The sequence below is a fragment of the Diachasmimorpha longicaudata genome, chromosome 6 (genome assembly GCF_034640455.1).
Source record: "Diachasmimorpha longicaudata isolate KC_UGA_2023 chromosome 6, iyDiaLong2, whole genome shotgun sequence".
NCBI lineage: Eukaryota > Metazoa > Arthropoda > Insecta > Hymenoptera > Braconidae > Diachasmimorpha > Diachasmimorpha longicaudata.
Genome location: NC_087230.1, coordinates 238,485 through 310,334, shown reverse-complemented (window position 1 = coordinate 310,334; position 71,850 = coordinate 238,485). Strand labels below are relative to the sequence as shown.

General features: G+C 45.7%; 3 protein-coding genes across 5 annotated transcripts; 2 read left to right on the top strand and 1 right to left on the bottom strand.

The window, feature by feature from the left end:
- Nucleotides 1-37,322: 37,322 nt before the first annotated feature.
- LOC135163514 (uncharacterized) lies at nucleotides 37,323-39,086 on the bottom strand. Its single transcript, XM_064122992.1, has 3 exons — nucleotides 38,862-39,086; nucleotides 38,221-38,694; nucleotides 37,323-38,150 (listed from the first exon to the last, which is right to left on the bottom strand). Exons 1-3 carry the CDS (start codon nucleotides 39,084-39,086, stop codon nucleotides 37,323-37,325), a joined length of 1,527 nt encoding a protein of 508 aa, XP_063979062.1.
- A 1,235-nt stretch (nucleotides 39,087-40,321) lies between these two features.
- On the top strand, nucleotides 40,322-52,142 carry LOC135163513 (uncharacterized). The gene is made up of 4 exons (XM_064122991.1): nucleotides 40,322-40,361; nucleotides 40,611-40,706; nucleotides 49,897-51,293; nucleotides 51,336-52,142. Exons 1-4 carry the CDS (start codon nucleotides 40,322-40,324, stop codon nucleotides 52,140-52,142), a joined length of 2,340 nt encoding a protein of 779 aa, XP_063979061.1.
- A 1,377-nt stretch (nucleotides 52,143-53,519) lies between these two features.
- On the top strand, nucleotides 53,520-55,775 carry LOC135163291 (uncharacterized). Of its 3 annotated transcripts, XR_010299102.1 has the most exons (3): nucleotides 53,520-54,526; nucleotides 55,091-55,380; nucleotides 55,441-55,747. XR_010299102.1 is itself a non-coding variant. In XM_064122597.1 (2 exons), exon 1 carries the CDS (start codon nucleotides 53,984-53,986, stop codon nucleotides 54,521-54,523), a length of 540 nt encoding a protein of 179 aa, XP_063978667.1. In that variant the 5' UTR covers nucleotides 53,520-53,983; the 3' UTR covers nucleotides 54,524-54,526; nucleotides 55,667-55,775. The 3 variants fall into 3 exon arrangements, 2 of the variants coding, with proteins under 2 accessions (XP_063978667.1, XP_063978668.1); XM_064122597.1 differs by lacking the exon at nucleotides 55,091-55,380 and having other exon boundaries at nucleotides 55,667-55,775; XM_064122598.1 differs by having other exon boundaries at nucleotides 55,091-55,747.
- Nucleotides 55,776-71,850: the final 16,075 nt, after the last annotated feature.

Below are 71,850 nucleotides of genomic sequence, written 5' to 3'. Positions count from 1 at the left end.
TTTGACTTTTTCCTCGTCTTTCCTACATATATCCTTACCCTCATCTCCCTCTAACTTACGGGTTAGAGGGTTGTGGGCGAATAGTGGGGCAAAAGTTATATAAACCGTGAGGTTCCACTACTCGCCGTCTTTCACCATCGACATCCTCAGGACTCCAGTGTTCTTCAAGTTTTAGTGTTTTTCGCGTGTTTTGTTTTTATTTAAAAAACTTTATCATGGTGAAAGAGACGTACCAAGGAGTGTGCCAGGAGGATTACGCCCGAGAGCTAAGTTTTTGTGTATTTTTCGTTATTTCTGCATGTTTTTTTTTGTCGTTGCGTCTGTGCGGTTTTTTGTGTGTGACGTTTTTCCCGCGGTTTTGTAATTTTCAGTTTTTTCGCGTCCGAGGGCTATGTTCTTGTCGGGGGGTATACGTTTTTTTTTTTTTTTTTAAATATCAAATCTGCGTTTTTTTTTCATATCCTTTTCGTTATTCTTTTAGTTTCTTTGATTTTTCGTTTTTCTTATGTTTCAGTTTTTCAATTCATTCTGCTCGTTTTTTGTTTTGTTTTAGTTGCTTTTGTTTTGTTTTTAGTTGATTTTGTTGTGTTTTTAATTCATGTTTTTTTTATTTTTCAGATGCAGGCCATCAGGAGCCAGCGCACCTACCTCAGGGCGGCCAATACATGGCTGCGGTGGGAGGATGAGGAGGGTGAAACCCTGGATGGCGAAAATATTTTCGCCATCCAATTATCTCCATAATAGGGCGGCCAAATGGTTGGCGGATTCGGAGGACGAGGCCTACCTGGTAAGCTTTGTCTCTCCCTGTCTTTCTATGTCTCTCTTTCTCTAACCCCTTCCTGTCATTCCCATCTGTCTATTCCTCTCCTAAAATACCCCGTCCCTTCCTCATTTTCCTATAAATATTTAATATTAATGCTTTTTTTTTTTTTTTTTTTTTTTTCAGCGCGTAGTTCGCTGGGAGGGAGGTGTCGGACCGGACACCCCGAGAGCGCGGTGGATCCGCGCTCTGAGGCGCGAGTCGCGGCAGGTCGAGGCCGAGGGCGAACAAGTGCTCGCCTTGTACGACGTGGAGGATGCCTGGGCGCTCAGGGTCCTCTTCGGGGACGAGCCCACCCAGCCCGACCTGACCCAGGAGAATTGGGACCTGGAGCAGTGGGACTGAGGCCACTGCCCCCCCCCCCTGTAGCGCCAGCTACATCATCAACACCGTCAGAGTGAGACGATACGACTCTCACTCCTGGTGTTGTTATTCTTTCGATGGTTCGACGAAATTCCTCACCGGATTATCCCCACTCCCGGCAAAATCACCTGCCAAATTCCGGGATTCGATCGTTCTAGATCATTAGTAATATTTCGCCTCTGACACGCGACACTCCAAATCTTTAATATTGTAATTAATCATTGTGATAATAAACTATGTATTATGTTTTCATTATCGAATGAGTTATTTATGTGGTAAATCCGCTACATAATTGGTGACCCCGACGGGTGAATAACCCCGTCAAGTGAATAATAATCATTTTTCTAAATTAATATTTAAACCGCGCACGTGCTCGCAAAAAAAAAATTCTTTTGTGTTAAATCTCAACGGCGGACACATTTAAATAACCGGGACCAACTAAACCACAAAATAGTAAACTAACGTGCCCCAGGCACAGTGCTAGTGATTTTTAGTGAGTGGCAAAAAGAAAAAAACAATTGTAAAGCAAGACGCTCAACCGAAATTTCGGTCAATTCTTTCGCCACGCAACCAATACTGTCCCGTGCGGACAGTACTTCTCCGGCGCGTCAACACTTACACAGCACGTCAATACTTACTCCGCGCGGTCAATTTCTTTTCGGGAGGGCAATATTTGTCCCGCGTGTCAACACATCTCCGTCGGTCAATATTTTCCCCGCGCGACAATATTTTTCCGGGAAGACAATTATTTCCCTGCGCGAAAATACTTTGTTAAAAAACCGACGCACGAAAATTACGCAATTTGACATTTTAAACATTTAAAATTAGTGTTTTTTTTTTCAAAATACATTACTCATTTATGGCGTCAAGTGAATTTAAGTGCCGAATCTCTCCATTGTACTTCCTCGCGCGCGTGTAATGCCCGGTCCAGTGCTTCCAGAAAACATCACACCCCCGCCTACCAGGATGACCGAGGGTTCGTTTTCATCGTCACTTCGACCACCCGCATTCAGCGTCGACTCGCCCAGAATATGGTTCACGCAGATGGAGGCGAACTTCGCGATCGCTGGAATCGTCACCGAACGTGACAAATTCAACAGGATCGTTGCCTCAATAGACACCAACATCTGCAAGGAGGTCAGTGACGTCATTGACCCGATACCCACTGACACACCCTACCAGAAGCTAAAGCACGCGCTGATCTCACGTTTCACAAGCTCGCAAGAGGCCAGAATGCGTCAGCTTTTGGACAAGGAATCCCTTGGCAGTCGCACTCCTTCATCACACCTACGGCATCTCAGGAGTCTAGTCCCAGGGATCGGCGAAGACGTCCTCAAGTCGAAATGGCTTTCGCACCTGCCAAATCAGATGGAAGCTTTTCTCTCAGAGGACGAGGGCACCGACCTGACGAAGCTCACTGAACGAGCCGACAGACTGAACGAAATCTTCAGCCCGGGATCAGCACCCATGGTCAATGCCGTGGCACACACGCCGACGCCTACGTCACAAGAGTCGGAGATAGCCGCACTGTCCAGACAAATTGCAGCTCTCCAAGCTTCTGTCCGACAACTGAAAGCCACGACATCCAGGCCAAGCACCAAAGCTTCCGAAAACCGTTCCCGCAGCACTTCACGGAACAGGCTTCCCAACAACACCGGTGTCTGCTGGTACCACAGGAAATTCGGTAAGCAAGCAAAAAAGTGTATTCCAGGTTGCAAGCGTGAGGGAAACGCCAACGGGGGTCAGTGATGGCGGAGACTGACTCTCACTTAGCTTCTCGCCGTCTGATTATCAGGGACGTCAAGTCGACCCTTGAGTTCCTGATCGACACTGGCTCAGACTCGTCAGTCATACCGTCCAGACGGCACCACACAAGATCCAAACCACCAGAGTACCAATTGTTCGCTGCAAACGGCTCAGTGATCAACACCTACGGATACGTTCTACTGAACCCTGACCTTGGTCTTCGCAGAGATTTCCCTTGGCGATTCATTGAAGCCAACGTCTCACGGCCAATCATCGGGGCAGATTTCTTGTACCATTACCATCTGGTACCTGATCTACATGAGGGCGTGCTCATCGATCAGTCTACCGGACTCAAGGTCACAGGATCTCTCAAAGACGTAGCCTGTTGCTCCATCAAAACACTCCAAGCAACCAGTACCTCGGAGTGGACGGAAATCCTAAAAGAATTCCCGGCGATCACTCGCCCTGGTGGAAAACTGAAAGCCACAGCACACCAGACGAAACACTACATCAAGACGTCACCTGGTCCACCGGTTTCCTGCAGGTTCCGCCGCCTGCTTCCAGACAAGCTGAAGCTGGCAAAGGCGGAATTCACGAAGATGGTACAGATCGGCACCGCTAGACCTTCAAAGAGCCCCTGGTCTAGTCCACTCCATATGGCTCCTAAGAAAAACGGAGAATGGAGACCGTGCGGAGATTATCGCCCACTAAACGCGAGAACAGTCCCCGACAAGTACCCTATACGGTACATCGAGGATTTCTCGGCTAACCTCCATGGAACGACGATATTCTCCACGATCGACCTAGTGAAGGCCTTCAATCAAATTCCTGTCGCAGCTGATGACATCGAGAAAACGGCTATTATCACACCGTTTGGGCTCTACGAGTTCCCTTTTATGACCTTCGGTCTCCGGAACGCCGCCCAGACTTTCCAACGTTTGATCGACGAGGTCACCCGAGAACTACCATTCACGTACGCCTACATCGACGACATCTTGGTTTTCTCCACAGACCCTGCCGAGCACCGGGATCATCTCCGAGCTCTCTTCGCCAAACTGCAAGAGTTCGGCCTCGTCGTCAACGTTGCGAAGTCAGTGTTCGGTAAGCCTGAAGTCATATTTCTCGGTCATCTAATTTCAGCAGAAGGAATCAGGCCACCTCAGGACAGAGTCGCAGCAATAAGAGAGTTCCCACGGCCAGCTACGGTTAAAGCCCTCAGGAGATTCCTCGGCACCCTTAATTTTTATCGTAGATATATTAAGGGAGCCGCCGAGATCCTTTCTCCACTGACTCGCCGTTTACAAGGCCCGGACCTAAAAGGCTCTCATCCGGTAGAGTGGACCACAGAGCTGGACCAAGCTTTCCAAGATGCCAAGCAAGCCCTTGCTAACGCCACTCTGCTGTCACGCCCGAACATCGAGGCAGAGTGGGCAATATTTAGTGACGCATCAGACCACGCCATCGGAGCGGTCCTCCAACAGCGTAATCAAGGATCTTGGCAGCCGATAGCTTTCTTCAGCAAAAAGCTATCGGGTTCAGCAATCAAGCACTCGACGTACGATCGAGAATTACACGCGATATATGAAGCTACCAGGCATTTCAGGCACATTTTTGAGGGTCGTCACATCGTAATGTTTACGGACCACAAGCCCTTGACGCATGCCTTCGCCCAGAAGCCAGAACGAGCAACTCCATGGCAGTTCACACGGCTAGATTTCATCGCGCAATTCTCGACCGACATACGTCACGTAGCGGGAGCCGATAACATCGTCGCCGATACTCTCTCTCGAATTGAAGCCGTCTCAGCAGTTGTTTCGACCGAAGAACTGGCACAAGCACAACGGCAAGACGAGGAGCTTCAACACATAATTCAACGAGAGGAAGGCGGCCTACGACTCCAGAGAGTCCATTTTCCTGAGCTGGACACCACACTATACTGTGATGTTTCATCACAGTCAGTACGGCCATTCATCCCTCAGCCCCTACGGAAGCGGGTGTTCACTTCCCTGCACTCGTTGGCACACCCAGGAAAGAGGGGCTCAAAGAAACTTGTATCAACTAGATACGTCTGGCCTGCGATCCAGAAGGACTGCGGCAAATGGGCGCAACACTGTCTTGAGTGTCAGCGAAATAAGGTGACTCGACACTGTGCAACCCCGCTCGGAAGTATCCAACTTCCATCGCAACGGTTCGAGCACATTCACATCGATCTTATTTCGCTGCCGCCATCGAAGGGCCATAGATGGTGCTTAACAATCGTCGACCGTTTCACCAGGTATCCAGAAGCAGTACCGCTCATCGACTCGAGCCTCAACACAGTCGCTCAAGCTCTGCTGTACCACTGGATATCTCGACATGGAGTACCACTGAGGATCACGTCTGACCGAGGCGGTCAATTCTTCTCAGACACCTTCCAGAAGCTCTCGGAGCTATTGGGCAACCATCGACTGATGACAACACCATACCACCCGCAGTCAAACGGCTTAGTCGAACGACTCCACCGCCAACTAAAAGCCGCCATACACTGCCACGGAAACGAATGGTACGACGCCGTCCCAATCGTCTTGCTGGGCCTACGAAACGCTTGGAAGGAAGATATCTCCACCACACCAGCCGAGATGGTTTATGGCGAACCACTGAGACTCCCAGGCGAATTTCTAGCTCCTTCAGCCGATCAGTCTCAAGCTTCAGACTTTGTCGGAAACCTGAAAAAGCGCCTCCGCACCATGGCACCCCAACAAACATCTCGTCACGGAAGCAGACAGACCTTCGTCTTCAAGGACCTGGCAACTTGCTCTCATGTCTTCGTCCGGAATGACCAAGTCCGTAGGGCTTTTGGATCGCCTTACTCTGGCCCATTCAAAGTGATCAGCAGACATGAGAAATTCTACAAGGTCCACTTCCGTACCGGAGGATTCGGGGAGTATCAGAGCGTCCCAATCTCAATCGACCGACTGAAGCCGGCGTACGTCCTGCCAGAGGATTTAGACCAGGTGCTAGGTCAGCCTCCAGAGCCACAACAACAGCAAGGTCGAGACGAACCTCAGCCGTCCACCAGCACAGCGACCAACTCAGCCGTATCAAACACCCAGGCCAAACGCAAGCGAGTAACCTTTAGCCGTCCAAGGCGACCAAGATAGCCAACGCAGCTATCTCTCGTTTGCACCGCTATACTTTTTCTTTTCTGTTACAGATTTTTTTTTTTATAACCATGGCCACTTTATCAAACAGGGGAGCCATGTAGCGCCAGCTACATCATCAACACCGTCAGAGTGAGACGATACGACTCTCACTCCTGGTGTTGTTATTCTTTCGATGGTTCGACGAAATTCCTCACCGGATTATCCCCACTCCCGGCAAAATCACCTGCCAAATTCCGGGATTCGATCGTTCTAGATCATTAGTAATATTTCGCCTCTGACACGCGACACTCCAAATCTTTAATATTGTAATTAATCATTGTGATAATAAACTATGTATTATGTTTTCATTATCGAATGAGTTATTTATGTGGTAAATCCGCTACACCCCCACCCCCCTTTCCCATTTAATTTTAAATTAAAAAAAAAATTAAAAAATGTATTCGAGTGTTATGCCCCAAAATGCCATAACATTTCAGTTTCTTAATCCGGAGAATACGAGGACACGAAAGTGGCACGTATTATTCGGAATGCAAAACATATGAAGAAAGGAAAATAGAAGGTAATGAATATATGTGGATCAATCCACGTATATTCAACTTATGTAGATAACTGGGGCGCAGCGTCAGTGCTTTACGCCTCGAACGGGCCTCTAGCGCGTCACCGTGCGATGTAATACGAATCCACGAGACAATAAATACTCGAGGACTCGTATTCTCTGGGCCAGTTATCCGAATACCATCCATAAGGAGTTACTTCTTTTGTACTTATACTCGCCTGATACACTCTGTCTCAGAGCGAGTCTTTAATTGTTAATAAATTTGGGAAATAACCAATAAAGATAGTTAATCAATTCAAGATATCTGCTCCTATCCTCTATCCGCGAGTGTGAACCCCGAAACCCGAACCCAACCGCTCGGGTCCATTACATTTTTGGTGGCAGCGTATCTTTTGGGGAAGATTGAGGCCTGATCAACCACTGTCTTATCACACAGTGATAGAAGAGGAACCGAATATTGGAGTTTGAACTACCTAGGGGTAGACTGGCCAGCAGCTGCAGCAGACCTTCACATCGAAGGAGGGAGAAGATTGCCGTTAAGGTAAATCAGACGAAGATTTTTTTTGGGAACCTGTTATCAGGAATCTTAGTGGTTACCATTGGGGTGAACCAGGAAAGCCTACATTAGTACTTTATCGTACCAGAGGCTAGTGGAATCAGGAAACTACCCGGTCAAGAGGGGCTAGTATCGTGATAAGTAGCTATGCAAGTGGGATTATTTCATTTTTGGCCAAGAAATAAATAATCAATTATGTCAACTACTGGAGCAAATGGTAGTCGACGATCGGAATCGGATTTCGAGTCTTACTCCATTTCAGGGCAAGGGGTAAGAAGACATCTGTTTAATTCTGATGGGAATATTAACGGGAATGTTAATGTGCAACGGAGATATAGCCGATCTTTGCATCAGAGCTTGTTGGCTAGTGGTAATGCACAACAGGTCAGGGTTGACGTCCATCGGGAAGAAGACGATCTACCCGAGGAATTACCCGGGGAGCAGCTGGCTAATAGCACACGAGGGGTTGGAGGAGGAAACCAGCGATCCTCTCTCCAAAATCCTCCGAATGTACCTGGAAATCCGTTTGAGGATTTGGATGAGATCCAGGAAGACGGGGCAAGGGATGTGACGCGCAGTACTCCACACCCAGTAACGTGTTTTACCGTACAGGAACATTAGCGGCGGGGGGTTTCGTTCCTGGGGGCGAACGCCATGGGGCGGACCAACCTCCCGAGGGGGTACGACTACTTCGGCGAACTGACGAGCTACGGGACTCAGTAGCAGAGTTGCGCGAAAGAATGGCCGAAATGGAGATAGAGAGGCAAGCACAACAGGGGGAAATGCAACGCCTCCTGGATTCTGAGCGGCAGCGTCGAGAGGAAGCTGAAAAGGAGAAAAATGAAGTTAGAGATCTTTTGGCGGAGGCCTGGGCAGACCAAAACATGCAGAATAACCGAGCACCGGCGAGTGCATACCTTGATCTGAAGGGGGCACTTCAAATGGTACGTTGTTTTGCTGGGCAGGATTCGGATAAACTAGATGGGTTTCTGAAATCAGTGACTTCCGCCAGGGAATTGATATATCCGGAATATCAGGATTCGCTCCTAAAAGGTATTCTGGGAATTAAACTTGAAGGTACTGCTTTGAAACAATTGAAGTATCGAACGATCACCTCATTTCAACAGCTGGAGGAGGAATTGCGATCACTTTTCGGAAAAGCGAAAAGTCTCGTCGAACTTCAAGCAGAATTTAGCAGAATACAGCAAAAGGAGAATGAAAGTGTTTCTAAATATGTCGCACGCACGGAGGAAGCCACCCTTGATTTATTGAATGGCTTACTGAGTCTACACGTTGGTTTCACGGAGGTAGAAAAGGTAGCCGCTAAAACCATTCTAATGTCTCTGGCTAAACTTATGTTCGAACAGGGATTGCGAGGGCAGTTGCAGATTTTGGTGCGAGCCCATAATTTCAAGACACTCCACGAGTCCTGTGCAGGAGCCGTAGAATTGGAGAAAACCATCTCTGGCCCTCAGAAAGGGAGGCATTTTGAGATGCCTCAAAGGAACTCCAGTGGCGGGAATAGAGTTTCTATGGCCCGGCAATCCACTGGGAATTGCTTCAACTGCGGACAATCAGGTCATATTGCAAAAGATTGTCGCAATCCGCAGGCAGGTCAACGCAAATCGTTGCCGGTTGCGTCAGAGCGACGCAGGGTCAACGCATTCGGCGCTGTGTGTAAACATTGCCGGTATGCAGGTCATGAGGCCGCTGATTGCCGTAAGTTAAAGAAGAAATTGGGAATATCTGACTCGCAGAGAATTCCTGCGGAGCTCGTGAAGTTTCATTTTGCAGGTAAGCGAAATAATAATTCGGGTACCGACAGCAGTAACCGAGATCCAAAAAGGAGGGTTGATAAGTCTGATGAGGGGAAAATTATGCCTGTCGGAGCCTATCAAGTTATGATGGTAAAAACTACACGGCAAGGGGGGAGTTTCCAGGGAAACAAAACAGCGATGATAAAGCCAGCACTGTAGGGGGAAATAAAATCACAGATTTTACTCACTGCGCTGGAGCTGCCAACCATGTGCTTGGCAGATTTCGGAGCGAAGATTTCCTTAGTGAGGGTGGTCAAGCTGACGGAAGGGGTTGAAATTTCCCCGAGAAGCCGAATCTTGAGGGGGATTTCAAATCATGACGTCGTCACCCTGGGTGAGGTTATTCTTCGGTTGGAAATTGGTAATAGATGTCTGGGACATACGTTTCAGGTCGTTCCTGCGAATTTTCCTTGCCTTGGGGGGATTTTAGGCGAAGATTTTCTGTCTTCACCTACGTTGAAGGTGGAAACAGTCCATGGGAAGGCGTTGGTGATCAATGGACATCCGTTCGAGCTGTTCCAGGATCAAACACCCACGAAAATCGGGGCTAGAAGTGAGGTATTACTAACGGTACCCACACGAAGCAGCAGAACTGGTATCGTCCGGAAAAACCAACTGGCGAAGGGCGTCTTCATGGGGGAGTGTCTCACGAAGGCAGTAAAAGGTCAAGTGCTCGTTTGTGTGGTGAATACGAACGACAACGATGTGTTTATCAATCCACCGACGGTTAAACTGGAATCGCGTCCGTCGGGGGAAATAATTATGATGCTGGGGGATGCCGAGAGGGGCGAGGTGAAAGACCGCATCAAATTATTGCGCGAGAATCTGAGGATTGGGCACCTAAATCAGGAGGAGAAATATTCCCTTCTGGAAATCTTAGAGGAATACAACACCATCGTACAGCTACCAGGAGATCCTCCTGGAGCTACAGATCATCTGAAGCATGAGATACCATTGAAACCGGGGACAGCGCCTATTAATGTCAGGCCTCATCGGTTACCAGAATCACAGATGGAGGAGGTGAATCACCAGGTCAAGGAGATGTTGCAGAATGGAATCCTGCGTCCCAGCAAAAGCCAGTGGAATGCGCCTTTGCTTGTGGTTCCTAAAAAAATGGATGCGTCAGGGAAGGTCAAATTCCGCGTTGTGGTAGCTTTCCGACGCTTGAATGAAGTCACGGTTGGTGATTCATTTCCGTTGCCCAATATATCCGATATACTGGATCGATTGGGAAATGCCAAATATTTCTCAACTCTGGATTTGGCCTCGGGATTTCATCAGATTCCTGTAAGGGAAGAGGACAGGTGTAAAACTGCCTTTTCTACACCGTATGGGCACTACGAGTTCTGTAGATTGTCTTTCGGGGTTAAGGGCGGGCCTGCAACTTTCCAAAGGCTCATGAATTCTGTCCTGGCTGGAGTACAGGGAATTCGGTGTTTCGTCTATCTGGATGACATCGTGATTTTTGGACCGGATCTACAGGAGCATAATAAAAGGCTGAGGGAGGCACTGCAGTGCTTGAAGGAAGCGAACCTGAGACTTCAACCTGATAAGTGCAATTTCTTGAGGAAGGAGGTTGTGTATCTAGGACACATCATTACCAAGAATGGAATCAAAGCGGATCCTAGTAAAGTAGAGGTAGTAGTGAAATTTCCGGTACCACAGCACGAGAAGGAAATTATGTCCTTCCTAGGATTAGCGGGGTATTATCGGAAGTTCATCAGAGACTTCTCAAAAATTGCTAAACCCTTGTCTGAATTGTTGAAAAAGGACATAACTTGGACTTGGGGGAAGAGAGAGCAGAGCGCCTTTGGCACCCTAAAAAGGGCTCTGACAACAGCTCCGGTGTTGCAGTATCCCGATTTCGGGAATCCGTTTCTGCTCACCACCGATGCGTCAAACAAGGCCATAGGTGCTGTGTTATCGCAAGGGGAAATTGGCAAGGATTTACCAATCGCCTATGCCAGCAGGACCTTAAATAAGGCAGAGCAGAACTACAGTACCATAGAGAAGGAACTCTTGGCTATTGTATGAGGAGCTCGTCACTTCCGTCCTTATCTATATGGGCGTAAGTTCACCATAGTGACCGACCATAGGCCCTTGAAGTGGATATTTAACGTAAAGAACCCGGGGTCAAGACTCGTACATTGGCGGATTAAATTAGAGGAGTATGAATACGAGTTGGTACACAAGCCTGGTAAATTAAGTACCAACGCTGACGCGTTAAGTCGGATAAACGTGGTAACCCGAGCACAGATAAGAGCGAACACGGGTGCGATGGACTCGAACGCTGACGGCGGCGTCATTACACCTGCTGACGACGACATTCCGGAAATGCTACGAGAGTATCATAATACGCCGATTGCTGGTCATCCAGGTGTAAAACGTATGTACGCCAGATTAAAGCAAAAATATTACTGGAGGGGGATTAAGTCGGATGTTCAAAACCATGTGGGGAATTGTAAGGAATGCCAACTCAGCAAGTTGGGAAAAGCCACAAAGGTCCCCATGATTATCGGGGAGAGCCCTGAAACAGCATTCGAACAATGTGCCATGGACATAATTGGTCCATTACCTATTACGGATGCTGGGAATAAGTATATCTTGACGTTTCAGGACGGATTAACTAAATTCAGCAAGGCCATACCCATCCCGGACCAAGAGGCCAATACGATCGGGCGTGCGTTCGCCGAAAAAATCATCTGTGAATATGGTACACCACAGAGATTGCTCACGGATCAAGCACCAAATTTTGTAGGGGAGATATTTAGGAATGTTTGTAAGCTTCTAAGAATTAAGAAGATCCAAGCCACGGCGTATCATCCGCAGACTAATGGTATTGTCGAGAGGTCACACCGCACTCTGGCAGAATACCTGAGGAGCTTCATTCTGGAGGATCAAACGGATTGGGATACGTGGCTGCCATACGCAATGTTTGCGTATAACACCATTCCCCACACGGCTACGAAAATGACGCCATTTGAGCTGATTTTTGGGAGACGCGCCGAGTTACCGACGGCCGTCAAACAGCCACCCCGTTTGACGTATTGCTATGATGATTTTGCCCAGGAGCTTCGTGAACGATTGCGCGCGGCGCGCCAGGAGGCTAGGGAGGCCCTCGATGAAGGGAAAATCAGGAGCAAAGTCCAATACGACAAGGACGCTGTACCTATAGATTTGAAAATCGGAGATAAGGTACTACTGAAAAATGATGTCCTACGACGTGGAAGGTCAAAGAAGTTAACTCAGCCCTGGATAGGCCCATACGAGATTATCGAGAGGAATGGTGAGGTTAACTACACCATCAGGTCGGGAACCAAACAAAAAACGCAGAGGGTCCACGTAAATCGGCTTCGACCCTTTATAGAAGCATGACTGTATGGACCCCTCCCTCGGATTAATCTACCCTGTGAATTTCTGGAATTTTCTTGCCCGGGTGATAAGGAGATTTTCAGGAAAGGACTAGAACTGCAGATACATATAGTTTGTTTAATTAAACCATTTATTGTTAAAAACGGTTACAGATACGTTGGAGGGACGCTCTATCACAGTATCATTTATATAATAGTAGCCTGGATAATCCCACAGATAGGAGGCACAGATGTCGCACGTCCTTTCGCTATCGTCCAGGAACTGGGGCACGTGGCACGGTTGTGGAGCTGGAGTTTCGCCGAAGAGTCTTCGGAGGTTGAAAACGTCCTCTACGCCAGCCTCGATGTCGGAGCGTACGGGGAGATCCCAAAGGGCATTGAGATCTTTCTTACTACGAACCCTCCAGTCCCTCATCTTCACCTTAAATTCCAAATTCAAGTACCCGCGATGGTAGGGGTATCGATGGCGCTAAAACATTCCAAAAATAGCAAGGAATTAGGGAAAATAGAGACTTCGAATGGCAGTAACAAACAGGGTAGTAAGAAAGTAAAGGAGGTATTCGTACTCACCAGATATTCGAATACGAAGTCGTCCATGGAGTGCCGCAGGTATGGATGGTTCCTCGAGGAACGGTTCGAGCACACCCGAGTACAGGATGGTGAAGATCTTATCCGGTCCACATGGATGGAGAGATGCTGGAAGCAGTCGGAGACAGTGTGTCCAAATCGACCGCACTTAAAACACTTTCCGGCGTTCATGTTGTTGGTTCTTGGAATGTTAACTTCTTCACTGTTAACTTTTTGGAAGACTGTGGCCCAAACGGGGCGGCAGTCACTTTTATATTCAAGGGTGCTTCGTCATCAAGCATGGCGGCCATCGGGTTGGCGACATCGTCCACGTCAGGTAAAATTGAAAAGTTCAACGCACTTCCTGATTGACAAATCAAGCGACGCGCTAATTTTTATTGTCATGTGGCTAATGCTGGGGAGCATCGCGGAAGTTCGGGGGGAGGGACATGTGATTGAGAGATTCGTCCACACCCCGGGAATTTATTGTGAGCCAATTGGGAGATTGCATTTGAGCAACTACGTTTGGACGGTTGCTGCAAGCACGGATGGTGCATCATGGCTGGCGAGAGCTGATCAACTGCAGGAACATCTGAATTATACGAAGCAACTGTGCTTCAGGGCTGGACCATGGGGTTCCAACTTCCATCACCTCGTGGATCAATGGATTGTCGATTTCGAGGAAACGAGAAGCGTCATCACGGCGTTGTTTGGGTTAAATGAGAGGAGAAAAGGCCGTCGAGGTCTTATAAATGGTCTGGGCACGGTAGCCAAGTCACTTTTCGGGACTATGGATGCCGAAGATGAACGGGAAATACGCGAGAGGATTTCACGTCGGGAGGCTGGAGTTCAAGGGACACTGGATAGTTCTGGGAAGCAGTTGCAGATTGTTAACTCTACGCTTCTTCATCTAGCTCAAACGGAACAGATGATTCAGAAGAACGAAAACATCTTGTTGAAGTCTATCAAACAGATAAGGGATGAGGATACGCAGATGGCACACCGGCAACTCGTAGATGAGCATTTTTTGGTGGTCGAAGTCGTCTACACTGGGGTGATGCGGGATGCTGCGAGATTAAAAAAACTGCTGACCGACTCCAAGGGGCTAATATTCGACACAGGAGTGTTCACGGAGGAGGGATTGCTCGACCTTCTCAGGAAAGCCAAATTACCGAAGGGTTTAAGTTTCCCCTTTGAGTTGGAGGTAGCAGGGGTACATGAACTGCAAGAGGTATCAACTGTTAGTGTATCCGCAGTTGGCATGAAAATCATCACGGTAATAGGAATACCCCTGGTGGATTTCCAAGCATTCGACGTTATGCTGATGCATAGCATTCCTGTGCGGACAACGAACGGATATCACTCGTACTTGGAGGCATCAAATGCGCTTCTGGTCGTACATGGCGCAACACATCAGTACGTGCCAATGACCGAGGGGCAATTGATTTGCTGCAAGAGAGTTCGGGGACAATACTTATGCACCGACTCTTTGCCGATTCAAAAAATGAGAGTCACTAGCCCTTGTGAGGTGCGAATGTACCTGAGCCCAGATAAGATACCGGAAACGTGTAGCACGAGACATCTGCGGCTACAAGGTCTCACGCTTATCAAAATGCGGAAGACTAACGCATGGTTCTACGTGGCACCGGAACCTGAAGCAATTGCCATAGCTTGCGGAGAGGGGGAAATTCGAGACACCCTTCAAGGTTCAGGAATAATGCGGATAGAAGATTTCTGTGAGGTTATCGCTCCTGATTTCACTATCCGTGGCCGAAAGTCAAAGGAAACAACCTGGGAGAATCATATTCAGCCTAGACTGAACTTGACACTAAGTAATGACACCATTACGCAACTACAGCAGCAGGACCATAACGTGAGCGACATTCGACTCACAAACGTCATAGGGAACCTGAAGGAATTGGAGGACTTTCATGTGCAGCTAGAGACCGAAAAGGAAGATCTAGGGAAGCTTCAAAAGAAATTCGACTATCAGGAATTTCTACTCCACCCATCATCAATATTTTCAGTGGTCATGATGGTTCTTGCCCATGTACTAGGAGTATCTCTGTACTGCTGGTGCCGGAAACCCTAGCCTGCGTGTGTTAGAGAAGCGAAGGAAGTTGAAAGATTTACTTGTAAATACGTATTGACATTAATTCTCAGGTTTAGCCATGTTTCCTTCTTTTTAAATGCGGTTTCACCTTCTTAAAGGGGCGGTGAAGTTTTGGACGAATTTTGATCGACCCAGACTTTTGATTGGCTATAACTTCTTTAATATTGATTTTATCGAGGAAAAATCTCTTGCCGACGGATTTTACAAATTAAATATAGAATAGGTTTTTGGGCTCTTTTCCGCGAAATTGTTCATAGATAAGGCTGTAAAGTCTTGTTCAACTGTCTAACCTTTCACTATTTCATGCCCCCAGAAGTGATGATCGTGGATATTCTTAGGATTTCTACTTTTCCAGAGAACATCTCTTTACCTCCACGGAGGAAAAAGAAATGTTTTTATAATTATTGATGAGATAAGGTTAGAGAAGAAAATTATCATCAGTAATAATTTTCTTCCCCGGCGGGGAGGGATGTTATGCCCCAAAATGCCATAACATTTCAGTTTCGTAATCCGGAGAATACGAGGACACGAAAGTGGCACGTATTATTCGGAATGCAAAACATATGAAGAAAGGAAAATAAAAGGTAATGAATATATGTGGATCAATCCACGTATATTCAACTTATGTAGATAACTGGGGCGCAGCGTCAGCGCTTTACGCCTCGAACGGGCCTCTAGCGCGTCACCGTGCGATGTAATACGAATCCACGAGACAATAAATACTCGAGGACTCGTATTCTCTGGGCCAGTTATCCGAATACCGATCATAAGGAGTTACTTCTTTTGTACTTATACTCGCCTGATACTCTCTGTCTCAGAGCGAGTCTTTAATTGTTAATAAATTTGGGAAATAACCAATAAAGATAGTTAATCAATTCAAGATATCTGCTCCTATCCTCTATCCGCGAGTGTGAACCCCGAAACCCGAACCCAACCGCTCGGGTCCATTACACTAGGATTAAGGTTTTTTGAATAAAATAAAATTAAAAAATGAATATTTTCTTGTTTATTTATTTATTTATTTCCTTTAGTTTTAAATTAGAAAACAAAACAAAAAAAAATAAATAAAAAGATACAAAAAATTTTAATATTTAAAAAAATTGTATTTTAGTTTTAAGTTATCACTTATCACTTATCACTTATCATACTTAGACGGTCCTGTCCGGAGGTGCAATCAGCCTCTCGGCCATTTTACACCCTGCCCTCAGGCAGCCGTCTAGTCGCTGGTATCGAGTATTTGTGCCCTACGAGCTAACTCATAGAGCCCCTTGATCCCGTCCCTGTCGACACGTATATCTATGCAAGTAGACCCGAAGACATTCCATCTGGCTTCATCGAGTCCGCTGCATCTTGTGCATAGGTGAAGAGGATCCTCCTCTGTCAGCCCGCATCTTTTGCATAGGGGGTCAGTCCCCTTGCCTATCCTTGATAAGTACAGAGCCAGGGGCCAGTGTCCAGTGATAAGCCCCACCATAGTACGGAGCTTAACCCTGTTTAGGCCCAACAGGGTCTCTGCCAACTTCCTAGTGGGTTCTCCTAGGAGGGATTTCGTGTGCTTGGCACCCGTCTCCGAGTCCCATCTCTCCACGATCCTCCTATCCGCACGTTCCTTGACCAGGTCCTTCACAAAATCGGTGTGCACGCCTACGTGCTCCACCTCCCCCTGAAAGCCCCTGCAACTACCGTTCTTTGCTAGCTCATCGGCTTTTTCGTTGCCTTTGATGCCAGCGTGGCCCGGAATCCAGGCCACCTCGAGCCGATTATTTACGGCAATTTCCTCCATCAGCTCGACGCATTCACTCACCAGCTTAGAACAACACTCATACCTGAGTATTGCCCTCAGCGCGCGCTTGCTATCTGAGTAGATGAAGATCTTTTTGCCCTTGTCCCCTCTCTCCAGGATCATCCTGGCGCAGGCTCTTAGGGCAGCGAGCTCAGTCTGGAGCACGGTTGCGTGTGAGTCCAGCCCAATGGTCCTCGCTATTGAGGGCCCCTCTGACCAGACCCCCGCACCTGCCCGTCCGCTCACCCGTGCTCCGTCCGTATACCAGACTAGTCCACGGGGCGGCACCCAGTCCGCATCCTTTCCTGATGGGGTTTCCCCCCATCCAAGATTGACCGAGAACTTTCTGCGAAAGTGCCATCGGGGTCTGCAGGCGTCAGCACCGCGCGACAGTAGCCCTTCCAGCTCTCTGTCCGCGCGGAGGACACTAGCATGCCCATTCCTAGCTCCTTTCCATGTTCCCTGTAGCCGCAGTCTTGCGGCCGCTCTTGTTGCCTCTTCCCTTATAATTAGGTGTGGAGGTTGCATAAAGAGCAGAGCCTCCAACGCTGAGCTGGGGGTCGTTCTGAGGGCCCCTGTTATGCCCAGCATCGCAAGCCTGCCTATTTTGTCCACCGCTTTCCTGTGGCAGGCCTTGTTCAAGGCTGTCCACCACACTGCGGCTGCGTATGTTAGCTGTGGGGTCATAATGGCCGTGTAGATCCATTTGACCATCTTCGGCCTTAGACCCCATGTGCTTCCAAACATTCGCCTGCATGCCCAGTAAGTCATGGTGACCTTGCTAGTCTGCATGGCGATGTGCTTTTTCCAGCTGAGCTTCTCGTCGAGCCAAATACCTAGGTATTTGACCTCACTCGAGAATTCCAGCATTGTGTTGCTAATGGAGGGAGCTTTAAAAGCACCCCTCCTTCTACGTGTGAAGTGCACCATCTCCGTTTTGCCTGGGTTTACCCTTAGGCCCTTCGATGTGCACCACTGCTGAACATAGTCCAGCGCCTTTTGCATCTTGCTGTGTAGCGTGCTCGTGTTCCTGCTAGTTACCAGCAGTGCCACATCATCTGCGTATGCGACTGTCCTTACCCCCAGTTCCTCGAGTCCAGTGAGGAGGCCGTCAACTACGAGGAGCCATAGCAGAGGAGAGATAACCCCCCCCTGCGGGCAGCCCCTCCCTGCCGCAGCCCTTACCTCACTGTCCCCAAGGGTGGAGTGGACAACTCTTGTTCGGAGCATGGCGGCTATCCATTTGATGATCGAATTCTCGATCCCAAACGCTGCCGCAGCTTTCTCCATTGTATCAAAGGCGGTATTGTCGAAGGCCCCTTCGATGTCGATAAAGACGCCAAGGGTGTCCTCCCCCCTTTCCTTCGCATTTTCTATTGTGCCTACCAAGTGGTGCAGCGCAGTCTCAGTCGATCTGCCAGCTTGGTAAGCATGTTGTGAGGGGCATATCTGATTAATCCTCAGTGCCCCCTCCTTAATGTGCCTATCGACCAGCCTTTCCAGCGTCTTCAGTAAGAAGGAGCTCAGGCTGATCGGTCTGTAGGCTTTCGCGTTGTCGTAGCTGCATTTACCCGGTTTGGGGATAAAGACAACCCTGACTTCCCGCCATCTGCCTGGCACATAGCCCAATGCTAGGCAGGCCCTGAATGCCGGTATCAGTCTGCGCAGGAGCAATGGCCCCCCTCTTCGCAAGAGGGCCGGATGTATCCCATCCGGACCTGGACTCTTGTACATTTCGAAGGAGTCCACCGCCCATTGCAGCCTGTCCAGCGTTACTATTCGTGCGGCTAGCTCCCAGTCGGGATCGCCGCTTCCTGTTCGCTTCCAGTCCACTTCCAGGCACTCTCCTGGAAGCTCTATAATAGAGTCCGGGAAATGCGCGCGAACCAGATGCTCAAGGACCTCTCGCGGTTCTGTGATGGTCTCTTCGCTTTCCAGCGTGATTCCACCCAGCCGTTGTGAAGGGCCCCCCGAGAAGACCCTGCGAAGCCTGGAGATGCCTGAAAGCGCCTCCAGTTCCTCACAGTATGTCCTCCAGGTGAGCTCCTTTGATCGTTTTATGAGCCTCTTGTACTCTCTCTGCACATTTCTGTACAGAGTCCAGTCTTCGGCCCTCTTCGATTTGTGCGCTCGGTTTCCGAGCCTCCTGGACTGGCTTCTCAGCCTGTCCAACTCACGGCTCCACCAAGGCACTTTATTACCCTTCCTGCAACGTCTAGCCGGGCATGCCGTCTCAAAAGACTCAGTTAGGGCAACGTGGATTCTTTCCACCTCGTCCTCTAACCGGTCCTCCCTGCAGGGCCTAACGCGTCCAACCCCGAGCCTTTCCTCCAGGTTCCTCTCGAAGGAGTCCCAGTCGGTGGCCCTTGGGTTTCTGCGCAGGCGGTCCTGCTGCGGTTGGGCACAGCCCTCTATGCTAAATCTGATGCGTCGATGGTCAGAGAGTGTGTCCTCCCGGTCCACCCTCCAGTCCCTGCATCGCCTCGCCAGCCGGCGGGTGCACATGGTTACGTCAATGATACATTGACAGCGAGAAGTGACGAACGTGGGCCTCGAGCCCCTGTTTAGGATCTCTAGGTCAACGTCTGCCATAAATTCCAGGAGAGCAGTGCCCCTGTCATTACATCTTTCGCTGCCCCACACCACGTTCTGCGCGTTTGCGTCACAACCTTCGATGAGTGGCAACTTTCTAGCTCTGCAGTGATTCACCAGATCACGCAGCTCATTGGTAGGTGGTGGTGTCGGCGAGTCATGTGGGAAGTAAGCCGAGCAGAAAACTATGTCCTCCGCACCGGCCTCCCCCCGAAGTCTCACGACAACCGCCACCAAGTCTCTGTGGCAGAAGTTGGCCATTCCCCTGGCTCCGCACGCTCTTTTGACAGCAATGCAGGCCCTGGGGCCCAGGTCACCCTGAGCATAGAATAGCTCCACCTCGCCTCCAGATAGGCCTTTTACCGAGCCTCCGTGTTGCCAGGGCTCTTGTATAAGGCATATGTCTGTATGCTCTACTGCTAGGCTGCGACTCAGCAGGGCAGTCGCAGCCTTGCAGTGCTGCAAGTTAATCTGGGAGCAGTGGACTAGCAGAGAGCCTATGCCGTCTACCTGCCTATTGCCCTCTGCTCCTTCCCCCCTTATCCCCCTGGCCATTGGTGGGCCGTTAGGCAGGGTCGCCTGGTGGCGCCCTAACCTGCCCTGAGTGGGATGAGCCCGGCAGGGCCCAGTTGAGGGTCCCTTGAGACCCTCTCCCAGTTCCCGCCGCGCCCCCTCTCACCAGAGGCGGCCTACCTCTTCGGCCCTTGGTCCGTCCGCTCAGCGGAGGCCTTGCAGGGGCAAGGGGGTCCCTCTGTAAGAGAGAGCCTTCCTCGCACTCCTTTCCTCCTCCCACGCGGGCGCCTTCCCTGGCAGCTACTGGGGCACTCTCCTGTCCACCCGGACCCTTTGGCGCTCCCTCCTGCCCTCTCCCCTCCCCTGCGGTCACTGACCCCCCTTGGTCAGCGACCACTTTCCCTGGGCCTGGCTGCGTCTGGGGCGCCTTTCCCCCCGCCGCTCTCCGCTGGGTCTCGTAGAAACGAGCCCGGCCGAGGCAGTAGAATGGGGCCATCCCCAAACCCTTCAGGGCCTCTAGGGACTTGGGGTCTACTCCCAACACCATGTTGAGCCCCTCCTCCCCGCTCCGGCAGTCCCACACCCTCCACTTACCTGTGGTGAGGGCCCGGTTCTGCATCCTCAGCCTCTCAAGAGCCATAGCCGCTCCCACGGGTTTTCCCGGGAGAAAGGCCGTAACCCTGATCAGCTTCTGGAGCGCTTCCTTATCCACCAGGATAAGGGAGGCCCCTTCCCAGGGTGCCAGGGTGGGCACCACGGTAGTCAACCACTCTCTTGATCGACTGTCCGCGCATGCCACCCACAGCACGCCATCGTCATACCAGTGGCCGTCGAAGCTCGGGAGCTGACCATCTTGGTCAGTCCCGAACAACGCCGCCACTAGCGCCTCCTGGACTAGGTTGGCCTGTTCCCTTGTCAGGGACAGCTCCGGATGGCCAGTTGGCACTACGGCCACGCTGCCTCCACCCTTCGCCGCCTCTCTGAAAGAGGTTGCCCCCAGTCCTTCCATTGCCCGTGCCTTCTTCTTGGGCATGGCCACTTCGGGGGGAGTGGATCCTGAGGACCTGGGCCTCTTGGGCCCTGTCCCCTGTTCCTCCTTCTCCTCCGTCGCGGTCCTTTTCTGCGGAGATTGCTGATCCCGCGAGGCCTCGGCTTTCAGCCTAGCCTGGCGGGCCCGGCGCTTCTCCGCACCCGTCCTACCCTTCCTCCTCTTCGCCAGGGTAGGGTCAGCGACAGCGGGCCCACCACTGGTAGGCGCCTCTGAGGCTGGCTCCCCTTCCACTTCCATTTGTATCTGCGCTTGTTCCCCTTCCGGAGCCCTAGCGCAGATCGTACTCTCCTCCGACCTGTAAGCCTCTGCCGTTCCCTCAGAGAGGGCACCGTCATCGGCGTTAAAATTTTTATTATTATTTAATGGGTCCATGTTAATCCCACGAGTAACCAGGAAAAGAAGGTCCACCCCCGCAGAGCCTGGATGCGGAGGTAAGGCATGCATACAATGGGGTGCTGCCTGGTTCCCCAAGGGTATCGTTTGAGACACTGTTCCCCAGTGTCATTCAGCCCTCGGCACGATAACTTCCACCTTAGCTTGGGGAGTCTGGTCCGCGGCGATGCTTTGGGTCTTCCTAACGGGTTTTTACTTCCGTAGGTCGACGTTATAGTCATCGCAGACCGGTATCCGAAGTGTACCCCGGAAATCCAGATTCAGGTGCTCTTTCCAGCCTCCTCTCTCCGGTCCCAAGGTGCCACTCATACTCCGGTCCCCTCCTATCCGCCACCTGGAGACGCGCTCAGTAGGTGACTCAAACCCTCCCCTTCGTCTCGTTTATAGAGAGGTCCGGGGCTGAGAGTTTTAAGTTGTTTTTTTTTAAATAAATAAATTTTAAAATAAATATTTGTATTCCTTTTTTTACATAATTCCTTCCCCTTAGTTTGAAGTTTAAATATTCAGAACTTATGTTAGATTTAAGATTATTATTTAAAATAATGTATTTCAGTTTTAAGTTTTTTTTAATAAAAAGTTTTTAAAATAAACATTTGTTGTCTTTCTTTTTTAATGTTTAGTTTTTTTATTTTTAAATTATAATTAAATAGGAATTGGGTGGGGGACAAATTTAAGGGAGACTTTTTTTTTCTAGTTTTTATTTATTTATTGATTTTTCTTTCTATAACATACATTTTTCTTACAGCTAATTTTCATTTTCGCGGGCCGTGGGTTTTTTGAAACTTCGTATTTCAATTCGAAATACGAACGGCTAAAAACCCGCCAGTCAAAGCTGACGGTGGCGCCCCCTTAGAATCGGTAACCCCTCCCAGAACTCATTAGATTGTGTAATTAATTATCAAATAATGAAGGCCTACAAATGTTTTTAGTGCATAACAATATTATACGAAAGTACAACAATCAATCTAAATGCATAAACTACTTAATTTTTAAATAAACAGTGCGCGCCAACTAGCAGCGGTTAAATCGCGGTTTTTTGAGACCGTAGGGCAGAGTCGCAAAACCATCAAGCCGCCGTTTTGGACATGCCGCACGTACGATCTTACTTTCAGGTTTCGTGATGACGTCATGATACACTGTCCGACGGATACCATGATAGTCGATCTGGTAGGGATCTACTTTATCGACAACGAGCGCACGAATCGAGTCGTAATGAATTTGTTTACGCGATTCATAATTCAGTCTAACCTCTTTTATTTTACTAACTTCCGCGATACTGCCGTCCGGTTTTTTACGCGATAAGTGTAAAATTTAGGCCCCCCAGAGACAAAAGAAGTAATGAAACTTCCTTCTCCGTAGCCCTCTACCTCGTCGGTCAAATCCCCTATAAAATTCCCTAGCGATAATTCATTTGATCCATCGCTGACGTAAATTACCGAATCTGTATCATAATATAAAACACGTTCTTGTTGTTTTTCTAGATAAGAATATAACTTTAGACGCGCGTGAGCGGTTGTATAAGCCGCAATAACGACATTAGCCTTAGTGGACATTTCCGCGGCTTCGTTTAAATGTTTCCAGGACATGAAGAGAGTGTCGTTATCGACAGGAACAAGTCCTGTTACTTCAATTTCCGGATTAAACATTATATTTGCAAATTCCTCGTGTGTTCGAATAATAGCTTTTTTTGTCAAGTTTTCCCTCACCCCAAATTTACCCCAGAGACAGTTTAAACAAAGTTTTGCTACTGCTCTTAATCCGGCATTCTTTTGAATTTTATCCTTGTCAAGTTTTATACCTTCTCGCGCCTCATATTCGGCAATATATCTATTCTTTGATTCATCATCTATACACTCGGCAGGCCAATCGGAAGCCTCTTGTTTTATTTTCAAAAAAGAGTTAATGTATTCGGCAAATAATCCGCCTGTTCGCGTCACAGGATTATAACGCGTAGTTCTCTTATACTCCCAAAGCTCACTGATTTCTAATATTTTATACCCCATTTCTACGGCTTTACAAAGTTCTGGAGCGACCCAAGTTCCCAAAAATTCGCGATCAGCGGGATCATCATCAAGGCAATTGTCCTGTACAAGATCATCGCAGCATGATCGACAGAGAGGGAACAGTAGTTTTCCATGGGATTTTACTGGTAAAACAGGATGAAATAATTGACGAGGGGGTAAAACGCGACATTTCACGAGACCTTCTATCCGCGAAATATTGTTATTAGGGCATATAAGCAGGCAATCACGCCCCACATGGACAGTGGGATACCCAATCGGGAAAATCCCTGTCTTTAAAACGTATGGGTATAACGAACAATCAGTTTTCGAAATTCAACACAGGCTCGTCTCAAAATTGTAACATCAAGTCTGCAATAATGAAGAATTTCTTTACGAAAATCAAATTCATAATTTTCTTCGACGCGCTCATTATACCACGATAAGAATTTTTCACGATCTTGTATACCCATAGTGTAAGCACCGCGATATTTTCTATCAGGTATAGGCCCTACGTAGTTTCGATTGTCTTTTGTATTGAAAAAATGTGGAAAATAGCCTTTCGCTATATTCCCCAATCCAAAAGGTTTCGGGAAACTTGCAAGAGCCACGTGAAAATAGTTTAAACTATCTATAAATTTATTATCCCCAAAATCCATCAAGATGATGTTTGTTCCGTTAATTATTGCTTTAATGTGGCTGTTAATGCGTTTCATGACGTCTCTCAAAACGAATTGTGAATCATAGCCTTTCGCGTTATGTGCAATACAAACTACTTTTCTATACGTCTTACCCATCGATGTGATGTAATCAACAAATCCTCGCACAGGATCCTCACCATCGAAAACATTTTCCCGATGTTTACACACGCCACACGGATTTCCGTGATTATCGTTGGCGTTCACAATGTCATCGTCGGTCATATCTGCACAACGATCACACACAGTTTGTGCAACACAAAGATTAGGAACGAGTACGTTGACGTCAGTAGTTCCTTGTAGAAGCTCAACCTGTCTGGTTTCAAAGTCGTAGAAAACAAACGCCACGCGTTTCAAAGTCAATTTTTTCTTGCTCTTTAAGGTGGGCATATAGCAGAGATGAGAAATATCTTCGTCCTTTTGCCATACGTTGCAATAATATTTATGACACACATGATTCTGAGTTTTGCGATGATCAATTTTCGTATTACATTGTGGACACAATTTTATGTAGCCCCAGACGGTGCGGTTATTTCCGCTGAAAGATCCTGGCTTCTTATGTTGATCGAAGCACAATTGGCCGTGAAACTCTCGATTACAATCGTCACACACTATTTTATCAACAATCGTAGAAACACACGGAGGATTCTTCAAACACCTATCACAAGTCTTATCACAAACATGTCCTTGCGTAGTGTACGGTTTGTTACAATGTTCGCAATGATACTTCACGCCAAAGAATGAAGGTAAATTTTGGATTGGCTCATAGTGCTTCTCTTCTGGATAATACACAATCGGTAAGGTATATCGGACGGCCATCTTTCTGCTAATCAATTCAGGTGTTCCATCGTAGAGTACAGGGCGATCTTTTCCGTTTCTCATGAGGGAATAAACCTTGATAAGGCATCCTTCTTCAGCCAAGTATCGCTGATATTGAGCAACTTCCTGTAGACCACAGCCCTCGTTAGGAGCAATGACTCCTGCCCTTTGAGTTAGTCTTTTGGCCTCTTCATGTTGCATTCTTCCCTTGCATTGCCGGATGGCCTGCCATACCTCATGGATCTTGCCCTTATCCGCTCTGGTTTTCAATTTTCCTGCATGTGCTTTCGCCACAACAAGGGATCGGACTAGACATAAGCCATCTTCATTCGAAATATGAAGAATACATTTTCTACTAAGCCCTCGTTTCATGTCGTTTTCCAGAAAACCTTGACCTATCGGGGCTTCAGCCACGTGAAGTTTGATCCATAACCGTGGTTTGTTAATGTATCGGCACATCCGAAACCGTTTGCGCTCTGCGCGATGGAGCTGCCAAGATTCCATAGATCTTGAAACTCATATAGTTTGATCGCACGTGGACTTATCCAGGCATTGTCTCTTTGCATATTTGCAAAATTGAATGTAAGGCACATTCGATTCATACCTTGTCCTCCAGCCTCAATAACTTTATGATAGACATCACGAAAAGCTTCTTCAACCCAGTCGGCAGGGTCACGACTTTCAGGTAAAGGGTTGATTGCAAACTCCATCACATGTGTGTCGAGTTTGAAACGTGGAAGTCTCTGGCGTGATCGTCGTATTGTCCTTAAGGCCGGTAATAGATTTTCACTCTCTTCTTCGCGGCCATTTTGTTGATCTGAAACTGAGTTTAGTATTTTTCAATAAAAAAATATGTCTAAAATTTTTTCTCGGTATTATAAACGGTATGAAGCTAGATACTTACGATTCTGTTGATCTAGCAAATCTAGATTAAACTCTTCAACAGCTTCCAAAGCCTTAGGTTCACTCACCACATTTTCACCACAACCACATTGAATATCAAAGAGCTCAGAATTAAAATTTTCGAATAAATCTCCATCAAAATTATTTTCAATGGCAAAATCACCGAATAACTCAAGATCAAAATTATTTATCCAATCAAAATCTCCCTGAGGAGGTGGAGTATTTTCTGCGGAAGGGTCACTGGACCCCGCTAAATCGTTTGGGTCCAACATTGTGAATGTCCATTAGACAACTGCAGCTAGTGCGAGAAAATTCGGTCAATATTGGGAAAAGTCAGGGATTTTACTATTGGCGCCACAGGGGGGCTACTGCATTTCTTCACCGTTTTTACCTGCCCCCGCCTACGCGCATTGTCCTTGCCCTAGCCATAGGCAAGCCCACTTGACTCCAATACAGGTGCATTACGTCACGCCCCCGCTACCATTCTCAAATCCATATTTTCTGATATCGTAAAATTGTATAAAATTATGAGATTTTAGGCATAATTAATCAGAAGGCAATATGGACACGAGGTGGAAACATCCCTTAACTGCAATGATTTGCGGCCCCACGGGTTGTGGAAAAACATTTTTTGTTAAAAGGTTTTTGAAGGAAATTAAGCAAATGTGCGATACACAAATTGAAAAAGTGATCTTTTATTACGCTGAGTGGCAGAACGGATATTCGGATTATGATAATACTTTTGTCGAATTTCGTGAAGGCCTACCAAGATCTGGAGATTTTGATGATAATAAGCCAAAATTGGTTGTCGTGGACGATTTGATGAGGGAATCCTCGAATGGTGCAATAGTTGATTTATTTACAAACGGAAGCCATCATAAAAATCTCAGTGTAATGTTTCTATCTCAAAATTTATTCCACCACGGAAAAGGACAGAGAGATATTTCATTGAATACAAATTACATCGTCGTATTTAAAAATCCCAGAGATCGTGCACAAATTGCCCATTTGGCTCGCCAAATATATCCAGAAGATCCAAAATTTCTGCAAGAAGCTTATTTTGATGCAACTTCGGCAGCTCATGGCTATTTGTTGTTAGATTTGAAACAATCGACTCCTGAAAACTGTAGGTTTCGTACCAATGTATTCCTCAGTAATCCCCATCATTATGTTTATATTCCGCGGACGGATCGCAATATAAAAGGAGGAGGGGCATCGCGGAGTGTGCCAGTCGTTCATGTGTGATGGCAACGAGAAGTCGTTCTGTAAGCGAGTCTGTTCGCAAGTCTCTGGGAGAAAAGAATACAGCCTTATTACACGCACTCAACTACGCACCACCCAGGCTACGACGAGTAATAAAACAACGCGCTAATAAAGATTTAATTCGCTGCATTTGCGAGTGTCTTTTAAATTTGATAGACGGGAATATTTCTTTGAAATGTGCGAGAAATCAAAACTGTGCAGACATAAAAAACTATTGAGAAAACTCGCCGATAAAAAACAAACTTAAAGTAGCAAGAAAAATATCATTAATCAGAAAGGTGATTCAATTTTACCGATGCTATTGGGTCCTCTGATAAGCGCACTTATCTCAGCCATTGTATAAGGATGGAACATGCACGTAAAATGATCCTTGTAGCAGAGGACAGTGTGGAGTGTCAAAAAAAAAAAATTCTTCACATGTTGATGCTCACCATGTTTTAACTGAATTGGCTAAAGAAATTCAGCAATCAGCCCAAACTCCAGGCAATGTTACAAGTAGATTAGATACCCAGCTATTGGAAATTTTAAATTCGAAAAGCCCTAGAGACGATCATGAAAAATGGGAGCTGTATAACGACGTTCTGAGGCGATATTTGTTTTACACAGAACAGAGTAAAACGCCGGTGTTAGAAACGGAGACCCCCGTCGAAACTGAAACCACTGAACGATACGATCCAAAAGCTATTGTTGCTACTGTACCTAAAGTATATCAGCGAAAAGCTGCTGGTATACTAGAATACATTGACGCCATCGACACTGGTAACAGACTCAAATGGAATTCACAAGAACAAGTGACTTTGGATGGACATACATTTCCTGGTGTTAATATCGTGGATCTCATACAAGATGTAGTCAGAGCACGGAAAACATATTCAGCTAAAGGATGACCCCTCGGGAGTTTCTGGGTAATCCCAAGTTTCATCAGCCTCCACCAGCATTGCCAGACATTAGGAATCGAAGAGAACCTGAAATTACAGAGGACGAGAGTTCTGTAGACGAAGGTAGAAGAAGGAAAAGCTATAGATCACGCACTCCTCCTGTACATCGCCCCCGTAAAAACTCGAAAAAACCACGGCTTAGTTCTCCCTACACTGCGAAAACCGACAAAGTTACATCATGGCTTCCGTTTTGAACAATGAAAAACTCTCGAGGACATATTTTAACCTTCCAGAGCATGAGGCATACACAGGGGCTCGAAATATTTTGTCAAAACATAAGAAAGAAATACCTGAAAGTGAAATAAAAAATTGGCTTAATGCTCAGAACACTTATACTCTTCATAAACCCATTAAGCGTAAATTCCCACGTCTTCATTATACAGTTACCAACATTGATGATGTGTGGGAGGCGGACCTAGTTGAATTGAGATCATTAAAAACATATAATGATGGGATTTCATATTTGCTTGTAGTTGTTGATGTCTTGAGTAAGTTTGCCTGGGTAGAACCATTGAAAGACAAATCAGCATCACAGGTTCTTGAAGCTTTCAAGCGTATAATGGATACGAATGGAGGTCGCGTTCCTGTTTCTATACAAACGGACAAGGGAAAAGAATTTATGGCCAGCAGTGTCTAAAAATTTCTGTCTGATAAGAGAATAAAATTTCGTGTTGCACGTAATCCCGACAAAAAACTGCAGTTGTGGAGCGCTTCAATCGGACATTGAACGAACGTATGTGGCGCTACATTACACATAGTCGAACATATAAGTATACAGATGGTTTGAAACAAATTGTCGAGTCTTACAACAACGCACGACATTCTTCAATAAAGATGGCGCCTGCGGCTTTGACAATGGATAATGCACCATACGTATGGCGTATTATACAATCGATCAAGGCGGAGAAACCACGTAAAGAATCCTTTAAATATAAAGTCGGCGACTATGTACGCATCAGTCGAACGAAAGGCATCTTTGAGAAAGGATATGAAACTAATTGGAGTAAAGAAATATTCAAAATAACGAACGCTGTTTTCAAGCAATCATTGCCGATATACGAGTTGATGGATTTCGCTGACGAACCAATTGAGGGATTTTTCTACGAACCAGAATTGGTGCTCGTCAATAAACCAACGGACAAGGACGAGTTCATAGTCGAACGTGTCATACGCTCTAAGGGAAAAGGAAAAAATAAGCAGATTCTTGTTCATTGGGAGGGATATCCTGATAAGTTTGATTCTTGGATACCTGCTGCAGAACTGCATGCAATTGGGAAAAAATGAAGAGAAACGAATTTTATATGGTGCTCCCCAGCAACAGCAGCATGAGCTATCATCCTGATAATACAGCCTCGAAATTCACAACCTTGCTTCCAAAACAAATGAACTGGAAGGAGAATGGGTAGTGGGTCTAAGTGAAATACAATTTCCTTGCAATTTTTTACATATACGTGATCGAAAAGATGCTTCAATCAATTTCGTTAGTAATGCAATCTCCAATAAGAGTAAGGTAAACGCACTACAAACATTTTTTCTACCTATTGCAGTTTTCAAAGATATAACAGATTTAGTGGGGTTCATGAATACTTTTCCGTCTTTCAGTGCTCATATCCGATTTGAATATTTGACTCAACAAGGTTTTGTGAAAATTGTAAAACACTGCAACACCAGAAACTGCACTAGCACAGTTCATGCAATAGACTTTTCCGATAAAGTAGCCGATATGTTGAGGTTTGAGAGACGTGTACACAACCTCACAAGCGCCAGGCCCTGTTGTGAAGGATCTTTACCAGCAAGTTTGGCCAGAGGCTTGCCTGCGAATTTGTTCATCTACACCGATATTTGTGTACCCTCTGTAACAGGTGACGTGCAGTCATCTCTGTTCCGAGTGGTACCATTCAGCGTTTCTACGTATACCTATGGGTCCATACACTGTACGACGTTTTCCACTCCTCATTATATTCCATTGATGAGGTATTCATTTCGCACAATTGAAGTAAATGGAAGATGCAATCAAGGTGATATCATTCCATTCGAGTATGGTTCTTTGAACGTGACACTTCGTTTCAAGAGGATTGATTGACTAAAAAATGAGTCCCTACATTACATATTACGCAAACCAAGCTGGTGGAGGAACAGTGGATCGATATAGTGATTTTGGAAGGGTATTCGTTGGAAGTCCTTATCAAAGAGGTCATGGAATTGGTGCTTTCCTTGGGGGTCTTTTTCGGCGCATTCTGCCCTATCTGGGAAGCGCAGCCAGAGCTGTCGGTAAAGAAGGTCTCAATGCGGGTATTAACGTTGTTGGCGATGTAGTGACAAATGGCAAGCCTTTAAAGGTGGCGCTGGAAGACCGATTAGCCGAGCCTGGATTGCAATTGAAAAGGAGGGCCCAGGACAAAATTGGGACCATGATGCGTGGTTCAGGATATAAGAGGAAGCGTAAACGCCTCGCCTCTCATAAGCTCACTGGCCGCGGATCTGCCAAGATATCCAAAACTCGGAAGAATAAAAAGAAGAGACACGTTGCAAACAAAAAAAAGCAAGAAAGTGAAAAAAGTAACGAGACATAAATCAAAGCGGAAGACTCGTGATTTGTACGATATTTTGAATTAATTATCATGTCGTTTCTACATTCGCACTCGTCTGAGTGTGTGAAGTCGGAGCTGGACCTATTTACCATACCACCTACCCAAACAAGTATTGAAAATTCTCAATTTGTTTATTACAATCCTGTATCTACGCTGTCGGACGATGCCCCAATTGAATTCATCGTACCAGGCCATGGAGAAGAATATATTGATTTGGCACATACCATGATCAAAGTTCCCGCCAGAATCCTGAAACCCGATGGCTCTGCTGTACTCGAGGACTCTGTTGGTCCTGTGAATGATTTGTTACATTCAATGTTTAACCAAGTGGATGTATATTTCAACCAAAAAGTTGTGACGCCTCCGAATAATCTGTACGCCTATAGTGCATACATTGAAGCATTACTGAACTATGGTACAGATGCAAAGTCCTCACATCTTGGAATGACGCTTTGGGCTACGGATAGCTATGGTGCAATGGATTCTACTGCTGTAGCGGCGGGTGATGCGAGAAACAACAATGGGCTAGTCTCACGTCAGGCCTTTACTAAAGGTGGAAAAGCATTTGATCTACTGGGACATTTACATTGTGACGTGTTCAATCAAGATAAGTTTTTGATGAATGGCGTAGAGTTACGCGTTCGTCTTATCCGTGCAAAGGACGACTTTTGCCTTATGGACGATAGTGCCCTGAATTATAAGCTGCGTATAGTAGAAGCCTGCTTGATTGTTCGTCTTGTCAAACTCAGACCTGGAATTTTGATAGCTCATGCTAAAACGCTTGCAAAGACAACTGCGAAATATCCTTTGACACGGGTTGAGGTCAAATCTTTTGTTCTCAATAATGGGATTATGGGAGAGACAATAGACAATGCGATTTTGGGACAGCTGCCTAAAAGAATCATACTGGGATTTGTTGAAAATGCCAGTTTCAACGGATCGAGGAAGAAGAATCCCTTCAACTTTCAAAATTTTGGGATAAACTTTTTATGCCGAATGTCGACGGACGTCAAGTACCTACAAAACCTCTGCAGCGAAGTTTCACCTCTGGCGTCTGCCTAGATGTGGAGGCAGTCAACGCCCTATTTGCTGGTACTGGAACACATTTCAGCGACCATGGAAATAGCATCTCTCGTCCGGCCTATTCCGATGGATTTTGCTTGTTCGCATTCGATCTGACTCCTGATTTAACTGCAAGTTCCGCTGGCCATTGGAATCTGGTGAAAAGTGGAAGTATTCGCATTTAAGTTCGTTTCGATACAGCAACAGAGCAGAATGTAAATTGTTTGTTGTACGCCGAATATGACAATTTGCGAGAAATTGATTCCACAAGGCAGGTTATTGTCGACTACAGCGGATGAAAATGGAAGACTACTTAATGGACGCGCAGCATAAGATTGCATTAGTTTGCATCCAACCTGCTGAACGAGACCCACGCTAATTTCCCGGATTACCGTCGTTCTATGAATACACTTGAGATCCTGGAGGTATTACCGCCTACAGATGCATGCATTGGAGGTGTCTACCCTGCCGACCGTATCCCCTGGACATGGCCCCGGCCCTGTGCTATCATCATCAACACCGACAACCAGAATAAGGCAGGAAGTCACTGGGTTGCCGTTTACCTCGGTTCAAATAGGCGAGGAATCTATTTCGACAGCTTCGGAATGCCACCCTTCGATACAAGAATCTCTCAGCGCCTTAAGCGAAATTGCAATGTTTATGAATGGAGCCAGAAGAGACTCCAAGATTTATCGTCTGATGTTTGTGGGCAGTACTGCATTGTTGTGCTTCACTGGTGGTTCAATGATCGGTCTTTACAGTCCTTTCATAAACTATTTACTTCAGACACAAAACGTAACGATCGCATTGTTATAAAAATGTTCAACAAAATTATTCAAAAACGCAATTGTAATCGTAGAAATTTAAGTAAGCCTTTTCAGAACTCGTCTGGTAAAGGTAGTTTGCATTGTAACCAACGGTCTTTAAAAAATATATTCCATTTGCATTAATTTAATAACAATAATAATAATAATGATAATAATTTTGATTACAACTATTTTTTAAATACCTAATATTATGTACCACCCCTCATACAAGTATAATTTCTGAATAGATGATTTATATACTCAATAAATTATGTATTATATATTTATTTAATTTCCCCATATGTACCCACATTTCCCACGCCCCCCCCCCTTTGAACCACGTGACCCTTACCGCCCGCCCGCCCTTAAATCACGTGACCCTGGCCACCCACCCACCACCCACTTCCTGTCGAACAAAGGCATTTTTTGGGGACCCTCACCCCAGGGGGTCCCCAGAGCGGCGACGTCCTCCTCAACGGTTAATGGGAAAACCTGTTCGGGCACGTCTGGAAAAAGGGGGCAAGGGGGGCGATTCCTGGAATAAATTCGCCAATCGTGCCCACTTATTAATGACTGTGCCTTCACTTGCTAACCTAGAATTGCACACAAAAAAAAACCAAACAACAAAAACCCGAACAAGAGCATAATTTAATGAACTACCGAGATTTAATAAATTTTTGCGGCTTGAGTATAAATAACAGGATAGCTCACTAAATTAAAGATAATTGTGAAGAAGGTAGGCGTTGGTAAAAGCAATTCGTTTAGATAGAGATATTAGTAGGTTCGACTTGAGCAGTCAAATAGGTTAATAAATAACAAAAATCGGGATATAATCGATATATTTTGAGTAGAATGTTCTCTCCTTAGAGAAAACGAGGGAATTTAACGACTTCGAAATACTCATATTACATTTCGCCCGAAAAATATTCTTATTTCTGACTGATGAACTGTAGAGTACAATCAGCCAGGAATAAGAAGGGGAGTGAAGTACGAAACGTAAAACAACAAATAATAGCCGTGTGTATACTTGGATGTTTCAGGCTCACAGGGAGCCCGGAAACTTCAGGCGTGGAAATCACACGATTAGAGGGAGGAAACGGAATCCTAACAACTAAATATGCGAATCTGCGAATTTATCACATGGTGTGTAATATGATTACACATATCGATGTAACAAAATTCCTAGAAAAAAAACAAATCCTCACACGACACTGGTTGGGAATGAAAGGGATCTGTACTCACCTACGAGGCGATTGTAATTTCGAAGACCAATTAGACCAGGTAATTAATCGCCTCGACATACTAGACGGTACTCATCGGCCCATGAGAGAATTGTTAGCAGAAACACCGGAGAGATCGAAACGAGCGGTCCTCGGATTTGTCGGGAAAAAAAGTAAGATTCTTTTCGGGACAATGGACGAAGATGACACGGACTACTACGACCAATACATAGAATCCCTACACAACACAACTAGGGAAACCCTAGCCCTTCTGGCGAACCAAACACACATCATTCGATCCGAATTCGAATCAATTCACCAAACTCTTCAAGGTCTGACTAGAGAAATTAAGACCTTGAACGCGACGGTCTACGTCGCCATCGAAAACATCCTCGAGCGAATCGATACTACAGGGATTAATGGGAAAATGGCGAGCCTTATATCAGCTTTCGACGCGGAACTGAGCGAATATGAACTCGACACCCAAATGCTGATTAACGCCATCCTATTCGCGAAAAGAGGACAATTGCGACCGTCAATTATGTAGCCAGAAAATATCCTGGACGCTGCTAACGAAGTAATTCGACATAATCGGGGGGCGGAGTTCCCGGTCCCCCTAGAAATCCCATATATCACCGAACTACTAAAACACGCAGACCTGACGACCTATTTTCATAAGGAAAAGGTCGTATACGTCATCACGATACCAATACTTGAGCTAACAAAATACACCGTGTATAGACACTTGACGTTGCCGACAAAAATTAACAATACCTCAACGTCTCTAGTGGCCTTTATAACGCCAAGTGATCCCTTCACCGCTATTTTGGAGGAAGCCAACACGTATCTCAAGCTTGATAGAAAAGACATCAACCACTGTAAAACGGGAGTGATCGGCCTTATATGCAAGACCGCACGACCCTTATACAAAGTCAATGGGAACAAGGATTGTGAGGTACAAATGATCTCCAATCCCCGTTTTTCGAGCTCCGAGATATGCGATGTACGGGTAAAATCAATGGACCGAACATATTGGGCCCGAATAGGAAATTCCAACACATGGGTTTTTTCCGTCGTCACGGAAGACGAAATACGAGTAAAATGCACAAGACGCGAACCCGCTACGATCATCATTGCGGGAACCGGAACAGTCACTCTAGCGCCAGACTGCGAGATCCGATAGCGACCCGTCACCCTCACCCCATTCTCAGAACTGACGTCGAACTTCGACCTAAAATTCGTGAACAGAGCCGTCTTCGACATCCCGACCCTACTAAATAAGACAATACGCGGACTCGGACCGAACAATTTGACGGAAATCTTAGGCGATATAGGCCTACTAAAAACGATACAGGTTGGACAGAACGACGAGGACAGCGTCACAAGGGACAGTCTCGGGCTGCAAGTCATTATCGATAAAGCCCGAGCGCTGTCCAAACAAGAGGACACAAACAGTAGACTGAGCTGGGTTGAACACGGGTTAGGATACACGGGGATTTCGCTAGGAATTCTTAGGGCGATTACCGCGGCATGTCGGAAATTCTCCCTATGGTCGAAGTTCGCGACGCTATGTGGGGGAATTAGGGTTTGTTCAGGTACTCGAAGCAGGGAGAACGAGCCCCACCGACCGAGAACCAGCATCCCATCGCCGCAGGCGCGAACCACGACGACCACACACGATAATACCGAACCAAGATGTACACCTCCCGATGAGGACGCTCGCTCGGGGAGTACGACCGGGCCTACAGCCACCATCACGGAGATTGTGGAACTGGACGAACACTTGGAGCCTGTCGAACCAGGTCGCCCAGTCGAGACAGCCGCCCCCCTCACCCCCTAGCGTGCGCTGATCCCCCAAAATCGAGTCACACACACCCAACAATATCAGGCCCTTCCGATGATCAGTGGCCCGCCGGAACGAACAGGAGCCCAGGCTTGGCAGATCGTCAGGCCATACTGGAACGGGGAGATGTCTTACTCCAGACCACCCCTCCAACACGACCTGGGAGGATGGTAACAAGCAGAACCAACCTCGAAAGCACCTATCAACGACCTCGCTAACTTGCTCTTACGCTAATCCGAAATGCGATAAATACTGTTCTTGATAGGGATTTTATCAATAAGAAAAACTGTAAGGGTCCGGTCGATAGGGATAGCTTTAAATTCGCTCATAAACCATAAAAGGAAATAAAATGTTGACCTAATTTGCCCATAAAGCATTATACATTTAGCTCATATAGCAGGGATTTTGGCCCTTATGGCAGGGAAGTTGATAGTCCTTTTGGCATAAGCCGAGGTCCATAAGGCACAGACTATATTAAAATTCCTTTCTCTTGGTTTAGTACTATTGCCACCTGGTTGTGAACCAGGGTTGCAATAGTTTTATCAGGGGAGTATGACGTATTGGCCTCTGCCAATGCGTCGTTTTTTTGAGTATCGATGCCCAAACATTGGTCAGCAGTCCCACGGCGTCTTGGAGACGCTGTGGTCAGCTGCTCCAATGTTTGGACGATCAATTTACTCCCTGCAACGCCATTTGGACAATGAACTGAACAATCCAACGGATGTTTAGACCATTGTCAGCACCCAAGTGACGTCGCAGCAGGGATCGAATAAAGCAGTTTCAGGGTTTTTGGCGCGCCCAGTATACTGTTTGACTGTATCAGTCTTGTGTCAATGATGACACAAGACAATATTGGTGCATGTTTAGTTGAGGAACGTGATTTTTGGGTGGTCGGGCGTCGGAAAATTGGGATTAGTATCTTGAGGATGAGTGTGTTCCGGCGAGAGCACACAAAGAAACCGGTAGAGAGGGGGATGCGAGTTAACGGGGGAGAATAAACTGTGACACGAGACGCACTATTTGTCACTATAAAAACAGGTTTATTTTAACGTCACTTATTGTCAATACAAAAAGAGCTACACAAGTATGCGCTATGCATAAGCCGCGAACAACCACTTAAATATTGAACGCGGTAGAGGGAATTTGGTGAGAGAGATTTACGCAACTACAGATCACCAAGAGAGCACGTTGAGAAGTGACCCCCGGAAGGGCCGAGAGAATTCCAACGGATATATGGAACGTTCGAGAACAAAATCGAACGCTCCAGATAAATCATCGGAAACGGTGATTAGGGCAGCGCCTCAGGTGCAATTAGGCACCTGGATGCCAGCGCGGCCGGTCAGGCAGACCTCGCCCAGGAGGTGCTGCCACCCTTCACCACATGAGGCCGTCGCCTCAACAGAGTGAATAACACTAAAGCACTAGGATGTCAAACCTTCGCGATTTATTGTCATCTGTTGTAAATGCAATACAAAAATGTATAGAATTGTTGATTTTCACCCGTGTGAAATCGTTGATTGTTGAATTGCAAAAAGTACGTTGAGCGTCGTTGAGGAAAGCAAATATCAAAAATTGGTTGACTGACACGTTGGATATACGGTGAGTAACTGACTTGAGGGGGGGGTGGGGTCCCAAGTCCGGTACCGAGGCGGATGACCAGTGACCCGATGAACTCCGGAAGTGTCCGAAATTCATCGATCACTTGTCGTTAAGGCGGGGGGCGTTTTTTCATGTCTACTTTAAACATCCCGCCCGCATTCATCAAGCATGATGAATTCTCTGTTGATGGTAGTCTCTAGTTGTCATCTTGTTGGTCTGCTGGTGTTGGGTCCGTTGGTAGCAAGCAAAGTTTTGCTATTGGTCGGGTGTGTTGATGTCGTTGCACCCGAATGTTCTGCGTTGATGGTGATCCATCTGGATTCGTTGGGATCTCTGCAGTTGCTGTGAGCAGTTCTGCGACTCTCACTAGTCCATCAGCCCCTGGCCTTACCGCAATAACTCGTGCCACTGGCCAATGTGCTGGAGGGAGATCATCATTGATCATCAGGACCATGTCTCCCACCTTGATGTTGCGTTGCTGTTGATTCCACTTGTAGATGGAGTGGTACCGTTGAAGACACTCCCTGGACCATCTCGACCAGAATTGTTGTATTTTCTGGGTCACCAGATTCCATCGTGTGATTTTGTTGATGTTTGTGTTGAGTTGAGATGGCTCTGGGAGCAGTTGAAGAGGTTCTTCGATGAGGAAATGCCTTGGTGTGAGAGCCTGAAGGTCATCTGGATCATCCCTCATCGGGACAATAGACCTTGAGTTGAGACAGGCCTCGATTTGTACCAGGATCGTGTTGAGCTCTTCGTATGTTAACGTTGTTGTTCCCAATACTCGTCGTAGATGATACTTCGTTGACAGCGGCCTGCCACTTGCCTCCGAAGTGAGAAGCATTTGGTGGGATGAATTGCCACTGGGTTCCGTTGAAGGCAAGAACAGCTCTAATTTGTCGATTTTCTGGAGATTGTTGGTTGTAGAGTCTGTTGAGTTCGTTGGCTGCTCCTTCAAATGCCGTTGCATTGTCACTGTACATGACATCTGGAATGCCTCGCCTCCCAGTGAGTCGTTTGTATGCTGCGATAAATGCATCCGTTGTTTGTCTGTTGACTAGTTCAAGGTGAACCGCTGAGGTTGTGAAACACACAAAAACAGCTATATGAACTGATGATGGTTGCGCGTTAGTTGGTCTCCACTTCAAGATTGGAAATGGCCCTGCATAATCTACTCCAGTATGCAGGAATGGTCTTGAAGGCGTTGCTCTAGATGTTGGAAGTTGACCCATTAACTGTTGAGCTCGTGTTGCCCTGAATCTGGTGCAGACAGCACAGCGCAGAATTAATGCGTGCACTGATTTTCTGCCACCAACGATCCAGTATCGTTGTCTGATATGAGCCATGGTGAGTTGAACTCCCCCGTGGAGTTTTTTCTGGTGGGCTTCGTTGATGATGAGCGTTGTCAGGCGAGATTGTCGTGGTAAGATAATCGGGTGAGTCTCGTCTGGATCAAGCAATGAGTTCTTTAGTCGTCCACCAAGCCTGAGAATTCCTTGATCATCAATTCTCGGTGTGAGCTTGGCCAATGGATGTTGGCGAGGTAGTTGGATGTCTCTGTTGAGTTTCTGAAACACAGATTCAAAGTATTGGGTTTGTGTTACCTCAACCCAGAAGGTCCTCGCCTCAAAGGATATTTCGCAGTTGTCTTTGCAAGCGTTTTAGCGCGAGCTATCAAAATTCCAGGGCTGAGTTTCACACGGCGAACTATCAAGGAGGCTTCTTCTATATGCACCTTATAATGCAGGGGAGTGGAGTCCATAAGGCAAAAGTCGTCCTTTGCACGGATAAGACGAACTCGTAACTCTACGCCATTCATCAAAAACTTGTCTTGATTGAACACGTCACAATGTAAATGTCCCAGTAGATCAAATGCTTTTCCACCTTTAGTAATTGCCTGACGTACGGCTAGTCCATCGTTGTTTCTTGCATCACCCGCCACTACAGCAATAGAATCCATTGCACCATAGCTATCCGTAGCCCAAAGAGACATTCCAAGATGTGAGGACTTTGCATCGGTTCCATAGTTTAGTAATGTTTCAATGTATGCTCTATAAGCGTACAGGTTATTTGGAGGCGTAACAACTTTTTGGTTGAAATATACATCCACTTGGTTAAACATTGAATGTAAAAAGTTATTCACAGGCCCAACAGAGTCGTCTATACCAGCAGAGCCATCGGGTATCAGGATTCTGGCGCGAACTTTGATCATGGTATGTGCCAAATCAATATATTCTTCCATGGCCTGGTACGATGAATTCAATTGGGGCATCGTCCGACAGCGTAGATACAGGATTATAATAAACAAATTGAGAATTTTCAATACTTGTTTGGGTAGGTGGTATGGTAAATAGGTCCAGCTCCGACTTCACACACTCAGAAGAGTGCGAATGTAGAAACGACATGATGATTAGTTGAAAATATCGTACAAATCACGAGTCTTCCGCTTTGATTTATGTCTCGGTACTTTTTTCACTTTCTTGCTTCTTTTGTTTGCAACGGGTCTTATCTTTTTATTCTTCCGAGTTTTGGATGTCTTGGCAGATCCACGGCCAGTGAGCTTATGAGAGGCGAGGCGTTTACGCTTCCTCTTATATCCTGAGCCACGCATCATGGTCCCAATTTTGTCCTGGGCCCTCCTTTTCAATTTCAGCCCAGACTCGGCTAATCGGTTTTCCAGCGCCACCTTTAAGGGCTTGCCATTTGTCACTACATCCCCAACAACGTTAATACCCGCATTGAGAGCTTCTTTACCGACAGCTCGGGCTGCGCTTCCCAGATAGGGCAGAATGCGTCGAAACAGACCTCCAAGGAAAGCACCAATTCCATGACCTCGTTGATAAGGACTTCCAACGAATATCCTTCCAAAATCATTATATCGGTCCACTGTTCCTCCACCAGCTTGGTTTGCGTAATATGCAATGTACGGGCTCATTTTTTAGTCAATCAATCCTCTTGAAATGAAGTGTCACGTTCAAAGGACCATACTCGAATGGAATCATATCACCCTGATTGCATCTTATATCTATTTCAATTGTCCGAAATGAATACCTCATCAACGGAATATAATGAGGAGTGGAAAACGTAGTACAGTGCATGGCCCCATAGGTATACGTAGAAGCGCTGAATGGTACCACTCGTAACAGAGATGACTGCACGTCACCTGTTACGGAGGGTACACAAAGATCGCTGTAGATGAACAAATTCGCAGGTAAACCTCTGGCCAAACTTGCTGGTGAAGATCCTTGACAATACGGCCTGGCGTTTGTGAAGCTGTGTATACGTCTCTCAAATCCCAACATATCGGATACTTTATCGGAAAAGTCTATTGCATGAACTGTGCTAGTGCAGTTCCTGGAGTTGCAGTGTTTTACAATTTTCACAAAACCTTGTTGCGCTAAATATTCAAATCGGATATGAGTACTCAAAGACGGAAAAGTATTCATGAACCCCACTAAATCTGTTATATCTTTGAAAACTGCAGTAGGTAGAAAAAATGTTTGTAGTGCGTTTGCCTTACTCTTATTGGGGATTGGATTACTAACGAAATTGATTGGAGAATCTTTTCCATCACGTATATGTAAAAAATTGCAAGGAAACTGTATTTCACTCAGACCCACTACCCATTCTCCTTCCAGTTCAACTTGTTTTGGAAGCAAGGTCGTGAATTTCGATGCTGTATTATCAGGATGATAGCTCATGCTGCAGTTGCTGGGGAGCACCATATAAAATTCGTTTCTCTTCATTTTTTCCCAATTGCATGCAGTTCTGCAGCAGGTATCCAAGAATCAAACTTATCAGGATATCCTTCCCAATGAACAAGAACCTGCTTATTTTTTCCTTTTCCCTTGGAGCGTATGACACGTTCCACTATGAACTCGTCCTTGTCCGTTGGTTTATTGACAAGCACCAATTCTGGTTCGTAGAAAAATCCCTCAATTGGTTCGTCAGCAAAATCCATCAACTCGTATATCGGCAATGATTGTTTGAAAACGGCTTTCGTTGTTTTGAATATTTCTTTACTCCAATTAGTTTCATATCCTTTCTCAAAGATGCCTTTCGGTCGACTGATGCGTACATAGTCACCAACTTTATATTTAAAGGATTCTTTACGTGGTTTCTGCGTCTTGAATCGACTTTGTATATTACGCCATACGTATGGTGCATTATCCATAGTCACAGCCGCAGGCGCCATCTTTATTGAAGAATGTCGCGAGTTGTTATAAGACTCGACAATTTGTTTCAAAACATCTGTATACTTATATGTTCGACTATGTGTAAAGTAACGCCACATACGTTCCTTCAATGTCCGATTGAAGCGCTCCACAACTGCAGCTTTTATGTCGGGATTACGTGAAACACGAAATTTTATTTTCTTATCAAAAAAAATTTTTGGACACTGTTGGCCATAAATTCTTTTCCCTTGTCCGTTTGTATCGAAACAGGAATGCGCCCTCCATTTGTATCCATTATACGTTTGAAAGCTTCAAGAACCTGTGATGCTGATTTGTCTTTCAATGGCTCTACCCAGGCAAATTTACTCAAGACATCAATAACTACAAGTAAATATGAAACCCCATCATTATATGTTTTTAATGATCTCAATTCAACTAAGTCAGCCTCCCACACATCATCAATGTTAGTTACTGTATAATGAAGACGCGGAAATTTACGCTTAATGGGTCTTGAAGGGTATAAGTGTTCTGAGCATTAAGCCAATTTTTTATTTCACTTTCAGGTATTTCTTTCTTATATTTTGACAAAATATTTCGAGCCCCTGTGTATGCCTCAGGCTCTGGAAGGTTAAAATATGTCCTCGAGAGTTTTTCATTGTTCAAAACGGAAGCCATGATGTAACTTTGTCGGTTTTCGCAGTGTAGGGAGAACTAAGCCGGGGTTTTTTCGAGTTTTTACGGGGGCGATGAACAGGAGGAGTGCGTGATCTATAGCTTTTCCTCCTTCTATCTTCGTCTACGGAACTCTCGTCCTCTGAAATTTCAGGTTCTCTTCGATTCCTAATGTCTGGCAATGCTGGTGGAGGCTGATGAAACTTGGGATTACCCAGAAACTCCCGAGGGGTGTTCAGGCTTTGGAGATAAACGGCAAAATGCTCCCATCCTTTAGCTGAATATGTTTTCCGTGCTCTGACAACATCTTGTATGAGATCCACAATATTGACACCAGGAAATGTCTGTCCATCCAAAGTCACTTGTCCTTTTGAATTCCATTTGAGTCTGTTAGCAGTATCAATGGCGTCAATGTAATCTAGTATACCAGCGGCTTTTCGCTGATATACTTTAGGTACAGTAGCAACAATAGCTTTTGGGTCGTATCGTTAAGTGGTTTCAGTTTCGACGTGGGCCTCCGTTTCTATCGCCGGCGTTTTATTTTGTTCGGTATAAAACAAATATCGCCTCAGAACGTCGTTATACAGCTTCCATTTTTCATGTTCGTCTCTCGGGCTTTTCGAATTTAAAATTTCCAATAGCTGGGTATCTAATCTACTTGTAACAGTGCCTGGAGTTTGGGCTGATGGCTGAATTTCTTTATCCAATTCAGTTAAAACATGGTGAGCATCAACATGTGAAGAATTTTTTTTTAGACGTTCCACACTGTCCTCTGGTACAAGAATCATTTTACGTGCATGTTCCATCCTTATACAATGGCTGAGATAAGTGCGCTTATCAGAGGCCCCAATAGCATCGGTAAAATTGAACCACCTTTCTGATTAATGATTTTTTTCTTGCTATTTAAACTTTGTTTTTTATCGGCGAGTTTTCTCAATAGTTTTTTATGTTTGCACAGTTTTGATTTCTCGCAATTTTTCAAAGGAATATTTCCGTGTAACAAATTTAAAGCACACTCGCAAATGCAGCGAATTAAATCTTTATTAGCGTGTTGTATTATTACTCGGCGTAGCCTGGGTGGTGCGTAGATGAGTGCGTGTAATAAGGCTGTATTTTTTTCTCCCAGCGACTTGCGAACAGAGCCGCTTTCAGAACGACTTCTCGTTGCCATCACACATGAACGACTGGTACACTCCGTGATGCCCCTCCTCCTTTTATATTGCGATCCTTGCGCGGAATATAAACATAATGATGGGGATCACTGGGGAATACATTGGTTCGAAACCTACAGTTTTCAGGAGTCGATTGTTTCAAATCTAACAACAAATAGCCATGAGCTGCCGACGTTGCATCAAAATAGGCTTCTTGCAGAAATTTTGGATCTTCTGGATATATTTGACGAGCCAAATGGGCAATTTGTGCAAGATCTCTGGGATTTTTAAATACGACGATGTAATTTGTATTCAATGAAATGTCTCTCTGTCCTTTTCCTTGGTGGAATAAATTTTGAGATAGAAACATTACACTGAGATTTTTATGATGGCTTCCTTTTGTAAATAAATCAACTATTGCACCATTCGAAGATTCCCGCATCAAATCGTCCACTACGACCAATTTTGGCTTATTATCATCAAAATCTCCAGATCTTGGTAGGCCTTCACGAAATTCGACAAAATTATTATCATAATCCGAATATCCATTCTGTCACTCAGCGTAATAAAAGATCACTTTTTCAATTTGTGTATCGCACATTTGCTTAATTTCCTTCAAAAACCTTTTAACAAAAAATGTTTGTCCACAACCCGTGGGACCACAAATCATTGCAGTAAAGGGATGTTTCCACCTCGTGTCCATATTGCCTTCTTATTAATCATGCCTAAAATCTCATCATTTTATACAATTTTACGATATCCGAAAATATGGATTTGAAAATGCTAGAGAGGGGCGTGACGTAATGCACCTGTATTGGGGTCAAGTGGGCTTGCCTATGACTAGGACAAGGACAATGCGCGTAGGCGGGGGCAGGTAAAAAAGGCGAAGAAGTGCAGTAGCCCCCCTGTGGCGCCAACAGTAAAACCCCTGACTTTTCCCAATATAGCCCGAATTTTCTCGCACTAACTGCAGTCGTCCAAGGGACATTCACAATGTCGGACCCAAACGATTTAGCGGGGCCCAGTGACCCGTCCGAAGAAAATACTACACCTCCACAGGGAGATTTTGATTGGATAAATAATTTTGATCTTGAGTTATTCGGTGATTTTGCCATTGAAAATAATTTTGATGGAGATTTATTCGAAAATTTTAATTCTGCGCTCTTTGATATTCAATGTGGTGGTGGTGAAAATGTTGTGAGTGACCCTAAGGTTTTGGAAGCTGTTGAAGAGTTTAATCTAGATTTACTAGATCAGCAGAATGGTAAGTATCTAGCTTCATACCTTTTTATAATACCGAGAAAAAATTTTAGGCATATTTGTTATTGAAAAATACTAAACCCAATTTCAGATCAACAAAATGGCCGCGAAGAAGAGATTGAAAATCGATTGCCGGCCTTAAGGACAATACGACGATCACGCCAGAGACTTCCACGTTTCAAACTCGACACACATGTGATGGAGTTTGCAATCAACCCTTTACCTGAAAGTCGTGACCCTGCCGACTGGGTTGAAGAAGCTTTTCGTGATGTCTATAATAAAATTATTGAGGCTGGAGGGCGTGGTATGAATCGAATGTGCCTTACATTCAATTTTGCAAATATGCAAAGAGACAATGCCTGGATAAGTCCACGTGCGATCAAAGGATATGAGTTTCAAGATCTATGGAACCTTGTTAGCTCTATCGCGCAGAGCGCAAACGGTTTCGGATGTGCCGATAAGTTTTGGATCAAACTTCACGTGGCTGAAGCCCCGGTAGGTCAAGGTTTCCTTGAAAACGGCATGAAAAGAGGGTTTAGTAGAAAATGTATCCTTCAGATTTCGAATGAAGATGGCTTGTGTCTAGCCCGATCACTTGTTGTGGCCAAAGCACATGCAGAAAAATTAAAAACCAGAGCTGATATGGGCAAGATCCACGAGGTATGGCAGGCAATCCGGCAATGCAAGGGAAAAATGCAACGTAAGGAGGCCGAAAGACTAACTCGAAGGGCAGGAGTCATTGCTCCTGAAGAAGGCTGTGGTCTACAGGAAGTTGCTCAATATCAGCGATACTTGGCTGAAGAAGGATGCCTTATCAAGGTCTATTCCCTCATAAGAAACGGAAAAGATCACCCTGTGCTCTACGATGGTACACCTGAATTGATTAGCAGAAAGATGGCCGTCCGATATACCTTACCGATTGTGTATTATCCTGAAGAGAACCACTATGAGCCAATCCAAAATTTACCTTCATTCTTTGGCGTGAAGTATTATTGCGAGCATTGTAACAAACCTTACACTACGCAAGGACATATTTGTGATAGGACTTGTGATAGGTGTTTGAAGAATCCTCCGTGTGATTCTACGATTGTTGATAAAATAGTGTGTGACGATTGTAATCGAGAGTTTCACGGGCAATTGTGCTTCGATCAACATAAGAAACCAGGATCTTTCAGCGGAAATAACCCCACCGTCTGTGACTATATAAAATTGTGTGGCCAATGTAATACGAAAATTGATCATCGCAAAATTCAGAATCATGTGTGCCATAAATATTATTGCAACGTATGTCAAAAGGACGATGATATTTCTCATCTCTGCTATATGCCCACCTTAAAAAGTAAGAAAAAATTGACTTTGAAACGCGTGGCGTTTGTTTTCTACGACTTTGAAACCAGACAGGATGAGCTTCTGCAAGGAACTACAGATGTCAACGTACACATTCCTAATCTTTGCGTTGCCCAAACTGTGTGTGATCGTTGTGCAGATATGACCGACGATGACATTGTGAACGCCAACGATAATCACGGAAATCCGTGTGGCGTGTGTAAACATCGGGAAAATGTTTTCGATGGTGAGGATCCTGTGCGAGGATTTGTTGATTACATCACGTCGATGGGTAAGACGTATAAAAAAGTAGTTTGTATTGCACATAACGCGAAAGGCTATGATTCACAATTCGTTTTGAGAGACGTCATGAAACGCATTAACAGTCAAATTAAAGCGATAATTAACGGAACAAACATTATCTTGATGGATTTTGGGGATAATAAATTTATAGACAGTTTAAATTATTTTCACATGGCTCTTGCAAGTTTACCGAAAGCTTTTGGATTGGGGAATATAGCGAAAGGCTATTTTCCACATTTTTTCAATACAAAAGACAATCAAAACTACGTAGGGCCTATACCTGTTAGAAAATATTATGGTGCTGACACTATGGGAGTACAAGATCGTGAAAAATTCTTATCCTGGTATAATGATCGTGTCGAAGAAGATTATGAATTTGATTTTCGTAAAGAAATTGTTCATTATTGCAGACTTGATGTTACAATTTTGAGACGAGCCTGTGTTGAATTTCGAAAACTGATTATGAATGCTGGAAATGTATGTCCTTTTACAGAGTGTGTAACGATTGCGTCTACATGCATGCGTATTTTTCAAACAAATTTCTTAAAAGACAAGCAGATAGGCATTATACCTCAGGGAGGATATCGGTTAGGGAAAACGCAGTCGAAAATCGCAATTGAATGGCTCTTGTGGCGCGAACATTGCGAGAATCATCGAATAATACATGCCGGACGAACTCGTGAACACAGAACAGCATCAGGCCTGCGTCTAGATGGTTTTTGGGAGGATACCGCGAATAATAATAAGAAATATGCATATCAGTTCCACGGGTGTTATTGGCACGGATGCCCACGGTGTTTCAAATTCAATAGAGATAAAGAGTTGAGTCACAAGGATACACTAGAGAGTCGATATGAGAGAACAGGGGCGATTACACGGGAATTGCGACACTCGGGTTATGAAGTCGTTGAAATGTGGGAATGCGATTTTATTCGTCAAAAAAAGACAGATCATGTGTTGGCGAATTTTGTAGAAAACGTTGATCAGCAAATGTTTATAGCGCTGGATCCGCGCGATGCATTTTTCGGGGGACGAACAGGAAATACCGTAACACATTATGACGTAAAAGATAATGAGAAAATTCGCTATGTTGATGTTTGTTCGTTATACCCATACGTTTTAAAGACAGGGATTTTCCCGATTGGCCATCCCACTGTCCATGTGGGGCGTGATTGCCAGCTTATATGCCCTAATAATAATATTTCGCGGATAGAAGGTCTCGTGAAATGTCGCGTTTTACCCCCTCGTCAATTATTTCACCCTGTTTTACCAGTAAAAGCCCATGGAAAGTTACTGTTCCCTCTCTGTCGATCATGCTGTGATGATCTTGTACAAGACAATTGCCCTCATGATGATCCCGCTGATCGCGAATTTTTGGGAACTTGGGTCGCTCCAGAACTTCGTAAAGCCGTAGAAATGGGGTACAAAATATTAGAAATCAGTGAGCTTTGGGAGTATAAGAGTACTACGCGTTATAATCCTGTGACGCGAACAGGTGGATTATTTGCCGAATACATTAACACTTTTTTGAAAATAAAACAAGAGGCTTCGGATTGGCCTGCTGAGTGTGTAGATGATGAATCAAAGAATAGATATATTGCTGAATATGAGACGCGAGAAGGTATAAAACTTGACAAAGATAAAATTCAAAAGAATGCCGGATTAAGAGCCGTAGCAAAACTTTGTTTAAACTGTCTCTGGGGTAAATTTGGGGAGAGGGAGAACTTGACAAAAAAAGCTATTATTCGAACACATGAGGAATTTGCAAATATAATGTTTAATCCTGAAATTGAAGTAACAGGACTTGTTCCTGTCGATAACGACACTCTCTTCATGTCCTGGAAACATTTAAACGAAGCCGCGGAAATGTCCACTAAGGCTAATGTCGTTATTGCGGCTTATACAACCGCTCACGCGCGTCTAAAGTTATATTCTTATCTAGAAAAACAGCAAGAACGTGTTTTATATTATGATACAGATTCGGTAATTTACGTTAGCGATGGATCAAATGAATTACCGCTAGGGAATTTTCTAGGGGATTTGACCGACGAGGTAGAGGGCTACGGAGAAGGAAGTTTCATTACTTCTTTTGTCTCTGGGGGACCTAAATTTTACACTTATCGCGTAAAAAAACCGGACGGCAGTATCGCGGAAGTTAGCAAAATAAAAGGGGTTAGACTGAATTATGAATCGCGTAAACAAATTCATTACGACTCGATTCGCGCGCTCGTTGTCGATAAAGCAAAATTTAACAAAAAAAAATCGGTATAGGAAGGTTCCATGGTAAGAGTGGGGGTACCGCGCAACATACAAAAACCGCGAAAGTGGGGCGCATGTGTGACGCCGCCGCAGAACTCCCTGCGGTGGGGGATAATGTGTGACGGTTATAGGTCTGTCATGCGTATAGTGGGGGATTCTGTCCCCTCCACTCTCATACGTAGCGCTATAAAACGCGGGTGCTCGCGGTGGATTTGATTCAGTCGTCCTGATTTCATCCATTCATTTTTTCAACATGGAAAGTACCCAACAAAAGGGATTCAGTGATGCTGAACAGCATGTGGTCTTGTCTCAAGTTATATCTTTGAATAGATCAGAGACAAAACAAATTCGTGTCGGCTTAAAAGTTACGTGTTTCGGTCAATTCGTCCCGGTTGTGCAATTTATGGGCGTACGCCCGAAACGCGCCATATTGTCAATGACACGAGAAGAATGGACCCTTTTTTTCAACGATTTGGATGCTGTAACCGATTACTTTGACCCTGAGAAGTTCCACCCAAAGATCAACCACAATCTACTTGCAAAGGAATTTGGGGCCATAAACGTGAAATTCCACCGCAGTTTTGAAAATCCCTGCGTGACCTTTGCTCGCAATGATGATGCAAATCAGACTCCCATAATGATGATGGGACAGAGCATCATTACATTGAAAAACAAGGCTGCATGGATTAATCAATGGCTGGATTTCTTGGAGACATTGCCTCTCAAGGAATATAAGGAATCTCTTGTACAATCAATTAAAGGAATTGCTATGAATTATATGGATTATAATAGAATGCCTGCCACGGAGGATCTTCATCATCGCATACGCGTAAATTTCGAGGAAATGTATCTCATGGCTCGCGATGATCTTCGACGTACAATACCCCACGAAAATCTTGGTTATTTGTATCAATTATTTGGAGAATTATTCCATAATTGTTACAATTATTTGGATAAATTCGCGGGAGGGGCTTACAGAATGCCCTCATATTGAAAAAACCATACACATATGATTTTATGTAAATGATTTAATCTAGACAAAGATTTGTGAAATGTATCCTATTATTATTATGAAATATAAAAAAAAAGATCAAATATAATCCCTGTGTTGACTTATTTATAAAAAAAAAACCCTCAACATCTTTTCAGGTATAAGAAAAAGACGGAAGGCTAAAACCATTTTTGATTTTTAGATAAAAAAACTTTTGAAAGGAAACAACATGCACTAAAAGAAAGAGAAAAACATAGTCAAAAAAAAAGGAGACATCGTTGAAAACTTTTCCAACGGTCTTCCATAGCCTTGAAAATTTATTAGCCTAAAAAAAACCTGTAAAAAAAAAGCATTCATCTACTGCGCCATTCATGCCAGGGCATTGCGCAATCCTCCATCTAAAAAAAAATAATGGGCAGTTTCCCTTAACACGTGAACGACATTCCATTGCATAACAATGGAATGCTTTCAGGCGTTTTGGGACCTGCCCGCATTCCTTGCCACCCACCCACCACCCACTTCCTGTCGAACAAAGACATTCTTTTGGGGACCCTCACCCCAGGGGGCCCTAGCGCGGCGACGTCCTCCTCAAAGGACAATGGGGAAAACGTGTTCGGACACGTCTGGAAAAAGGGGGGAAGGGGGGCGATTCCTGGAAGAAAATTCGCCAATCGTGCCCACTTACTACTGACACACCACTGCCACCAGACATTCAGGAGGAATGGAGTAATTATTACAAGGAATTACCACTTGTTCAAACCATCAACTTCCCACGCAGAGTTCGAATAAAAGAAGCTATTGAGCTGCAGCTCCATGGATTTTGCGATGCTAGTGAAGTAGCATATGGGGCCTGTGTTTATCTAAGATCAAAGGACAAGGACGGGAATGTTATTGTCAGCCTTTTGTGTGCTAAGTCCAGGGTTGCTCCACTTAAAAGGCAAACAATCCCACGGTTAGAATTGTGCGGTGCCTTACTCCTAACGACTCTGGTTGACAATTTGAAAACATGTATTCACCATCGAATTGACCGAATCTGTTATTGGACGGACTCTACTGTCGTTCTGCACTGGTTAAATACTTCGTCAAATAAATTACCGGTATTTGTAAGCAACAGAGTCATGAATATTCAGGAAAAAACAAACATCAGCAATTGGAAGCACGTGAGGACCCATGAGAATCCAGCAGATCTGGTGTCTCGAGGACAGGTCCCCTCAGAGTTCATAAAACCATCACTTTGGCTGACGGGAGCTCCCTGGCTGGCATCTGAGGAAACCACCTGGCCTGATTTACAACTCCAATTCTCATCACCAGCGCCCGAAGAAAAGATGCCGAAACCCAGACCAGCCAAGGTATGCCTCGCTATTTCTCATAGCACTAAAGAGAAAATCTCACGACAAGGCAACGCTCTTATTTGGTATTCATCAATGAAAAAACTCCAACGGATAATCGCACATTGCCTCAGACTGAAAAATCGCAAAACTGGTCCAATGGCAGCTGAAGAATTCGAGGCTGCTCTTCAGGCAATTATTTATTGGGTACAACAAGAAACTTTCGCCCCGGTGATCAAAGCATTACGTCAAGATGTTAAATCTTCAACTCAGCAATCAGAATTAGCAAAATTCAACAAGCTCAGCCGCTTTCTGGACAAACGGGGACTCTTACGAGTTGGTGGTCGATTGAGAAATGCTTTTATTCCATTGTCCCAACGTCATCCTCTCATCTTGCCGAAACGTCACCATGTTACAAGACTTATCATCGAAAATGAACACATCGAGCATCTACACTCTGGATCGCAGGCCACACTCTATGCTACTCGTCGTCGATTTTGGCCACTCGATGGAAGAAATGTAACTCGACAAATTGTCCGCAGTTGCATCAAATGCATTCGTCACAAGCCCCCGTCAATTGATTATATCATGGGGAGCTTGCCAACGGCTCGTGTGACAGAATCTCGTCCTTTCTCTAACGTCGGAGTCGATTATTGCGGACCTTTTTTCATAAAGGAAAAGAAAATCCGTAACAAGGGCCGAGTAAAGATTTGAGTCGCAGTTTTTGTATGCCTCGCCGTGAAGGCCGTACATTTGGAAGTCGTCAGCGATCTCTCCGCCGAAACATTCATTGGTGCCCTACGTCGATTCGTCGCCCGGAGAGGTATGTGCATCAATCTATACTCTGATAATGGAACAAACTTCGTGGGAGCAAACAATGAACTTACAGAAATCTATGCCTTTCTCAAGAATGAAGAAAATCAAGCCAAAATTAAAAATCACACTTCATCCAAATCAATCCAATGGCATTTCATACCACCTCAGTCACCACACTTTGGAGGTCTGTGGGAGGCTGCTGTCAAATCATTCAAGCATCATTGGAAGCGCATAGTGACAGACGAACTTTTGAGTTTCGAAGCTTTTAACACACTCGTCATTGAAATAGAAGGGGTTTTGAATTCAAGGCCAATTACACCAATTTCATCAGATCCGAACGATGTTATTGCCCTCACGCCTGGACATTTTTTGATCGGCGACTCTTTAACGAATCTTCGCGGCCCCGATTTTTCACAAACTCCAACCAATCGATTATCATCCTGGCAACATATTCAGAAACTAAAACAGGATTTTTGGAGTCGGTGGCACCGAGAATACATCAGCGAACTAAGTCTACGATCAAAATGGGTTAAGGGAGAAAACTTCATCAAAGAAGGCACCATAGTCCTAATAAAGGAGGACAATCTACCAGCACAACAATGGGCTCTAGGCAGAGTGATCCACGCTCATCCAGGAAAGGACAACATCATTCGAACTGTGACATTAAAAACAGCCAAGGGGATATTTGATCGCAGCGTCAAGAAGCTCGCGCCCTTACTTTATAACGATGAATAAGATAAGAAAAAACAACGTGTCACTTAGTATAGTTCTAGATTAACGATTATAAGGTTTTCAATTGCTCCTCAATATTTTGTAGCAGGGGAGTATGTTCCGACGCGGAATGTGTACAAGGTGCAAATAGGCCAATCTTACAGCCTTTGGGAATTCCCCTTTTGGGTCTGTCCCCCATTAAAAATTCTCTGTCCTCTCCTTTTTCCAAAATGCCCACATTTGCCCCCAACACCGTCATCAGACCAGCCATAAAGGTGAAGACAGGCTAAATTGAGGTTTGCTTTTATGGTTCACATTTGGTGACCAAATATATACATGTTAGCATTTTTCCACTTTCAAGTACTTATGCCTGGATACCTTTATGGCTGGGTCAATCCTCATACCAATTTTCCTCGGTCTGCCATTTATGGCACCTTGCCTGACCCTCGGACCCTTTGGGCCTCATTCCCCCTATCCTCTAAGTGCTTCCTATCTTCATTTTCCTCCGAGAAAATTCCTCCAATGAAATAACCTTTCCAATCTGGAAGTGACCAATCACGTCTCCTTTTATTCATTCCCACCCCTTGCAGAATTTTCCTTTTTAAATCTCCTTCCCTTCCACTCAGTTCAGTTCCGAATACGAGTTCATCGTGGAATCATCCATTTTTTCTACTTGCGCGTTCCTATTCTATTTTCTATTAATTTGTGCATCTCTGTATTAAAAGAAATATAGTTTTACTTTAAATATCAGTGTTGTGTTAATTAATTATTCACATTGACGTTTCGCCCTTTTACTGCTCGTGTGGAAAAAATAGTTTTTCTGACCGACACAGTATACTGGACGTGCCAAAAGCCCTGAAACTGCTTTATTCGATCCCTGCTGTGACGTTATTCGGGTGCTGATAATGGTCTAAACATCCGTTGGATTGTTCAGTCCTTTGTCCAAATGGCGTTGCAGGGAGTAAACCGATCCTCCAAACACTGGGGCAGCTGACTACAGCGTCTCCAAGACACCGTGGGACTGCTGACCAATGTCTTGGCATCGATTTTCAAAAACGACGCATTGGCTGAGGCCAATACGTCACACTCCCCTGATAAAACTATTGCTACCCTGGTTCACAATCAGGTGGCAATAGTACTAAACTAAGAGAAACGAATTTTAATATAGTTTGTGCCTTAAGGGCCTCGGCTTATGCCAAAAGGGCTATCAACTTCCCTGCCATAAGGGCCAAAATCCCTGCTATATGAGCTAAATTTAAAACTATCCCTATCGACCGGACCCTTACAGTTTTTCTTATTGCTAAAATCCTTATCAAGAACAGTATTTAACTCCTTTCGGATAAGCGTAAGAACAAGTTAGCGAGGTCGTTGATAGGTGCTTTCGGGGTTGGTTCTGCTGGTTACCATCCTCCCAGGTCGTGTTGGAGGGGTGGTCTGGAGTAAGACGTCTCCCCGTTCCAGAGAGTTGTTGGAGAATGCGTCGTTTGCTCATAAATTTTTTGTTAAAAAACGGCAAATTCTAATGTATCAATAAATTTTTTTTTTTTTTTTTTTTTTTTCTATCACTCGAAACTGTCCCAAATTTCTCGAATAGTTCCCAAATATTTAGATACTAGAATCCGCCGATGTGAATTTTATTGAGCGGAACCTTCGATAATTTTTCTCTGAGGAATCCAGGGGAATTAAGAATGTCTCCTGATAAATAAGTTAAAGTGAATCGATTATGTTTCCCTTTTATTATATTTTTTTTTCTTTCTTATTTATTTATTTTTTTGTTTTCCTCAGGGCTTCGCCCCGAATCGGGGAATGGATCGGGTCGACAGACAGCTCGACGATCCCGTGTTTCGGTTTGTACGGGTCATCAGATGGCTCGTCGGTCCTGTCGCTTCACGCCCGGGGACTGGAAAGGCAGTTTATCCATTTCCCCTAATATCGCCCTTTGGTATCGGCGTAAGTTGGGGCTATCGGAGTTCTTTACCGGCGCCTTGTTAGTGGGACCGGCGCGACGCATTTTGGAAGGATCGGGTGAGTCCCCTTTTCGTTATGTGGACATCCCGACTGCCCATTGTCCTTTCGCGGAGCAACAGGCCTGGAGGTTCTTCGACCGCGTCGGGCTCGTGAACCCGCGGGCTGCTGGCCGTTCTGCTGGGCATTGTCCAGCTGCTGAGCGTGAGGTTCGGGTCATCGGCGATGACCACTCCCAGGATGGTGGCCATCCTGAACGACCTTTGCCCGTGATGCCTGGACCGTCTTCCTTCGGGTGGGGTGGATCTCGCCCAGGTGCTGGACGTCCTCGAGGTTCCGGCCGTCGACGAGGATCCGGACGTCGTCGAGCATCCGGACGTCGTCTCCCAGAATCCCGACAGTCGTCGGTGATTCCTTCTGGTTCAGCTGTTGCTCCATAGCTGGTAAGCTGATCCCCTTTTTTCGTTATCATTATCCTCTATGCTGTGTGGGGTGTTTCGAATTTCTTTCTAGGAATCTCTCCTTTTCTTCTCCCTTTTTGGTTCTTCGTTGACGTGTGATCATTCAGTCGTTGTCCGTTTGTCACGTCGTTCGTTTGTGGTTTGTTTATTGTTGTATAATGGTGTTATCCGCTGGTGATCCGATTGTGCGGGTGTTGGAGGAGCTCATTGAGACAGTTCCCTTCGTTGGGTCCCTGATTCGTGGTGGTTCACGGTTTGATGATCTCCCCGGGTTGTTGTTAGAGCCTCTTCCCTCTTGGGTTCCACGGGAAATTTTTGAATATCGTATGGCTCTTACTCTTCCCGCCGTTCGGTCTGGCCAATATTTTGGGTTGGGGTTGATCGATCTTCTCGATAGCCAGCGGTATTCCTGTGAGATGATGGGTCATCCTTTCTGGGTGCCGGGTTTCGAGGTTGGGGATTTTGACGTTGTTCTCCCGGTATCTTTGGTAAGTTTTTTTTTCTCTTTTTTTTTATGTTTAATATATACTCTCTTTTGTTGTTCAGGAGTCTTTTCCCTGGGAAAACGTTCAAGAGGTTACTGACCTCTGGCTTACCCTGACGGTGGAGGGTTATTATCGTGTCCCTCTGTTCTCCCATTCTGCCCAGTGTCTTTTGTTTAATCTCTTCTACGATGCTTGTTGGGATCGTGTGGAGAGTATCCTCAGGATGGGTTTTATTCGTGAGGCTCGGCGACAGGATAATCTGCGCCTATGGTTGTCGGGTGATTTTTGTCTCCCCCGTCTCTTTATTGAGGTTCATCGTTCCCTGTCCGAGGCACAGGTCCCTGTCCGGTGGTGAGTTATCCTCTTTTTTTTTCTTGGCTGATTGCTAAATTTGTGGCATTTTTTTCTTAGGCTCCTCGTATGTATCAATACGGGGATGATCCTCTGGAATATCTTCGATATTTGTCCGGGGATCCTACTCTCGGGGAGGACATTCTCGATGAGTACGACTGGTTTGCCTTCTTTGAGTATGTTCGTGGGGATGCTTTTGTATGTGTTTTTTTTTCTTTTTCTATTTGTTTCTCCTGATCGTGATCCTTGTTTTTGCCAATATTTTTATACTTTGTTTTCTTTTCAGGATCGTATTCGCGGTGTCTAAGGCTGAGGGAATCCTCCCGGTTCTTTTGGTGCGGCCATCGCAGTGACCTTCCCTGGTTTGCTCCAGGATTTATATTTTTTTCTACCTTTTTTTATTAAAATATTTTAATATATTTTTTTTTTCGAAAATTTCATTGTTGTTTTTTTTTTCTTTCCCCATCCAGCTCGCCTCCAGTTCGGTTTCCGGAGTCAACTGCTGCCAAATTAGGTGATCCCTCTTCTTTATTTATGGTGAGTTATTATTTTATTTTATATCTCTTTTTTTTTATTTGTTCAGAAATTTTCTTTCGGGTGATATTTCGTCGTTTCGTTTTTTCTAATTTCGGTTTTCGGGGCGATTTTCGGTTTCCCTGAGTCGCGCTTTCTTTAGTTTGTCGCGGTGCACGATTTTCGGTCTCCTTTCCATTTGGATATTCACGTTGTTGTGATCCAAAATTTCTAGAATACGGTAAGGTCCTTTCCAATCATCGTCCCTTTGTCCCGTTCTGGGCTCTTTTAGGAGCCAAACATATTCTCCTACTTGAAGCGGTATTTCCCTCACTTTTCGGTCATAATATTTTTTTGATCTTTGTTTCGATTTTATGAGGTTTATCCGGGCTTGTTCGCGTACTGTTTTTAGTCCTTCGGTTAGTTCTTGGAATAATACGCGATAGGGCTTGCCTCCGATTCCCTCGATCGATCTTGCTGAGGGTACGCGTGGTTTGACTCCGAAAACTAGCTCGTGAGGGGTGAATCCCGTGCTTTCGTGTATGCTCGTATTATACGCAAACATCGCCATATCTATCCATTTGTCCCAGTCTCCGCTATCTCCGATTTGGGTTTTCAGAAATTCGGTTAGGACATGGTGACTGCGTTCGAGGGATCCGTTTGATTGGGGGTGGTACGCGGTAGTCAGACAGTGGCGAATTCTAAATAGTTTACAAAATTCCGCGGTGATTTGACTTGTAAAATTAGTGCCTCTGTCCGACAAGAGTGCCTGTGGCGCGCCAAATGTACAAATTAATTTGCGTGCGAGAGCCCGTGCTACGTCTTCCGCTCGTTCCGTTCTCAATGACACGGCCAAGGCGTATTTCGTTAGACCATCCTGCATTGTCAATAGGTATGCGTATCCCCTGTAGCTCCTGCCGGAGGGCTCATAGATGTCCATAAACACCTTCTCCAACGCGTCGATTGGTGTGTCGGTAATGATAATGGGGTGGCGGGCCTTCTCCCTCGTTAGCTTCTTGCGTTGGCAGGTTTGGCAGAGGTTCACGTATTCACGGACCGTTTGGGACATGTTTTTCCAATAGTATTGGAGTTTCACTCCGTATAGGTTTTTGGTGATATCTTTATGTCCTCCTATCGTTGATGTATGTTCTTCTTCAACGATGGAAATGCGATCTTCCGTAGTCGGCACTTCGAGTAATCTTGCGCATAATATTACTTGTATCTTGGTTCCGCGTAATTTTTCCTACAGGGTCGTTGTGATTGTTCTTCGTGATCGTCCCGGTAGGCAATCATAGTCGTGTGCCATTCTTAATATTTGTATATTTTCGGCTGTTATTAGCTCGAGAAATATTTCTAGGGCTCGTTTGATGTTATCCTCGAGGACTTCTGCCTCTGAGTCATCTTTAATGACCAGGCCAACTCCCCATTTGTCGGATTTCTTTATTTTAATTACCTCTCCCGTTTGACATCGTTGTGACGTCAGTTCTTTCGCCTGTATCCATTCCTTTTCGATTAATACCCTAAGGCACGCGTTATCCGGCTCTCCGGATGCTGGGAGAAAAAATGCGAAGTTTTGTTTTTCTTCCGTCACGTGCATTCGAGAGTGTCGGAGATTCTCGTTGTCTTCTTCTTCAGAAAGTTGATACTCTGGTGGCTCTTCGTTGTTGACGTCAGGGGGGTCTTCTCCCTCGCTGTTATCGGCGTCCGTCGGCGGCTCCCATGCATCGTAATTTGCGTCATCCAGTGGTTCTCTGTGTTGACTATTGTTGCTGTTTTCTCCGTTTTTCTCTCGCACGTCGATCCCGTTTTGGTTGTCGAGTGTCGTCTCGTTTCCCTCGTCAGCTGTTGCGTTATCTTCTTGGTAGTTTTGTCGACCCATATCTTCGTCTGACGTTGGTACTGGCTCTTGTGTGTGGTCGAATATACTTCCGGGTTCGCTTCCGAGGTTAGAGCTCTCTCTTTCTGTTTCCGGTTCTTCATTTGGCTGAGGAGGTTGCGTGTTTCTTTTTGGGCGTTTTGCGATATTTTCCTCTTCTGTAGATATTTCTTCGAGTGGGATTGTCCGCGGCCGTCCTCTTTTTCTTTTAGCTGTTGGTAATTTCGAGGGCCGTTTTTATATCCCTGGTTTAACAGGAATTTTTCGTGGGCGTCCTCGCATCCTTTTTGTCGGGCGGTTTTCTTGGATTTCTATTGGTTGACCGGGGTCATCCTGGGGTGGCTGTTGTTGAGCGGCGTCTTGGCTTCCGTGTGAAGTCGTTCTAGGACCCTTATTTGGTTCTTCGTTCACCGAGACGACTCGGCATTTTGACACGTGTGTATCGGTATTCCCTGTTCTGACTTTAATTACGTCGGGCGAAAGGAGTGTGATAACTTCGTGTGGTCCCACCGTGTGATATGGTGAGAATTTCTTGTGCCATACCATATCACCGACCTTTATGTCGACGTAAGCTGAGACCGCGTCAATCCCGGCCTCGCTTGTGTTCCAATCTGTCGGGGGGGTATTCACTGCAACAATGTTTTCTCCCCGAGCGATATCTGGTCTATCGCCGCGCATGACCAGTACTTTGTTATCTGACCATAGTTCTTCGATCACACATGGCCCTATTCTTTGGCCACTTGGTCTGATAGTGTACCATATCGCGTCCCCGACCTCTACGTCCCAAATTTGCGCGTTTATTCCGGTTATGACTGCGACGGTTTTCTCCTGAGTGACTTCATCTGTCTCCTCAGGTATCGGGTTTCGCGATAGCGCGTTCGCGTTTAGATTTAATTTTCCCGATTTATATTTGATCTCATAATCGTATTCTTCTGATTCATTAGCCCAACGACGTAGTTGGGCCCGTGGGTCTTTTGTTGACCTCAGCCACACTAGTGGTTAATGATCAGTTATCAGGGTGAATTTTCTTCCGTATAAATATGGTCGGAATTGCCTAATCGCGAATAGTATCGCGAGGAGTTCCTTTTTTGTTGTTGTATAGTTCTTTTCTGGTTTTGTCATCACTCGCGAGGCGGAGCTTATAGGCAGATCTTTGCCTATCTTGCCTTGGCTGAGGATTGCCCCGACCGCATAATCTGATGCGTCGGTCGTGACGATGAACGGTCGAGAAAAATCTGGATGCCGTAGTATGGGGTATGACGGTATTTCTCGGGCTATTCCTGTGAATGCTATTTCTTGTTTTTCTCCCCATTCACGCGGGATATCTTCTTTTAAGAGTTCAGTGAGGGGACGTGCTTCTGTGGCGAAATTCTCCATGAATTTCCGATCGTACCCCGCCAATCCGATGAATTGTCTAATTCCCTTCCTATCTTTAGGTTTTCGATATTTTAAAATGGGTTCTATTGTTTTGGGGTTAGGTTTTATTCCCCCGTGGCTGACGCAATGCCCCAAAAAGGCTACCTCTTCCCTTAAAAATTCACATTTAGAGGGCTGCAGGCTCATTTGTGCATCATGGAGTCTGTCCACGAACGATTTATATTTTTCTCTGTGATCTTCTAAAGTTATTCCATTGACGACTATATCATCCATGTAGACAAATAAGCCTGCCCCCTGTAGTCCGGATAATACTACGTCCATTAACCTCTGGAAGGCTGGTGGACCGTCCGCAATGCCCATTGGTATTCGGGTATAATGATCGTGTCCTCCCGTGGTTGAGAAGGCTGTTTTGGGGTGACTCTCCGGGGCTAGAGGGATTTGGTGGAATCCGGATACCAAATCGAATGTTGAGAAGTACCTCATGCCCCCTAATTGGTCGAGTTTATCCGTAATATTGGGTAGTGGATATGCGTCCGCGACCATTGTTTCGTTTAGTCGACGAAAGTCGACTACCATACGCCACCGTTTCTTTCCGTCGGGGCCTAGTTTTTTCGCAACCATCCACGCTGGCGAGTTATACGGTGAGTCAGAGGGTTCGATGATACCGGCTTTCAGCATGGTATCTATTTCTTCTTTACATTTGTCTCTGATGTGGAAGGGCAGGCGGAATTGTCGGACTACGACGGGTTCGTCGTCTTTTAGTTTAAATTGATATCACGGTATTTCGGCTTCTTTTAGTTTTTCGTGATCAAGCTTATATACCTAAGGATTATATCTTATTAAATTTTCTGCCTCGTCCAACTCTTCCTCATCCAGACCCTCCAGCCGGAGCATTTCCATTATTTTGTTGGTTCTCTCCGACCGGTTTTCCGAACTCTCTGATTCGCTCAATGCTTTAATTTCCGCCTCCGTTGCAATTGACTCTATTTCTTCTAAGTCGACAAATGGAATTTTAAATCGTTCTGCGGTTTCCCGGGTATTGTACGCGTATGAAAAAGCTACACCTTCCCTAGGTTTCACTATCGCATCCCCGAAGTACACCCCTGATTTGATGTCCCTTCGCGGGAGGTAACCGATATCTGTGTCGAATTTACCTACTCTGACGTAGACTAATTTTATTGTCCTAGGCGGAAGGGAAATTGATTCCGTGTTTAAAAACGTGTGTATCCCCTCCCCTATTGTAAGGTGTCTTCCCCGTAGTCAATTTTGACTGCCCTGCTTTTCAGAAATGGCTTGCCCAGCATTCCATCTTCTGAAAGGGGAAAACTCGTATCGACGACATGGAATTTGTCTTCGATTCCTTCTACGTTCAGAGTTACGTACCCTATCGTTCTCGATTTCCCCAGTGTAACCCCTTTGATAACTATTATTTCTTCACGATTTATCCTTAATTCCGGACTGAGTTTGTCTGATCGTACTAGATTGACATCAGCTCCCGTGTCTACAAAGAATTTCCCCTCCCTGCCCCTCATTCGGTCTACCTTTAGATGTACTTGGGTGGGAGGTATGTCCATTACGCGGAAATTTACATGGGCCGTTTTATATATTGTTTTTTTCTGCGCTTTTGACTCGCCCATGTCTTCGAGTCCTAGATCGCGCAGCTCTTCTGGACTCGTTTTTAGTTTAAATTTTGGCTGGTACTCGCGACCGCCTCTTGGTCATTCTTTGGGTCTTCTCTTTTTTCTTCAGTCGCCATTTTATTCGTTGGACGTTGTTGTTTTTTTATTAGGTGTGCGGGGGTTCTACAATCCCGTGCATAGTGACCCGGTTTGGCACATCTGTAGCAAACGTTATCGTTGGTGTTAGGTTTCCTCACCCGTTTGTCTGACTGTTTCCCCCCCTCTGTACTCGGGTTTGTTCTTTTCGTTTCGGACTGCGCGTTTCTGTCCGTCGGATTTTGTGGAGTTTGTGAACCTGATGTTCATTGCTCTCAAATCAGCCTCAATCGCGTCGTCATCGATTGATTCGATTCTTCGAATCTTCCCCTGTCCTTGAGGCTGTTTTGGTCTTGCATGCAGCCTCCGTAGCTGTTCGAAATCCTCGGTTTCTTTTATTTTCGACTCGATCGTGACCGCGAGTCCAACGGCCTCGTCAAAAGATGCTGGAGTCAGGGGAAACATCATGCTCTTGATGTCTCTTCTGAGTCCGGCGAGAAAGGCTTCCCTCATATTTAATTTAATACCGTGGATCGTGATCCCGTGATCTACCGTCGGATCCGTGTCAAGTCGACTTTGTGCTTTTAGTTGCAGAGCCCTGAATCACATTTCGTAATCTGTGACCGATTCTCCGTATTGTTGATACAGACGCGACATTTTTCCCAGAATTTGGCGTAGGTTTTCCCTAGTTCCCAATGATAGGCGAAGCTTTGTGACAAGGTCATCGAGTGAGTTTATGCTTGTTAGCGCGCTTTCTACCGCCAATCTCGCTTTCGGACCGAATTTTGGCAGGCACTGGTGCAGAAAATTTAGCTCATCTCCCGGCCTCAAGAGTCTCCGTGACATATTCAGGCTGGTGATGAATCTCTCTACATCGATCCCTACCTCATATTTCGGTAACGGTCTTATTGCATTTCTCACTCGTTGATCTTCTCCGTAGCCGTGATCTGCCCATGGATTGTATTCCAAGCCCAATCCGTGAGCTTGTGGTGCGTGACCTGAGAAAGCTCCCTGTCCTACATTCCCGTCTTCGAAGGTACTTTGAGGGACCGTATTCGGTCCTCCGAGACCGAAATTGGCCCTTCCAAATCCCGCACTCAATTCCGACATAGGGCTTCCGGGTACCCTTTCCGATCTACCGATTCCCTTGCCCCTGTGAAATTGTTGTCCCGACTCCTGTCTCCCCATCGCGTAATTCATTCCTAGCATAGGGCTAAATGGTCCTAATCCCAAGTCCGATCGATTATTTCTGTAGGGCGGGCCCATCTGTCCCATTTCTGGTCTAAGGTTCCCTGGTATTGGGGAACTGAACGCGAAAGGTTGGGGAATACCGACTGATGTTGGTGCGACCGTACTTGCTGTTATTCTCGACTGTAAGGTTGTGAATGTGGTTGTCGTGTTTGCCACGCATGATATTGCCGTCGGGTTACTTGTTATCGTCTCGCGGTTGACCGGTTCCGTCGGTCCTCCCGTGGTGGTTTCGTTTGACGCGCCGTCCATGTCTATTGTATTTAATTCTGTGTATTAAATATGGTCGCGAGTCTCGGTTCCGTCAGTCGCGTCGTTGGGTCCGACTGGCCAAAGATCGCGGTGTGCGGATAGGAGGAATTTTTAAGTTTGTTCAGTACTTACGCGAGTCCCATGACGATTGTCAGTAGCCCGATATTGTCTCTGCTGATGATGATTTTATTTTTCAGGTTTGGCGCTGAGTTGTCTCCGGTACCGCTGTTGGCGAGTTGTCCAGTCCAAAATTTCTCCTGCTGCTCCTGGCTTGGCGTTGGGTTGTTCCTGGTGTTGGTGTTGAAGCGTTGTCACTGCTATACTTCCCGTCGCGGCTATCGGTCTGCGTTGTCGGTTCGATTTTCTCTGGTGTTGGTTGGGGTTCTGTCTTTTTATTTTCAATCTCCTTCCTTCGTCGACCGTCGGCTCCGTATGCGTAATTGAGTGTTTTCCCACTTCTTGTGTGACATAATTCCTCTGCACTATCTCCTGATGAGTGCCAAAACTAGTTGGGCGCCAATGTCACGTTTGAAGTTTGGCTATCCCCTGCGATGATCCTTTGGATAGCCAAATGATTACTAATATTCCCAGTCTTTACTCACTAAGGGGTTATGTATATATATTTCTGGATACTACTAGCGGTTGCTAGTAGCTGGTGTATGTATATATCCCCTCTTGGGACTGATGGTGATGGGACACTCCTGTGTCTTGTCCCCTTCTGCTGGTCCGTCGTGCCCCGTCCGGCTAGATCTCGGTGAGCCCTTCGGGTTCACTCTTCTACGAGGGGTGTCTTGGTGACGGATTGGGAACAACACAAAATAACCTCACTCGCGGAATGTATTAAATGTATGTATATATATTTACTCTTAATTGTATACACTCCTTGCGCGAGTGGTTCGGTATCGCGTTATTAGATGTTCATGAGTTGGACTTGGAGCGCGGTTACGAGCAGTGGAAGACCCTCTCTGGTCTGCTGCTGGAAGGTATCTGTGCTCTCTGCGAGTCTCTAAATCTCCTCCAAGTCCAAATCGCTGTTCTAAGCAGTTCCACGGCTCTTTGCACCAATATTGTCATGTGTCATCATTGATGCAAGACTCATATAGTCGCACAGTATACTGGACGTGCCAAAAGCCCTGAAACTGCTTTATTCGATCCCTGCTGTGACGTCACTCGGGTGCTGATAATGGTCTAAACATCCGTTGGATTGTTCAGTCCTTTGTCCAAATGGCGTTGCATGGAGTAAACCGATCCTCCAAACACTGGGGCAGCTGACCACAGCGTATCGGCTATGTTTAATATTTTACCAAATATATTCCAAGTTTTTTCACCTATATGACCTTTCATACTAATGTTAAGAATCTTCTAGCCAACTGTATTTTTTTATGAGGCATATATGTCTCGAATATTTTTATTTCCAACTTTTTATTCCTTATTCGTTAGCCCGGTAGCTTATTCGAATTTTGACGGCAGATCTTGGCACTCCTTCAGGTTTGTTGGACTTCGATATAGTAAGAAGATAACATTTAAATAAAATAGAAAAGCAGATAAGAAGAAGACAATAAGAAAAAGGAATGCAAAGAAATTATTTCACATATTTTATAGGGTCCATTATTTTGTTTTCAAAATCATCAACGAGGGAGGATGCGTTCACCAACACTTCACTGCACTGTACACTGTTGTCTAGGGTCTCTAGATCGTCACCGGCTTACTAGCGGACGGCCAATCCCGAGTATGTATATCACTACACTACACTGCGCACTGCCAACTGAGCGGCTCAAGTGTAACCCGTTAGTGGATGGACATAATAAAAAGTCGAGAAATGTGCATGATAGCGCGATGCTATGCGCTGTGACGTATTTTCGAAGGCTCGCGGAACCCTTCGTCCATCCGCCCGCCCTCTGGCACCGGAACACCCCTCAACCAAATCAGAAAAATCCGTTAGGCGCCAGGTCATTAAAACGGAATGACCACCGTACACAAAATACTCCTCCGCTCTCAGCTTCAATAACTCCGGCAGCTCGGTTCGTTGAGATTCAATTAATCAAAAGCTGAAAGGGGGAATGCAACTGGGACTTTCTTTAAAGCAGCAAAGAAAACAACGCAATTGTCAAAATTGTCGGGGATCACAATGTTTAATAAATAAAAGAACATAAAGAAAATAATCGATACAATCAAAAGAAATCAATTAGATAAATCCCCGGACATCGATCAAGCGTGATCACACAAAAGTTTAACCTATACGATACTGTCACTGGTGTCCAATTAAAATCAAGTAAAACGCTTCTGAAGTCAGCCAACAAGAAAATCAATTCACAGATGTTAAACGGTCAACTGAGTCATAAATAAATACTGAATGAACAACCGCGGTCCAAGACGCAGGTTGCTATAGTCCGAAACATAAAACATAATTTAAATCTAACCACGGAGTCACAAAGCTCCATCGCTGTCGGAAAAGTCAGATAAATTAATCAGAATCTAAACGTTACAATATTGTCAAAATACTCCAGTGATTCGGAACCGTAACGCAAAAATCGATAAGTCTGCGTGACCTCGAACAACCAAAATTCCAATCAATAAATACACAATAATCCAGAGGTCACGCGACCTTGAAATTACAGAAATCAGACTAGAATTCGATGGCGAGAGATTGATGAGTTCTGCGACACAAATCATCAAACAGAAGTCGCAGGACTCACTCCAGACCGTTAATTAACAAAGTCCCATTTAAACTAATTCTGACACAATCTGCAGACTGAGAGAGAGAGGTAAAAAAAAATCGCTGAGAGAAGTGGCCAGAGATCCCTGGACAGAAGAATTCCACTAACGGTCCGCAGGACCCAGGTGTACAGAACACCAACAAAACCGGGATCTCTGCCCACAATCTTTACACAAATTCCGAAAAAACTAAACGAATGGCCACCACGCTCACCCTGATACTCCATCCTTCCCTCGGATCCGTCCTCAAAAATGCTTTACAGCCTCAGCGGGATCCTCGGCGAAATGGCGTCCGTGGTACCACACAATTAACACACAGATCTTCTCTGAATGTCCACCAAACAGGAAGTGATTTCCCTCGCCACGTGAAAATCCGCAACAGGTCGGTAACCTGATGATTTCAGGTGATTGTTAGTGGGGGGGGGGGGGTGATCGTCGTCATTTCCCACCAATCCCCCACGACCAGCCATGCGCAACAGGCCCATTCATTATGGCGCATGTGCCATCAACTACAACTAGGCTCAATTAACCACATCATCCGTGCGTTAATTACTACCCATGAGATTAGTAACCCTACTGATTAACGTAGTCCTATATTCCCATTAATCGCGAGACCTCGTGCTCTGGTGAGACGTCACTTCCGTGTCAATTAATAGCTGGATTGTGGCTCCCTCATAGACCACATTGCAAATCCAGTCATCAGCCAAAATCCGGAGTTTGCCGACCACTGCGTCACTTCCGGGTAGAGGATTCCTGGAGGGTGGCTCCAACGTCGGCCAACCCAACCGCTCCTTCATCCTCTCAATGCTCCTGCACACTCACGCCATCTCCCGGCCTCCCCAGGATCCTCGCCGTCGTCCTCAGCGGGAACGCGGTGGTGCGTAACTCAATTTACAACAAAATAAAATCATCAATAACCAACCTCTATCCTCCTCTCTACTCGAACCCTCGCCATCGAAGGTGACTTCCCGCCTGGTGGACGTCTCCCGGATCGCGGAACGGTCGAGGACCAGTAACGCGGTAAAATACCACGTTACAGCGCATATCTTCGTTAATATTCAATAAATAAAACCGATAATTGGATCAGATGTAATGAACCCGAATGGTTGGGTTCGAGTTTCGGGATCATCACACGCGGATAAATGGTAGAAACCACAATGTTCAATTGATTAACTACTTTTATTCATTATTTCCCAAGATTATTAATAGTCATAGACTCGCTCTGAGACAGAAGGGATCAGGCGGTAACACTTGAAGAAAAGAATTCGGATCACTGGCCCAGTAAATACGAATTTACGAATATTTATTGTCTCGTGGATTCGTATTACAGCTGGTCAATCGACCGGAAGGTACATGCAACGTGCATGGTGACGCGCTGAAGGCCAGTTTTGGGGTGTAAAGGGCTCACGCTGCGCCCCAGTTATCTACGGAAGTTGAATAAACTTGGATGTATCCACATATATTCATCGTGGTGAATTTTTCTTTCCTCATATATTTTTATTTCCGAATAATACGTGCCACTTTCGTATCCTCGTATTCTCCGGATTACAAATCTGCAATGTTATGGAATTTCGGGGAATAACATGTCTCCCCGCCGAGCAAGAAAATTAGTACTGAGGATAATTTTCTTTTCTAACCCTAGCTCACCAATGATTATGTCAAAACATTCCCTTTTGTTTACAATAATGTCAAGTAATATTTACAAGTATATCTTTCAACTCCCGTATGTGAATTATGGTCCTGGGATGTCCATCGATTCTCTAACAGACGTAGGCTGGGGTTTTCGGCACCAGCAGTACAGAGATGCTGCTAGTACAAGGGTAAGAACCACCCTTATTTCCTTTGATTTTCAGCCACGGATAATGAAGTCACGTACGATAATCTTGCAGAAAATTTTTATCCGTATCATCCCTGACCCTTGAAGGGTGTCTGGCATTTTCTCCTCTCCGTAACATATAGCAATTATCTTATCTGGGCTCAAGTACATTCGTACTTCGCATGGCCTAGTGTCTCTCATTTTTTGTATCAGCAAAAAGTCAGTGCATAAGTATTGTCCCCGTATTTTCCTGCAGCAATTTAATTGTTCCTCTGTCATTGGCACTTACTGATGTCTTGTGTATCAGTGCGCACCATGTAAGACCAGGAGATAATTCGATGTTTCCAAAATGAGTGATACTCGTTCGTTGTCCGCACAGGAATGCTATACATCAGCGTAACGTCGAATGCTTGCAAATCCACCAGGGGTATTTCCATTACGGTGATGATTTTCAGGCCAACTGCAGATATACTGACAGCTAATACCTCTTGTAACTCATGTGTTCCGGCTACCTCCAACTCAAAGGGGAAACGTTAACCCTTTGGTAAGTTGGATGTTCTGAGAAGGTCGACTAATCCTTTCTCTGTAAATGCTCCTGTGTCAAGTATTAATCCCTTGGAGTCGGTCAGCAGTTTTTCAAATTTTTCAACATCCCGCATAACTCCTGTCTAGATGACCTCCATCACCATAAAATGCTCATCGACGAGTTACCTGTGTGCCAACTGTGTATCTTCATTCCCTATTGGCATAATAGACTTTAACAAAATATTCTCGTTCTTCTGAATACTTTGTTCCGTATGAGCTGAATAGAGAAGCGTAGAATTAACAATCTGCAGTTGTTTTCCAGAACTATCCAGTGTCCCTTTGATTCCAGACTCCAAACGTGAAATCTTCTCACGTATTGCTCGTTCATCTTGAGCATCCATGCTTCCAAAAAGTGACTTGGCTACTGTACCCGGGCCATTTATAAGACATCGACGGCTCTACTTCTTCTGATTTAACCCAAACGACACCGTGATGACGTTTCTCGTATCCTCAAAATCGACAATCCATTGATCCACGAGGTGATGAAAATTGAAACCCACAGTCCAGTCCTGAAGCAAAGTTGCTTCGTATAATTTAGGTGTTCTTGCATTTGGTCAGCTGTCGCCAGCCATGATGCACCATCGGTGCTCGCACCAATGGTCCAGACGTAGTTGCGCAAATGTAATTTCCCAACCGGCTCAAAATAAATTCCCGGATCGTGGACGAACCTCTCAATTACATGTTCCTCCCCCGAACTTTCGCGATGCTCCACAGCAATCAAAATTAGCGCATTGCTTGATTGGTTAATCGGAAAATTTGTTGTACTTTTGAATTTTACCCCACGTGGACGATGTCGCCAACCTGATGTCCACGATGTTTGATGCCGAAGCGCCCTCGAATATAAAAGTGACTGCCGCCCCGTTTTGGCCACAGTCCTCCAGGAACTCATCAGTAAAGAAGTTAATAAAGTCCAAAGAATCGGCATGAACGCCGGAAAGTATTTCAAGTGCAATAGATTCGGACATACCGTTTGCGACAGTCCCGAAAATCTGTGCATCCATGTGGACCGAGTAAGAGCTTCATCACCGTGTATGCGGGGTCGGCTTGGCTCGAATCGCTCCTCGAGGCACCACCCATATTTGGAACATTGCGTGGATGACCTCATATTTCAATACCTGGTAAGTACGAATACCTCCTTCACCGTCCTATTGCTCTGTTCTTTACTGACACCTGAAGTCTCTATTCTTTCTAATTCCTCGCTATTTCTGGAATTGTTTAGTATTATCGACTTCCGTACTATCCTGGGTACGTCAATCTGGAGTTCAGGCCGAAGATGAGGGAGTGGAGCGCCCGCAGGAAAAAGGATCTCAATGCTCTTTGGGATCTCGCCGTACGCTCCGGCATCGAGGCTGGTGTAGATGATACTTTTAATATCTGAAGACTGTTTGGTGAGACTCCAGCTCCACAACCGTATCCCGTCCCTCAGTTCCTGGACGATATCGGAAGAAAGTGTGACAGTTGTGCCTCCTACTTGTGGGATTACCCCGGCTATTATTTTATTGACGATATGGTGATAGTGCGTTCCTCTAACGAGTCTGTAGCTGCATTTAATTGCAAATGGTTTAATTGAATAATCGCTATGCAACTGCAATCCTGGTCTTTCCCTGAAAATTTCCTTATCTTCCAGACAAGAGAATTTCAGCGTTTTCTAGGGTAGGTTACTCCGAGACAGGGGTCCATATAGCCATACTTCTATGAGAAGTCGAAGCCGATTTATGTAGACCCTCTACGTCTTCTGTTTGGTTCCAGACCCGATGGTATAGTTAACATCACTATTCCTCTCGACCTCATATGGACCTATCCAGGGCTGTATTAGCTTTTTCGATCTTCGACGTCGTACGACATCACTTTTCAGCAGCATTCTATCTCCGACTTTTAAATCTGTTGGTTGATGGGGTAGAAAAGAGTAAATACTGTTCTCGTGTTGTTTAAATCAAGTTATTATCTTAGAGTATTACTATTGATTATTCACTCAAGAGGCAGTATCTACTACGAATGTTCACTATATACTAAACTAGCCAACTGACCCTCGTAAGGCCCGGAGTTCAGACTCAGAGGGCAATGAACCTGCGTCTCCCTGCACCCATCCTGGTCACCAGACGTAAATGGGGAAAACTATACTGGATAATCCTCATGGGATTCCCCTTAAATTATTATAGGAGGAGGGCTTCATAAACATATACTAAAGAATATTTTTATAGGTGCCAATGGCTTTATAGCAGATTGAATTTTGCAGTGGAGAAAACTCCAAAATCCAACAAAATCCATAGGTTCAGTGTTCTTGTCGTATTGGATTTTGCTTCTGATTTTTCCCTCCAGGAGGGCCTCCTTTGCTTCCTGGTGTGCCGCGCGTAATCTGGCACGAAGCTCCTGAACGAAATCATCATAGCAGTATGCTGGTAAAACCGCCCTTACACGCGGGTTGTGACGACCCCGCGGACCCTGAGTCGAACTTGGTGTAAGGATTGATATCCCCCCTTTGGGGGGTCCTCAATAATTCTACCAAAGGGGGTTACGGGTGCAGGGCGAAGCCCTGTGCCCAAAGGGGGTTTCGGAGGAGGAGGTTCGCGGAGTAGGTCGCGGTGAGATGGACCGGACTCCCAAATATTTGGGAAGTTTTGGAAAAGGGGACGCGCCGTTTGGGAAATATCCGGAGGGGCTGCCCGCAGAATCGTTTGGAAATCTCCCAGGGGGATTCGGGAAGTTTTGGGAATGGGTCGCGGTCATTCGGGAGACGCGAGGGAGGGCGAAATCGGCGGCGGGGGGGGGGTGCATCCACGTGTGGGCGGCGGTGCGGGGGGACAGGCTGCTTCGCAGTGCAAAGGGGATGAACGTTGCAGTTATCGCAACTAGTTCCAGCCCCCCGTTTGTAGTGGGAGCCTTCCGCAACCATTGAGGCTGGCGAAAACACGACGCCACACGTGGGGCTCGGACTCAGGGGGAGTGGGTGGGCATCCATCGGGAAAGGGACGGGTCGCGGCGTAGGGCGTCGGGTGAAATGGGTGGGTTCCCCCTTTCTGTGGGCCTGCTCCCTCTCTGCTCCTCTTTCGAGGGGAGTCGAGAGGGAGTCATCCCTCAGCGCCTCCACCGGGCCCCGATCCGAGCCACCTAACTCGGCGGGAACCGGACGGCCCCCTGCCAGGAATGGCTCCAACCGTCCCGAGCTACCCAGCTGGGTGCCGCGGTGAACCGCTCCATCTAATTCGTAATCCTTTTTACCTTTTACTTTTTATTTTACTTTTTCCTTTGCAGCTCTTGCTTCTTAGCACGCCGAGCGACCGTATCGTTTACTGTCAACCATGGCAGGACATTATTGCAAAGGTATTCCGTAGTCTAAGCTGCCCCCAATCTGATCTCCGGGGGAGCACAATAATGCGTCCGTCATGCGGCGAAGTCTGCGCATCGCCTCCCAGCATGCCAGACCTCCAGCGACTACAACGAGGGACCCAAGGCGGGTGGTGCCCGCAAGGGTTGGTAGTCGCCCGCCGTGCGTCCGGGTACTGCCCTCCCGACGAGGGAGAGGTTCCAACCTTTGCGCTGTCCAAGAAGACGTCGCATAGGAGGAGGGAGGGACTGAGAGGCCCAGGCAGCCAACGCCTGGATCTTCAAGACCATCAACCGGTGAGTCCACTCATTTATTAGGTAGGATTCGCGAGTGCCACGTTAGCTTAAGTAGGATCGATAGTCATCGCGTCGGGACTGGAGGCTCACCGGTACCCCCCGTTCCGATAGGTCATCCTCCCCGGACCCCCGTGATTGGGGGACCTGGCGCGCAACGCGACGTTAGAATACTGCAATTGAACATGTCCCGCTCAATTGCAGTAACAGGGGAGGTCTTGCAGCTCGTTCGCAAAGAACGTCTGGACATACTGTTGCTCCAAGAGCCGGATGCCATTCGTGAGGCGAACACTTGGGCCATCCGCGGCCTAGGACTCGGAATGCGTATCGCCGAGAGATTGCCTACGTTTCCCAACTTAGTACAGCACATTGCGTCTGTGCTGAAGGCCGCTGACAGCCAACGCAAGCTGGTCAGTCGTCTCCGAAACGGCTACCGCAGGGAGACTAACGGTGACGCGCGAATAATCGAGCAGAATAGGTATCGTGTAGTCTTACGGTCCTATACCAGACCATTTACGACGTTGAAGGAAAATAGCTGGCGCCGATGTATTACGACGGAAAGTCCCGCGAATCCCTGGGGCTTTCACTACAAATACGCCGCTGCAAAATTCCGGGAACACGGCGAATGATTCCCTGGACGACACCAGCGCTTGTGCCGCCTGGGGCCATGGGCGATTCCCGATGATTTGCGTGATGCACTCTCGCTGTGATGCATATATCGGATAGTCTATGATGAAGTGCTGGACTGTGTCTTC

What these genes read in the sequence shown, in the direction of transcription:
- LOC135163514 (XM_064122992.1), bottom strand. Translation starts at nt 39,086, where the DNA reads ATGGATTCTATTGCTGTAGTGGCGGGTGATGCAAGAAACAACGATGGA. An exon ending in CCACTCCCCTGCATTATAAG is followed by an intron (nt 38,695 to 38,861) that starts GTGCATATAGAA and finishes TCTGTGTTTCAG; the next exon opens with AAACTCAACAGAGACATCCA. An exon ending in CAGTTCATATAGCTGTTTTT is followed by an intron (nt 38,151 to 38,220) that starts GTGTGTTTCACA and finishes CATTTATCGCAG; the next exon opens with CATACAAACGACTCACTGGG.
- LOC135163513 (XM_064122991.1), top strand. Translation starts at nt 40,322, where the DNA reads ATGAACAAATTCGCAGGTAAACCTCTGGCCAAACTTGCTG. An exon ending in ATCTTTTCCATCACGTATAT is followed by an intron (nt 40,707 to 49,896) that starts GTAAAAAATTGC and finishes GTCTGGAAAAAG; the next exon opens with GGGGGAAGGGGGGCGATTCC. An exon ending in AAATCCGTAACAAGGGCCGA is followed by an intron (nt 51,294 to 51,335) that starts GTAAAGATTTGA and finishes CTCGCCGTGAAG; the next exon opens with GCCGTACATTTGGAAGTCGT.
- LOC135163291 (XM_064122597.1), top strand. Translation starts at nt 53,984, where the DNA reads ATGGCTCGTCGGTCCTGTCGCTTCACGCCCGGGGACTGGAAAGGCAGT.